At 38.5% G+C, this 60,948-nt stretch overlaps 1 protein-coding gene across 2 annotated transcripts; it reads left to right on the forward strand.

Moving 5' to 3' along the window:
* Positions 1–6,712: 6,712 nt before the first annotated feature.
* On the forward strand, positions 6,713–58,982 carry gna11b (guanine nucleotide binding protein (G protein), alpha 11b (Gq class)). Of its 2 annotated transcripts, XM_036555806.1 has the most exons (8): positions 6,713–7,173; positions 38,841–39,025; positions 43,665–43,819; positions 47,008–47,136; positions 49,221–49,349; positions 53,031–53,160; positions 54,102–54,255; positions 57,100–58,982. In XM_036555806.1, the coding sequence occupies exons 1-8, from the start codon at positions 7,038–7,040 to the stop codon at positions 57,288–57,290; spliced, it is 1,209 nt and encodes a 402-aa protein (XP_036411699.1). In that variant the 5' UTR covers positions 6,713–7,037; the 3' UTR covers positions 57,291–58,982. The 2 variants fall into 2 exon arrangements, with proteins under 2 accessions (XP_036411699.1, XP_036411698.1); XM_036555805.1 differs by lacking the exon at positions 47,008–47,136 and having other exon boundaries at positions 6,716–7,173.
* Positions 58,983–60,948: the final 1,966 nt, after the last annotated feature.

The following is a 60,948-nucleotide window of genomic DNA, read 5'->3' on the forward strand; positions in this document are numbered from 1 at the left end:
CATTAGTGGTAAGTTGACATAGAAATATTCCAAATCGCATATAACATGATGCATGAACTTAACTGAAACCATGAATGGCTGAAACTGTGAACTATGACTCAGCTTTGAGCAAACAAAGGTGTCTTTGGTTAAGGTGTGTGTGTGTGTGTGTTTAGCTGATGGTGAGGTTAACCAAAGCTGATGTTTTTTTTCTTTTTGACTGTGTAAGTGGGAAGAAAACTACACCCTGTATTCTGTTAGGGTACTGAGTGGCTTGGCACACTGTTTGATCATATCTGGTGCTTCAATGCTGGTGCTCTGCTAAATAACTGAAAGCTTGACCGAGGTAATAGTGGATATCAGCAGTTGCTAAGAAGTAACTGAAGGGCTGAAAAATGAGGCCATTCATGCAGTGATAAGAAGCATAGGTGATTGTGCATTCATAACATTAGAAGAGGCCCCCAAAAAATGTAGCAATTGTCTTTAGAATGATAGTTTATTTTGTTCTTGTTTGTATTAACTATTAATCGAGTTCAGAATTGAATTATTTGACAGTTTATTAGATGTGTAACTGAAATTTGACAGTGTTGCAATTTTTAAATACTGTCATAATTTTCAAATAGCCTACCTTGGAGTACCATGACCATTATACCAACAAACTCTATTACATGCCATTACTTTGTGTTTACAAACACACCAAAGGCTGGCTATTCAATATTCTAAGCTAGCAAAGAATTTGACTGTTTAGGATTAGGCTTTCTGCATGTTCTGCTAAAAGGAGATGTGCATAACTCTATAAATGATCTTTGAGGAGAGGTTTGAGGAGATATTTGCAAGCTTTCTCTTAACAGAGCAGAATCTAATTTACACATTTTTGCTTCTATATGTTTGCACTGAAGCTACAAGGCTAATGTAGCTAACAAGTAAGCTTACACCTTCTATTATGTATCAGCATCATGCAAACCTGATGCATAAATCATCACACAAACCACATCAAAAATGATTTTCTCTTCTAAGTGACATGGTCGTCCAAGTGTTGGCCCTATCATCAGGAGATCGCAAGTTCGACCCCTGGTGATGCTACAGCCATCCGTGGCGTGGAGTCCAAGAGAGCACAGTTTGATCTCTTTGGGTCGGTAGGATTGCCCTTCCTCCCCCCCCATCACTCAGCCGGTGCTAGCCAACACAAGCATCTGTTAGCTGCAGAACAGAACTGGTGGTTAGCATTCTCCTCTAAGCATGTTCAATGACATTGCGTTAGCAGCAGTTCAAAATAATAACAATGCTCCACGACCAGGTCCTGAGAAAGCTAGCCGAGGTGCTAGAGGGGTGTCGAAAGGGCAGCAAAGGGCTACCACCAGCAAGGAACCAGAACCACATGAGCTTCATTACGGAAGGTGGGGGAGGAGAAACATCAGGCCAAGAGAAACACCTAGGCCGTTTTCCCCCAATCAGGAGTGGAACATAAGAGTCGACCTCGACAGGCAGCTCCGTTTCCCGGTCGAGATCACTGCTACATCTCTCCGACCTGACATAGTGGTATGGTCCACCAAGGCAAAGTCCGTGCTCCTCATTGAGCTCACAATACCAGTGGAGGAGGGGATGGAGGCTGCCTATGAACGCACGAAGGCCAAGTACTCAGAACTGGCTGCTGAGTGCCGGGAGGCTGGCTGGAAGACTACCATCTATCCAGTGGAGGTTGGATGCCGAGGCTATGTGGGGCTGTCAACCATACGCCTTTTGAGGGATGCAGGAGTGACTAGAGGGAACCTAAAGAAGGCAACCAAAGAGCTAGCGGGGGTGGCTGAGGGGGGGAGCTTTTGGCTCTGGCTGAGGAGGAGAGACAAGTGCTGGGGAAAGAACAACTAACCCCGACAACAGCCACGGAGGGTAACACCTATCAGCTGTAGGGGGTGACAGGGAGACGTCCCTGTCACTGTTCCGCCACCAGGAGACGTTCCAGGGTTAAAGGAGTGAAACGTTAATGAAGGGTGGTTCCTGGCTGATGACCCTGCAGCTGACCCGTGGGCACCGGAGGAGGTGCGACTGGCAGCAATGCCTAGCAGGTGTTCCATCTTCCTGTACATTTACTGAATGTGGTGGCTGGCTACATATGACTTGGAAGAAACTTGTGTTTGCCTTTGCCCTCCTAGTGCTGGTGGTATTGTGTGATTAGGGAAGTCATAACTAGTGGGTGGACTTAGATAACTAAATTGGGAAAAAAAATTTTGAAAAAACCCACCAAAACATTGTTCTCATTTTATCTGGTACATCTATCAGTTGTTGACTAAAATACTCAGTAGTGAGCTTTAGGCATACATTTTGCTCAGCGTCAGATTTTAACATTTACAGTTTTACATATATTAATCTGATCCTGCAAGAATGTTGTGTCAGTGTTTGACAGTGTTAAGTTTTCTTGTTACACCAAAAATCAAGCCATAATTTCATCATTCATCATTATTGTACAAGAATCAATGGTGCTCAAAAAAGAATTAATCTTTGATGATAAGGAAGAGGAGATTTTGATTTAAAAAAAATATATAATAACAGACTTGCACTTGCAGCTTCATGTCTTGAAGCTTTGAAACAGATATATATTGGGAAATTCCCAATATATATCTGCGTTGTTCACATAAATACCTAATATGTTATGTTATGTTATGTATCCATACCTAGCTACCTAGCAACTATACGATACACGAAATTTCATCACAGCTTTGTTAGGGTACCTGCTGGCTAAAGCACCAAAAATGGTTCTGCTATTGTTACAGTGTCAAGCTTTTAACAATAGAAGAACCCTTTTCAAAAAGGTGCTGTATAGAACCGTATACAACACATTCTCCAACAATCTGAAGAACGATTTTACCATGCAAAGAACCTTTTAAGCGTGCAGATGGTTCCTAAGTGCTCATGGGTCTATATAGAACCATCAAGCCTCATTCACCAACTGTTCTTCAGAAGAAATTTATTCTTAAAACCCACTTGCACAGTTTCCATGAAGATTCTGATATTCACCAGTGTTTTCTTATTTGGGATTTGTTCACGTTTCAAACGTGAAAGAAATCATAATTTGACATTTATCGCGATATGTATCGATATCGAACGATGTGAATTTTGTTTATCGTGATAACGTTTTTGGCCATATCGCCCAGCTCTACTTAGGACCTTTCTCAAGAACAAATTTAAGCAAAAACTTAGGAAGATATTGGTGAATGAGGTCAGTTGTCTTTACAAAAGAACCCTTGGAGACCTATCTTTTTTAAGTGGTGTATGGTGGTGTAATGGTTTACCCCCCTCCCCAGTTAACTTACAACCACTTCGATAAATCATTCGATTTCTGCGGTGTACACACACTTTATTTATATTCTAAGTGAAGCTTGTGTCCAGACAATTCAGCCTATCTAGAGTATGTTGCTTTGGAATTAACTTTGTTGGAATTAACTCCTTTACTGAAGGAATTTGACCAGATCAATTTTTGCCTGAGAAGTATTATAATTGAATTTGAGTTGAATTGAGTTTCTGAATTGAATGTCTGACTTAAATCGCTGACTCAAATCACTGTGTAATTAAATCGAAATGAATCATTCTTAATTTACAAAAATTGCTTTTCAATTTCATTTAAATTGTGAATTGTGAACAAGGTTATGGTCAGTTCAAACGTCTATTGGTACAGTAGAGCAAGCATTTACAGTATCTGTGACTTTTTTTTTCTTGGGTAGATAATGTAAAATACTGAAAGTTTTAGTTTAGTATAATTTCATTTGTTCCTATACAATAAAGATATACAATTCTGTTTTGTAATGTTTTTCTACTGTATTCATTCTTTGTAAAAATGGTCTGTAAGTTCAACTTTTCAAAAAACATTCACACTGTAACAAGCATTGTAACCAGTTTTATTCACCTAATAAATGCTTTCTGTGAAACAGTGCAAAGCAAAATTTTAGTTTAGATGAACAAAATCAATATTTTACAACAGTTCAAACCTTCTATTGTAGTGTAATTCTATTTACATACAATAATGAATCTAAATTCATGCTAACAGTTGTTAGTGTTTCTGAAGTGACTAAGTATTCCTGTGTAAGTTTTGGGGGCATACATTTATTTTGAGATGTTCCTCAGTGTTTTGGTTGCTGTAGAACATTCAGAATCTAAAATGAACTGTTGTGCTGTGCTGCAAGTTTTGAAAAACTTGGCACTGAAAAATGCTTCCTAGCGAATGTCAAAAACTATAGTAGGAGACTTGCGCTCTCTAGTGGCCAACAGTTACTTTTTTCTACCATACAAACTGTGGGCAGTAGGTGTCAGCAGAGATCTGTCATTTATAGAATCTGGGTCCCTGTTGTCTCCCAGTATACTCACTGGACAGAGTTATGCTTTTAGTAATACCTTGACCTGAATTGTGTCTTGTGCAAATCATGAGCCAAATTCACAGAAGCAAGTTCTCGTGTTTCAAAACGTTCAAAAAAGTGTTCAAGAGATAAATTGCTATTCTTTTCTAAACTGATATCCCCAGTTTCTGAAATTTTCTAACGGAGCTGTTGATGTAGATCGCTCATTCACTTCCAGAGTTTTGGTCTGCAGTTATTGGACACAGTCATTTGTGTATGCCCTCAGCATTTGCATTTAATGGCACTCTTGAGTAAAGTTTTTTCATCAGACACTAATTGGGCATATTTTTTCTTAAATGCTTTTTAAACAACTGCCTCTTTACATTGTTAAAGTTTCATAATGAACCGATCAATACAAATAGCACAAAACAATCTTTTTACATTAACTTCAATTATAAGTTAAGAAAGTTTTTTCCTCCTTCTGTAAAGTTACAATTTTTTGTTGTGACAGCAACAATGATCTTGTTATGCCATCAGAATACTGAGCTCCTTTATCGACCAGATTAGTGAAGAAAAGAAAGACTTGATTAAATACTGCTGTACAACTTCATGTCACACAGTGCAACTAGCATTAAATTAATGGTTAATAATAGTTTCAGGTTTAAGTTGTTTATCTCTGGTAAGTATAAATGTTTTTGAAAACTGTCAGTACCCTGTGATAAATACAAATGTTTCAAAGTCAATATATTTTATCCTGTGTACATTTTTTGAATGTTTCTAGCAGGGATTCCCGACTGTCTGAATCATATCGGTTTTGGCAGATTTGATTATGTATTTATTGTACTCCAGAAAAGCAGAATTTTTAAGAATAGTTGGGCTACTGTATCTTACTGCCTTTGTAATTCTAGACAAATAGATGTTTTTTAAGGCTAATCCAGGTGAATCCAGCTCCAGTTTCTACATTTTTAAAATGTTTATGTATTGGCATTGGCAGGTATGTACATGGAAAATATCATATGTCAGCTTTAGCCCAAAATCCCCTTATCCGTGCATCGCTAGTTTCTAGGTCTTCTGAATTACGAGGTTTTTAAGGAGTTGAAATATGAACATTGCTACATACAAGCTGACACTCCTGCGCATTGACTGTCAACCTCACCAAAAGACCCTATGCAAACCAGCAAGGTTTGTCAAGCACAATAATCTGTCAAGTGACTTTGGTAGAAGTAGCCTGCAATTTTAGTCACCGGTGTTATGTAATTGTCTTGAAGTATAGTATTATACATATGCGCAGCTTGCTTGTACCATGTATGTAACATCATTGGTATTTTGACTCTTAAATGACCTTGTAATTCAGAGGACCTAGTTATATAAGGAAGGGGTGAGTATAGGCTTTGGAAGATCTTTGTTTACCACAATTTTTTAAAAATGTTTTGCACAGACGGAAACAGCTTAGACCCGCAATGCCTTATTGGGGCAAAATGACACTCAGACTTGGAGGCCTACAGAAGAGTGATCCTACTATTCCTTACTGTTGTGAACTGCCTCATCCTCAAACCTGAAATCCACCTGTAGACAACACCTCTGTCCAGCTAAACTGTGCCTTTACTGGGAGCACTCTGAGAAACATATGCCAAAGTGGCAGTTTTTTTAATCTGCCTTCAGACTATCTCTCTGCATGACCTACACTAGTGCACTTTAAGCGTATAATCCAAGACTTTAAGAAAAGGCGTGCATTTGACTTTGTCCTGACTCTATGATCTGTACGTCATATGTTGTCAGTATTACCGGGAAATAATGATTTGAAGATCAGCTGATCTGAAATCTGCGTTAATCACTGATTGAGTCATAGTGGATGTTTAGGACCTTTAAGTACATTTGGGCTGCAGCTATAGGGAGAGAAGCTGTCATGTGCTGAATGTAGCATAATTGTAATAGGCTGTCCTTTATCTATTTCTTCCAAAGCCTCTGTGTGCATTCGGACCTGACTCGTTTCTAATTGTGCTAATTCATGTGGTGGACTAAGGATCGAGTCTTTGTTCGCTGATCAGGCGCTGCAGTCACTGTTTTTTTCCTTTTGCAGGTCATCGTTTCACCATTAGCAGGGTGGAGAGAAAGAGAGAGAGAGGGGGCTGGCGAAATCGAAGCGCTCACGGATGTCGCGCCTGTCTGTCCAGCCTGCTGCCCCGCTTTCCCGGGCGCTACTAGTGAAGCACTGAAGACGGCGAGCGAGTCGAGCCGCTGGGGGAGTGTCACACGTACAGCAGGATAATTTTTCTGCCCTGGATTTTTCTATCATTCGCAAGAAACCAAGGCTCCCAGACGGCGCAGCCAGTGAAGGCTCAGGGCCTCCTCCTCCTCCTCCTCCACCACCACCACCACCTCCTCCTCCTCCTCCTCCTCCTTCTTCTTCTTCACCGCCGCCGCCGCCTCCGCTTCCACGCCGCTTCCCCTCCTCCTTCAGCCGCTCCGTTTCCTCCGCGACAGTGATCCGAGATCCTAGCGGCCGAGGACGGAGACCTTTCCCGGTGAGAGGGGACTACTTGATCGCCTGGCTCCCCACCACCAGCCCCCCTCCTCCTCCCCCATCTCCCTTCCAGTTTCCTCCAATTCGCCTCTTTTTGCCCCTACTATTTTCAACAGGGATTGAGGATTTTCTGTTGGTTTTCCCACGACCATATTCCGAAGATCCGCGGCCAGTCCCGACGAGGCCGGGCTCCAAAAGTAGGGGGGATGACTTTAGACTCTATGATGGCTTGCTGCCTGAGCGAAGAGGCGAAGGAGTCGAAACGGATCAACGCCGAGATCGACAAGCAACTTCGCCGAGACAAGCGAGACGCGAGGAGGGAATTAAAGCTGCTCCTTCTCGGTGGGTCCGTCGTTAACATGTTAACGTTTTAGCCACCCAACAGGTTTGACCCAGGTTTAACCGCTAGCTGCTGCTGTAACGCGCTTAAGGCTTTGCGCCCAAATCAATGAAACCCTAGCAAAGCTGACATTTTCCACAGCCAGACTTGCTCTTGTGACCTGGTTATGCAGACAGCTAATGGTTATGCTCTAATGTCATGTTTTATACGGCTAGTTTGCTAACTCGACGTCTGTGTCCAGATTAATTTAGCGAGTAGCCATCGTGCTAACCCCTAGCAAGGTAGCTAGCTAGCATTTGTGGGCCGAAACAGAGAGGGCCGTGAGTTGAGACAACACAGAAATCTGAATGAACTTATTAGATAGAGATTTATATCGTAGTGTATTCGCTGTTTATGTCTTGGCTGGTGTCGGAGAAATGGTAGCCAGTATTACAAAGAACTGACAGTCTTGCTGGAATGCTAACGTAGCCTAGGTCTTGAAAGCATATTGTTTTTTTTTCAGCAGCTGGGCAAAGGCTATCAAGCTAGCTGAGCACATTAATGCGGACGACGATTCCCAGCCAACATGCCGTCTGTAGATCTTCTAAATTATCTCCAAGTTATTGTCAAAAATAATCTTAATCGTCTAGCGTTTTTTCTCTCCGTTTCTGTATCGGAAAACTGTAGGCCTTATGTGTTGTACAGCTGTGATTTTAATGCATTTTATTGCCTGCAGTAGGCAGGGATTGTACAAAGGCGAAGGATCAGTGGAGAGATCTTTGGCTGTGCGTGCACTTCAGGGTGGATTTGCGCTGGAGTCACCCAAGCTAGTGTTTTGGTAACTTGCAGAGTTAAAACTGCTTTCTTTTGTGTCGTGATTAACATTAGCGCTTTCACATATTACCCTCCTATTAGTTGCCAAGTTATTTATTCAGGTTTCGTTTAATGATCATGCTTTTTCTCTGTGTGATGCAGTACAAGTAATTTAGTTCCTCAGAATTATTTAATCAAACCTCAAATATTTGATAACATTCACATCCTATGGGTGTTCACACCATTCTGTCAGTGATGAGTGACAGGTATCGTTTATGTTTGTCAGATTTAGGCTATGGCTGCAGTCCACACCAGCACACTAGACAATTTGAGGTCGTCATCATCACTCACTTCCATACTGCGTCTTAATAGACTGCATTATTTTAAAATGATGGCCAAGCCTGGTGATACAGCAGTAGGCGTAAGAGCGGACTGTACACCCTGCTCTGGATATCCTTAAGGAAAGAAAAATGGGTGCTTTATCAAGCCTAGGAGGTTTGTCTCAAGAGCCGGATGTATTTGTTCTATGACTTGGTGAGTTTGTTAGTGATATCTGACACGGACACACTCTGCATTCATTTCCTATTAGCAGGACCTCCTTTCCGCTCCCAACCACAAAGCTTGGTACATTAAAATAGGAATCGATGTTTGGTAATAAGTGCCTAGATGGAGAATGAGAAAGAAGAGGGCAAAAGACAGAAATGGGAGATGTGGCCAACTGCTTAATACTAGATATACAGGGAAATGGCCCTTTTGTGGACTGTCAAGTGCATCTGGTTATGTAAGCAGTGTAAATGTTAAGTTATTAAGAAAAACTCTTTATGGTCATATAATGTTTGTGGATCTATTCATGTAGTAGGTTATGTTTCCATTACTTAATCTTGTTTTTTAAGTTCTATTAAGTATTAACTAATAAGTACATTTCTTATTTTTAGTAATTGTTTTCTTTTTTTTCTCTCCTTCATTAACCGTAGCATTTCTTTTTCCATTCCCTTCCTCAGCTCAACCAAGCAGTAATGAGAAAGAAAGCTGGTTGGTGCTCAGCCATCCTACTAATAGCCAATCCTAAATGAGTTAAAACTGTCAGCATAACCCTGGATAAGTCTCTGCTAGTCTGGATTATCCACATCCTTAATAGGCTTTGTGAAACAAGTCTTTGCTTCCAAGGTAGACTCCACAGCTGTGCTGCACTAGTCCAGTACTGTCCCTCACCAAGCAGAATAGCGAACTGGTATGAGAATTATCACTACATCATCAGCCAGAATTAGCTGACCTGTACCTGTTTGAGGGTTACGTAAGAGACATTGGCCTACATCTTCCACTTAATAAGCGAACATCTTTTCAGTCAAAACCTTTTTAAGTCTTGACTAAATTGTGATGAGTAAATAGCTATTCATCCAACTGTGCACTACACGACGATGGCCCAGTAGATGCTGATTAGTCAAAATTAGGTTTGTATATCCAGAATAGGCAGCAGTGTAATTGGTGCAGATAGTTGAGTTGTTTTGCTAGTCAGTTGTTTTTTGCCAAATATTTCCGTCTCTAGAAATGTTATCCCAGATGTGGGACAATCTGCATGCGTCGGTCTGTCCTTTGACTGGCATCAATCCCCGGTGACAGTTTGGTAACATTGCATAATAGCATGCGTTGTCAGTCAGAAGGGAACACAAAGTATTGATCATGCGTTTTCATTCTTAGTGTGCAGTGTGATATACTGGTTCATTTTGGCATCCACACAGTCCCACACAGAAGATTTTGAGGTACTTGGAAATGTCACCTAAAATCTGGTGTGTTTAAATTCTGCGAATGCTGTTGCGCAACTTCATGTGATGGTTCAAAAGTTTATTTTTTCTTTAAATTGTAAAAGTTGTGTAGTTTTATTTCTTTATAAGGTCAATTTTAAAAGAAGCAACAAAGTTAGCATTAACACACAAAAATGGTTTGCATGGGCCCACTATGAATGTAGAATGTTAGGACTTTATGAGATGGGGACTTTAATTGCATCACTCTGTCCTCTAAAAAGATGGACAGATGTTTGGGCAAAAATTCAGGCTTCAAAATGTCACCTGCTATTGTGTTTAGCTGTCCAATGTACCTTTTGTCTATTTTTTGTAGACAAGTGTATGCCATATGGTGATATTAGCTTTCATTACTTGTTAGATACATTAGACTCATAGCTCCAGCAATATAAAGAAGCAATAATCAAACCTATGTTGGCTGATTGACAACATTTGGGCTAAAAGCAAAATTGTATAAATTGCATCATTTTAAGCTGTGCCTCGCTGTCTTTTACTTTGCCCCAATATAAGTGGGGATTACTGTGACCAGTTCTCCCATGCTTTAGCAGAGTGGGGGCTTGACTTGCTGCCAACAGCGTTCATTTCTGCCCGCCTCACTGCCCTCCATGCCCATCACTCCGCGCCTTTCCCTAGAGCAAAGAATCTTGCCACTGCCCTCGGCCCGCTCCCAAGGCCTTATCAGGCTGTGGAGGAGCCTGGCTTGACGAACCTTACCATTGACTGTACTTGGTCAAAACATAGCCCAGTCTGCATGTTTTCTTTGAAATGAAATATTCCCTGTTTGGGTGAGATCTGATGAAGGCTTGATTCTGCTATCACGTGGCAGAGATCTCATCAGTCAAAAGGAAACAAAGGCCTTTATCCTTTGCAAGCTTCATCAAAAATGTTGGTAAAAAATTAATATGGCATGGTTAAAAATGGTCCTGCATTATTTTTACTAAAATTATTTACATCTGTTGAATGACATGAATGCCTTGATCCGTCCGAACACCTATAAGCGCTCATCTGGAACTGTGATCCTCGCCAGAATTCTTACAGCGCACAATATATCACAAATGTAAAGGCCAGTATTGTGGTAGCAGTTAATAAATATGTTGTGTGATCCTCACATTTAGATTGGTATCTATTTTATGAGTGACACACTTGCATTCCAAAGGGTCAAGATGGGTTTAGGGTTTTAGTGCTGATGCTGTTGCCAACTTCCAGCTTTATTTATTAGGATGTAGACGAAGCAAGTAGGCACCTCAGTTCTAGGAACAGTTTTTGCATATCTACCAATAGTTTACACACAAATTATGATGGTCCACATAACTGAAATTTAGTCAGTGTTTGACACACTTCATGAACAACAACCACTTATCATTTAGCTGTGTTTATGTTTAAAAAAAACAGCTTGGCTCTTTGTTTTTTTGAATGAATTTTGCAGGCAGCTTGGTGGAGTTGGCATGCAGTTCCTGGCAGTTGCCAACCTACTGAAGATTAAGTGTGTTCGGAGTGTAGTTTGGTGGTTCAGTAATACTTTCAGGAGGGACCCTGCCATCCAAAGACACTTTCACTTTCAGTTCTGAAATATGTGTCCATGTTATGTTCATTCAAGTGGGTTTGGACAGTCCTTTTTTCTTTTGCCCTAACCTAGGATCAGCAATTAGGCAGCCAAACCTTAACTTGCACCAATGATGGAAAAAAAGTTCAGCTGTTTGCAGATCAGCAGAAAAAGGGCGAGTTCCGCCAGCACCTCCCACTTCAAAGCCTTAAGACGGTCACCGTTGACAGTGCAAACAAGGTTTCTGGACTTTGGACTTTTCATTGAGGAGGTGACGAAACACTCAGGCGCTGTTTGCGTCAGGTGTGTGCCCTGTAATGGGCCTGTGGAGATTGTTTTCGATTGTAGCTTGCTGACTGTGGAGCCTAATGGGAATCAGAGCTCAGGGCTCATGCAGTTCACCTCCTACATCCGTTATGATCAAATAAGGCAATGTGGTCATGACTGCACTGCTGTGATGGCCTGCTTTTGACAGCTATGCCACTGGCCTGATCTAGTGCCAAAGGAGTGTCCCCCATCACTGCTCTCTCTGCTGGTTTCCTGTGAATGAGTTACAAACTCACCTGCTGTTTGAAACAGATTCTTTTCGAATAGCCTCTGACAGAAGAAGCAAGGATGCACAATGATTTCAGAATCATATCCATATCAGCAGACATTTGCCTCACATAGTCAGATTTAGTGTGGATAACCTTGGTTATATGGTTGTTAGTACTATTTTTAATCGAGTAGGATCTGCTATTATTTTTACACTTGTCACTCTTTTGGACGCATGCCGATTGTATAATCATTAAAGGTTTAATGAAAGTATATCCTTTTTATTGCTGCTTTTATTGATGCATTAGATCCCCTTCTGATAGTTTAAGCTAGCCTTGTCTCTTGCTGCCATGTAACAAATATATACTTCTTTCTGTGTTATATAGTTTGAATGATACATTGCAAATGAAGGGAGAAAATCATTTGTTTAGTTATTGCAACTAATAATAAGGATGCACAATGATTTTAGAATCATATCCATATCAGCAGACATTTGCCACAGCTTTAGACATATGTTTACATTTGACTGATAATTCAGATATTTGATGATATTTGATGATGTATTTATTGTACTCCAGAAAAAGCAGAATGTTTGTGATATTGGACCACTGTGCTGAATTCTCTGCATTATCTTATTCATTTTACTGTGTTTGTAACCTTTCAGAAATAAATGTCACATTTCTCTGTAATACTAATCCAAATGGATCTAGTCCCAATTTCATTTTATAAATGTTTGTGTGTCTGCATTGGCAGATACACTGAAGTGCCAAAAGTCATGGGATAGCAGTATGTAAATTGATTATGGAGTGGCATTACCTCAGGAGATGGCTTGGGAGCGCCCACACCTGTATAAGTTGTGAAGTGTTATCTTGTGAGTGAGGTTGAACACTGGTCAGCATGCTCATGGCAAGGTAACGTGAATTATCGGAGTTTGACGAGGCATGATAGTGGGTGCCAGACAGATGGGCCATTCCATTTTCGAAGTTGTGCGGGCGTTTAACATTCCTCGATCCACAGTGTCACGTGTGTAACGGGAATACATCATAGAAGGCATTACCACCTACAGTGGACAGCACAGTGGCCGCCCACAGGTGCTTAACGATCACGACCAGCAGTTTTTGTGTTTGATGTATGTTAAATTCTTGTTAAAAATGATTTTTCTCTTTATTTAATTAAACATCTTTGATTAAAGACAAGTAATCCAAAAGTAACGGAAAGTAATCAGATTGCATTAATTTAATATAGTAACCCTTTGGATTAGGTTACGGTTACAATTTTTTTAACAGGTATTCAGTGATCTGTAGTAGAATACATTTTAAAGTAGCCTTCCCAACCCTGGTTCTCTGTAATTTCTCACCATTACTGAGAACTAATTTATCCAGGTAATCTGCACTATCCGAGCTACCTAGGGTTTCAGTGAAATCTCTGCCAGCCATTTCCTCACTGTCCCAGACCTAACAAGCTCATAAGTGTTGCTCAAACGGCTGAACAAGTCATATTTACTGGTAAACTAGTAAACTTGGGATTCTAGATGATACATGAGTATCACAACCTTGAACTTTTTACGAGTGAAAAACGCAAAACTTGCAGTGAATGTAAAAAAATATATATAACTAACGTGCTTCTACATCATCAGCCCAAAAACTCCAAATCGGTCCATCCTTGGTACATATCACCTGTAGACAGTATTACCACCTGGGGTTGCCATGCTCTTACACATGCACGCATACTTGCTCTAGTGTCCTAGAGCAAGTATGTGTGCAGAGAAAGAAAGTGTTTAGTGTGGTCTTGTGCACTCTGCTTTTGCGTATTTGACAAATGGGACACATTTGGATATTTGCAGGAATGCACATGAACGTGCATACAAGTACACCACACTGCAAGTGTGAACTTTGGGACAGAAGGTTTGTGCCTAAAGCTAAATGGAGTTATGTGGAGACAGATGGAGGAATATGAACAAAGAGGAGGAGATGGAAGTTGTGAGGTCGTGGGCCAAATTCCTGCTGCTCGCTCCCTACAGATGCACCAGATCAAATGTGAGATACTGGAGCAGTATGTTTTTGTCTCTGTCTCACTGCAGCACTGAATACCGTGTTGCCCACTTTTAGGTTTTTTTGTTTGTTTTTCACCATAAAGTTTCAGAACTATTTCAGAATTAAGTCAGTTTGCTCAAATTAACCATTTTTTTTTAATCCTTTACAGCGGGGATGCACAGCTCCAGTCCTGGAGGGCCATTGTCCAGCACAGTTTGGTAATTCTCCTGCTCAAACATACCCATTAAACCTGGCAATTAACAGATGAGTCAAATCAGGTCTGCTTGAGCACAAAAGCCACCAAACTGTACTGGACACTGGCCCTCCAGGATCAGAGTTGCGCATCCCTACTTTACAAGCTCATAACACACCTGATTCAGGTCATCAAGCCTTCAGGAGCATCTGAATGTGAGGAATCAGATAAATCTGATTAGAGCTGCAATAAAACTCGCTGCAAGAGAATCACCAGGAGTGAAACAAACAAAAGCATCAGTTAATTGGATCCTCTGCAGACATGTAATTTAAAACCTTAGTTACATGTTCATAAACATACATGTCTGTATATGTCTAAAAGTTTGTAGACGCTTCCTCATCCATTGGTTCTTCTGAAATGAAGAGTATTAATAGGGTTTTTTTCCCCTCTACTCTTTTGAGAAGGCTGTACACATGATGTTGGTACATTGCTGTGAGAATTTACTTTCACACCCCAGGGCTTTATACCCCTTTAGCAGACATTTGGCATTGAGCATGGTGGCCTTAGGCTCAAGTGCGACTGCACTCATTTTATTGGCAATGCACTGCGATAATACATGCAGTGTATGCACAATTGAATGCCTGTGTCAGCAATGGGTGCAGTAGCTGAATTCACTAATTGGAAGATGTGTCTGGATACTGTATTCTGTAGTGTATGATGCTCCATCATCTCTTGACAAAAATGTCATGTTTACAGTTTGTGTTGCTTATAAACATTTGGTCTGTAGTGAAGTTGTACGCATTTTTATGGGATGTAGAGCGGAAGAGTTCTCTCTCTTTCACTCTGTTTCTCTCTGTTTGTGCGTCTCTTCATCTCTCTGTGTCTGTGACACACATTCTCTGTTCTCCTTGATGGAATGCTTCAAGGTGGCTGAATGACCCGGCTTGGGCTGCCTGCTCCCCCTGTGGCTGTATAAATAGAACAGGTGCCACTCTACAGCCTTACAAAAAATAAGACCTGCAGGGATAGATGAACCTCTCTTTCTCACTCTCTCTCTATCTCTTTTATTTCTTTTGTCTCATTGTCTGTCTTTGTTCTTTTCCCTACTTTTTGTTCCCTTTTTTATCTCAACATTTCACTTTCATCTGTCTTCTTCCTCCTGTCTCTTCCTCTCCCTGTCCTCCCTACTTCTTTGTTTTTCTCCTGTCTGTGACTGTGCTGTCTGGTTAAGTGCAACCCCTTTGCCCTAGTGTAGGTCCAGCACCTAATGCCCAGATCATTCTAAGACTTTGAATGACTGTCACTGGAGAAGTTGTGTTGAAAGCGTAGATTCAGAAATTTGAATCCATATCATTTTTGTAAGTAGAAGAGGGGATATTTTATGAATTTGATGAAAACTTACTGTTGTGTCTACAGGAAGAAAACATTCTATACGTGTTTATCATGTTTTGTCATTTTTAATTAACAAAACAAACTGGAAAAAAGTCAGGTGTCCATATTCCAATACAGGATGTAGACACAGGATGTAGATGCAATTTGTTATGTAACTGTGCTTATATAATTACATTTAAATAGAATTGTAAAGGCAAAAGTAATTTTAGCGGACAGAGGGTTAAGGAGCCCACTCTGCAAATCACAGGTGTTCTCTGACAGGTTGGTACAGCTGCTCAGGTGCTACCCCCCACCCACCCCCAGAGGAGCTACCATGTCTAGTGACCTCAGTTGTGTAATTTGAGTTCACCGGCAAGAGAGCAAAAAGGAAGAGTTAAAAACAATGATTTGATGAAGCTCAGCATGGTAACCGTGTTGCTAATTTTACATCCAGGGCCTCAGATGGCTCCACTCGGCAGCCATGTTGCACACTTGCACTCTTCCCTTTTCTGCCTCTCCATATCCTTGACACATTTAACAAATCCATTTTTTAATACAAACTAGGCCATAAAAGAGCTGAACGTTGGGGAAGATTTTAGTGTGGAGGTTTTTGGGCAGGAGCTGCGGCTTCTTTTCCCCCTCTGCATATCAGAGATGACACAGAATGCTGGTTCTTACCGTGTCACTGGTAGCAAGTGTTGGACTTCCAGCACAGCAAAACACCTAGTCGTAGTACTGTTGCAGATTTTGAGTTTCTCTCTTTCAAATACCCACAAACATATTAACATTTATAACTAAGCTTGGATATCTAAATTCAGATTTAGACAGACACGATTATTGTCAGCAGAATTATCACAAGTGAGCGATGCAGAGCCTTAGCCTGTATTATTTTCTCTGATCTTAATATAATTACCAACTGGGCTAGCTTTTAATATCACTTAATTTATAATGATAACTGTTGTCTACACAGATGGTGTGTAACACTTTCATTTGATTGGAAACAAAAATATTGCCAAACTGGAATGTTGGCACCCTTCTACTAGACAAGCTTGTCCATTTTACTCTCTATCAGAGAATAGATTTCATGTACTGGAGTTTTGCTTTAATGTAGTTTTTGCATATACCTCAACCATCTTTGCATTCTACATTATAGTCTTTCCAGTCAGCATTCAGAGTAGGGGTGCGCAATATGACGACAGTTTATTGTGATCACTTTTGTTATTGTTGGGCACAATATTAACTAGATTGAGTGCAGTATGTGAAATGTGGAGTTATAATCATTGCAGTAGCAGTTTTTAAATGTGAGAATACTAACACTTTGTCTTTCAACATATTGTGATACATGTGGTGTATTGTGAAAATGTCTAAGTATTGTGATGTCCTGTTATTTCCATATCACCCACTCCTAGTTTAAAGTATGTATGTATGTATGTACGTAGCTAGCTACTTAGCTGATGTTCTGTTTGTGTAGCCTATAATTAAGTGGAATATGTTAGATCATATACATTTTTAAACTAACCATAGATTACAATGAATATACAAAGAAAAAGCATGTGATGTGAAACCGAACGAAAAGAACAGTTATTCGCGTAATACCGATACTTATTTAAATTAGTTATATTTTACAATATAAAAATTATTGGTCCAAGGCCCGGTACCAACTCTTACAGCACTATTTTACCCAGCATTTGTGAGATTTTGTTTGGACAGCACATTAAACTGTTGCCTTTTTCAGTATTGCTGTCATAAAATTCTGTGATATTCAAATTTAATAACCCACCACTGTTTTTTCATTGCAATGCTGCAAGCATCCTCCTGAACAATGCTGGACAGATGTTTGGTTGACCAGTTTTGGTCAAAAATCCCAATCTTTAACCTTGTTTCATCATGGTGTTTTTATTATATTGCAATTATATTTTCCAAATTGTGCAGCCCTAGATCTAGCCTAGTAACTCCCTCTGTTACTATGTTACTATATGCTTTTCACTTGCTCAGTTTAGCATGTAGGCTGTATTCTGTATTATGAAACATCTTTTTTTTTCATCACTGTAATTGTTTTTGGCCGTTTGTATTTAGTATTTCCTGTGTCAGCGCTCTGTTGTATGTGTCTCCCAGGGCAGTGTGTCCTTCAGTCACTCACAGCGAACGCTTTATCAGTTTGATGCTTGTTGATACAGACAAATGGGAGCCATGCGCTTACACTCGACAAATCATCACTCCTTAACACTGCATTCCTCTGAGACGCCTCTGGCATTAGCTACTACAAGCTACAAGGCGCCCAGAGTGATGAATCTGATTCTTACGGGATGGGGGGGGGAGGGTGGTGATGGACATTTCTGAAGTAAAAAGTTATATGCAACTATAAAATGTTCTCTGGGTCTATTATATAACCTTTTTAAACAGACATGCAGGCATTTATGTGGTTGTGGAGTCTTCTCAAAAGTTAAATGCAGCTGTATATTAAAGAAGGATTATGGGGTCAGGTTTGAAGCACTTGCCTTTGGAGAATGCCATATTTTACTGAGAGAAGTTTATTTGATTGTCAAACAGTATTGTAATCAATGATAGAGTGCTAGTTGAAAGGTACCAGCCACATCTAGACCTAGTTTAAGTCCTTAACTGGAGCTTAGTGCAGACAAGATGAGCTGACCATAGTGAGGGAGACCAGAAGGAATATTGGAATCATGATTTTCATAGTTATTAAGCCCATTAGTAGCAAAATAGTTTTATTTACTGTATCATTAATTGCTTTATCTTTCTGATATATCATTACATGTTTAAGTTTTGTTGTTTTTATGAGTCAAAGTGAGACTGGTCTGTAATAACATTGATTGAGTATATCTTTTAAATGCTAAAAAAGTAGAATTGGATATAATATGAAATCTAGTAAGACAGGTTAAAATTCTAAAGGTGGTTCATAGATTAATGTATATCCATGACCCAGAAACACAATTCCAAAAAAGTTGGGACAGTATGTGAAATCTGATAAACACAGAAAGCAGTGATTTAGTGAATTCTGTTAGACCTGTATCAAAATAAAATACTTCCAAAAAACAGGTATTGGCCTGATACTATGCTCATTTACTCATAATCAACCTCATAAAAAATGCCCAGATACTAATATCAGATACTGTGTGATGTAAGCAGAGTTTACACTGCTGTGCTTATTGTCAAACTCGGTGACTCAAGCTGGCAGCGAACGAGGTTCTGTTCACACAGAGAAGTGTTTCTAACCCTGTGGTGGTTGGACACTAATTCACTGGCCATTTTAAAAATGCCACCTTAGCATATACCTGCCAGGCATACACCGGACACACAGACACAATCATAGCCGCTTCCACAATGCAGGTGGAGACGTGGCCTAGCAAAACAAGGCGAAAAAGAAGACTCTGTTTGCCTGAATAGAATTACGAGGTGTAAATGTTAACACGTTTTTTTTGTTTTTGTTTTGTGTTTTTTTTTGTTGTTGTTTTTTTTTAACTTATATAGGCTGTAGAGAGACCATATTGTCCTACTGTGTATATTTCAGTGTGCAGCTCCTGTAGCACAGTAGCACATGAAGAGTGGAGAGCAAAACTACTACTTACTACTAATACTTACAACTGTACAGAGGTGCTTTTCTGACATGGAACAAAACCCACTACTTTTTACTGCAACACTACTCTATCCAAGGTGGCTAATGTGTGTCATGGAAAATCGGCTAGATTTTAATCATTTCATCATTAAGGTACATTGCACTCATTCACACTAACAACTCCTTAATTAAGTACGTAATTAATTATGGTATTGGAGATGGTATTACGTACTCGTACTCGGTCTGAAACAAATGATATTGATGCATCCCTAACTAAAACACATCATTTTATGCTTTACTTTATGAATTTCATTGTTTTTATTAATATAAGAAACAAGCATGGGTGTCTTTGAAAAGGATGTTGTCTAGACGGCAGAGTATGGTGCTCCAAAATGTGTTCAGTGTCAGTGGTGACTTCACAGATTTACAAGTTACCCACTAATAATCCCCCTGCCCCCCCATACCATGACAAACCCTGGCTTTTGAACTTTATGCTAGTAACAATATGGATGGTCCTTTATTCCTGTGGCCCAGACAGTATGGTGTGCACTATTTCCAAAAACACCTGAAAGGTTGACTCGTCAGAGCACAGTACATGCCACTGCATCAGTCCATGTCAAATGTTAAGGCAAGTCTGTAAGTCTTTCATATAATTATGTTCACTTTTGTGTTTTTGCTGTTTATGGTAGACGTGTTAGCCACCTTGCAGATTGCTACGTTAGACCCCTGGCTAAACACAGCTGCTCACAAGTCATCTCACTGCCACCAACCATGCCAGTTATTCACACTTTTTTGCTATACATCTGCATTATACTCAAGTGAGCGTATTTTATTTATAGATTTTGTTCACTTTTGTGTTGTTACTGTTTATGGTTAGTGAGTAGGCTAGCTTGGTAACTGCACCAACAGAGAGTCAGATATAAGCACCCATTACTCAAGTATTTGGGAAAGCAAACGTGAAAGTCTGAGATACTAAACATGCAAGCAGTCATGAAATTAATAGAAAAACAAATGTTTAGTTGTCACAGAGAAGAGGATGTTTTTGTCAAAGATGCACAACACATTTGACCATCATTTAGCCTTTCAGGCAATTATTTAGCACCTATGGCTGAATGAAATGGGGAAAATATCTAATTGTAGTTTCTCTGACAAGAATTTAAATTGTGATTATTTTCTATAAATTAAGGTTCAGGCCTGTGTTTTTAGCCAAGAAGACCACAAAATCCACCTTTCAACCTTGAGGTTTGGCCGCTGAATGAAGTGTACCCGGCTGCCAGTTAGTTGTGGTTGTGATCTCACACAAAATTGGTGTTTGGTTACCTCTGATTGATCTAACTCATCTGGGTGGGTCACAAGCTTTAGGTTATCAGGTCAAATTTCCGAGGTTGTCAAGACAATGCTGTTGATAATGTAGGCCATAATGAAATTTCACCTCTTGCGATTTGAAAATTGGACTCCTTAAAATTGCTATTTCAGTATAAAAATAATCATTCAGCCTTAGCACCATCTGTATTGGCCTGAAGCCAATGAACTTTTTTGTGGTTAGAGTTTGTTTGCATCACCTTTTTTTATCAACTGGCAAAATATTTAAATCAAGCCTATCTGTAGTTCTGAAAAAAATGAATGTTAAGGATGCGTAATAATATCCGAATCATATTGGCAACAGACAGATTTTTAGATTTGACCGTTTTTAAAAACTCATATTTGATGAAGTGTTTATTGCACTCTGGACGAGCAAAACGTTCAGGTGATGCTGGGCTTCTACGCTGGAGTGTCTGCATTTTATTTCTTGTTACTCCATTTGTAACTGTACAGAAATAAGTTATATTTGTTTGTAACGGTAGTCCAGATAGATGTATTCTGTATTTAACTTTCTGCATTTTATAAATGTTTACGTATCAGCATTAGCAGATATATACATGAAAAATGTAGGATTTTGGCATTGGCCCACTATAATTATATTTGTGCTTCCCTAATAAATATTGCTCAACCCTAGCAAAATAAGAATGTAGACCTACATATTTGTGGATGATGTAAGTAGGCTATGTCAGTACAGGCGTGAGACTTTCACATAACAAGTGTGCTTGTGCAAGTGTGTTACCTTGTAGAAGAAGCAGGTCCTCTCCAGGCTGGTGCCATCTACTCCTGTGTTCTTGTGTAAGTGTGAAGCCTCTAAAGCTTCAGTGCCTAGGGCACTCTGAGCTGCTTTAAAAAAGGGATATTCTCGGTAAGGGAGCTAAACAGAGGAGTAAAAAGTAAATGTTTCAGAAATGGAGATACATCACTAGGCCACAGTTTGACCTGACGTTTTACTGTCTGTACGTTTAAAACCAGAGAACTGAGAACACACCATTGTTTTTGAAGCGCAGTGCTGAGAACCTTTTGAAATCTTCTCAAAGTGTGAGAAATAATGAGACGGCAAATTGCTGTTGTTTTTAGAAGAATTTACAATATTCCAAGGTGCCAGGTTATTGAATTTTGTACGCCTTGTAAAAGTGTCATGGCATTCAGTTATACCATCCTGCACAAAAACTTCTAACTGATTTCCGGTAAAACAGCTTATGGTCTGCTAGGAGCAAGAGTGTGATTCTGTAGTGTGCAATGACAGAAATATCCACTTTCCTCCATCAGTGGGGAGAACCACTACCATGGGTTTGTGGGACCAGATATTTTGTGTGTGTGTGTGTGTGTGTGTGTGTGAGTGTGTGTGTGTGTGTGTGTATATACACCGATCAGGCATAACGTTATGACCACCTCCTTGTTTCTATGCTCATTATCCATTTTATCAGCTCCACTTACTATATAGGTGCACTTTGTAGTTCTACAATTACAGACTGTAGTCCATCTGTTTCTCTGCATACTTTGTTAGCCCCCATTTACCCTGTTCTTCAGTGGTCAGGACCCCCATGGACCCTCACAGAGCAGGTACTATTTGGGTGGTGGATCATTCTCAGCACTGCAGTAACACTGACGTGGTGGTGGTGTGTTACTGTGTGTTGTGCTGGTATGAGTGGATCAGACACAGCAGTGCTGCTGGAGTTTTTAAACACCTCATCCTAATCGTAAGAGAGATGGGTCACAGGTTCAAATCCCAGGACTGACTGAGTACTTCCTGGTTGTGACCTTGGGCAAAGTATGCAAACTTCCACCTTCCCAGGTGGCCATTGCTCTGTTGGCGACACTATGCTGCTCCCTGACTGTGCGTAGTGAGACAGCAGAATGACAGATTTCTGTTGTAAAATGCAGTGTTTTGAAATGATGACATGCAGATATTGAAATGTAACTGACAAGCTAACATTTGCTTGCCAGTAAAGAGGCACTAGCATCTAGCTAAAGTACGCTTTTATCACAGAATTCCAAATTCATATATTGGTTTTATTGAAATATGGTATTAATAAAAGAAAAACTCAAGCATTGTGTATCATCTTTGCCATTTTATGATGCGAAAACCAGCAATGGATTGGATGTTTGCAGATACAAGCAATCACTTTCCTTTAGCATTCTTCAAGCCCTAATAGTCAAATGCTAATCTATTTGGGCTTTGTTATAGACTTAACAGTCCAAGCAGTGTTTAATGTCAGTTTAAGAAACTGTTATCACTGTTCTTATACATTGCTGGAGAAATAGATGCAAGTAATTTTTTGGCCTAGTATGACCTGTAAAGTTTGATCGCACATGATTTGTTCTGACAACACTGCTGGCTTGAAGAGACTATCTGGCCTAAAACAATCTAGGGGAACCACTGAAATCAGTCAAAGAGTAATTTAGCTTAACTTAAACCTAATTATTTCTCATTTGGTGACACTGTGCACAATATATATGACTTGAAATCAAGAACATTTGGTGACATTGAATTATTTCATTGTCATCTTCTTTTACAAGTGTGGCTCATGCAAATCCATGGTGTAGTTTATCTGATATGGCAACCTCAAGCAGTTTAGTGAGGTTAGACCTCAATGCAAATTTGAGTCTGGCTGATTTTCATGTGTTTAAGAGGCAGCTCAGTGTAAACGTCAAGCGTGCTTAGAGCTCACATGGTTCAGAGTTATGTGTAGTGTTAGAAAGCGTAACTGACCACTACTCTGTGTGAATGAGGTAATCAGACTATGTTTTAAGTGGCTGCGTGTTCAGTGTTTGTCAGGTGGCAGTGTGTGGGCTGCGTAGCCTTTTTCAAAAAGCAGGAAAGCAGATGCTCTGTGGAAAACAAGGCTTGAGTGTGGATTTTGGCCCATGCATTTCCCTGTAATTGTATTACTGCATCGTTTAAGATCACCTCTCTCTCTCTCTCACACTCTCTCACACTCTCTCTCTCTCTCTCTCTCTCTCTCTCTCTCTCTCTCTCTCTCTCTGCCCCCAGTAAGGTGCCTCAGCTGTACAGAAGCTGACACACTAAGGAAGGGGGGTTGTAGGCCCGTCACTACGGCAACAACACAGATTTTAAGCATCGTCCGCCCACGTGGTGCTCAGTGTATGTCTGAGCTTGCGTGTGTGTGTATGTGGGAGCCTGTACACACACGCACACAAACATTGTGGCCTCTTTACCCCCCCTCACGCACAGCAGTGTCGTTCCAGCCTGCTCTCTGCTCGAGACTCCAGCAGGACTTGAGGGACAGTAGTAGCCTAGATTGGAGTGATTTTTCTGGCCCACGCTTTCCACTGCTGCTACTCTCTGTCACTATGGAGGCCACTCGTGCAGGGCTCGTGCCCGAGGCGCTGCCGTATCCTACATTTCATGAGGGCAACGCAAACTACTTTCTCTGTGCGAATTCACTTGCTTTTTTCTGACCTTTTTGTAATATTGAGGTTGTTCTTTTTTTTCCCCCTCTGTCTTCTTTGAACTCTTACTGTCACAAAATGGTCCATGGGGGTCGATATCCTAAATGATCATTGGGATTAATGATAATTGGCAACTGATTGCAGTGAGTTTAGAGATTGTTTCACCTAGATTCTTGTTCTTTTGCAGTCCAATTTTGTCCTTTTTTGTTGTGTTTAGGGGTCCAAGATGGTCTTGAAACTCTGCCTTTTTTAATAATATGTAATATCTTGCCACATATTACACATTACACCACAATCAGTCTGAAGTGTCCTGTGTTTGCCCTTTTTGCCATATTTAGGGGCCCAGTCATAGAGACAGGAAAATGGTATAGCTGATATGGCAAAAATACAACATCACAATACTTTAAGAAATTTGTGACATCTGATACGTTGCAAAGGCAAAAAAGACCTAGTGATGACACGTTGCACTACTCTAAATCCGATTAAACTAGGCTACTTATGCTCTCTTTGTGATGTAACATGCAGTTGGTCAGTGTGCTACTTTATGCAGTATGCTCAGAAAAGCATATTGTGGAATAATTTGTCACCATAGCAGTAAATATTGTGAGGTTGGCCAGCCCTACCATCATCCCTGTTGTGGCTTTTGTAATATAATGCCACGTATTGGAACTCTGTTGGAAAGGAGAGAGGGAGCACATTCTGAGAAGTAGCCTGGGGTGATTTCCTAAATTTCTGATGGGGCACATATGTGCAACTTTTTGCTCCTAGATCTAGATCTGCAGTTCCTCCACAAAGCCTCCATTTCCCCTCTCCTCAGTGCTTCCGTCTAAACCCACTCCTGTTGACAGACCTCTTTATCAAAGACAGAAGAGGCTGAATGTATCATCCTTTTGGTCTTTTTTTTTTGGAAAATTGGTTTTTCCCTTCTCCTGCTTTCGTTGTGCAGAAGAAGGGAAAAATTAAGCGTGAGTGATAGGACATGCGCTGCACCCGGCACATACTATAATAGCTGCCCTCCTATTTCTAGGTCGTGTCAAAAAATAGAATGGAGAAATATGCGAGTTATGAATACCCTGAATTTTTGGTATAGGAAAGCTTTATTAAGAGTTGCATTTAAACAGTTCAGTATTTCAGAGGGAATTGGAGAGAGAGAGAGAGAGAGAGGGAGAGAGAGAGAGAGAGACGCTGTCAATCCTGTTTCGTAAAGTTAAAGAAAGAGCACTGAAGGAAAAGCAGGAGGCAGCTGGAAGGGGGGGCGGGGGTTAATCTTGTGACAGGGTCACGCGAAATAAATCAGACATTTGAATAATTCTATTCCTTTTACTCAACTCATCTGGTGAGGGGTTTGGCTGCTGCATGAGGAAAGACAGACAGAAGGAGAAGTCTGAGGAGAGAGGCAGGTCTGTGGAGTTGTCCTGAAACAAGAAATGTATTAATGTATTAATCTACATAGTTGTTGTATATCTATATATCTATACACACACACACACACACACACGGAAAGTCAAAGGCCACCCTTCATTTATTTAATTTCTAGTAATTTCTTTTATTTATAAGATGTTTTCTATGAACTGAGCTAAGGGCCTTTTTTTGTGGCTAAGAAGACCAGCATACACTTTTTCTGGCTTGAGGCTCGAACACTTAATACAGTGTGCCAGCCTGCCAGTGGTTGTGCAGTCACAGTTTAGTTCCTTATGATTAGTCAAATGCATCTAAAAGCAGTTCACAAGCTCAGTGTAATTAAGTTACTTAAAACTTGAAATGTATCCACATTGACTGTAATAGAAATTGCAACTCTTGTACTTTGAAAATTGAACTTCCTGTAGAAGAGCTAAATATCTGAAAGAAATTCTGTTGTATTTTTTATGTTATATTTCTTTATGTTTATCTAAAATGTATATAAAAAGGGCAAAGCAGAGATATTGTGCAAAATATATTATAGCATAATAGGATAAATATAGCAAAATGGCATAAAATGCTTGAACGGAACAATAACATGTAGACAAAGAAAAGACTGTTTTTGCAGCAATAAAACTGCCCTGCAAGTTTTTGGGCTTACATACTGAAATTACTGTGGAAAACTAACACCATAGAACAACATTCTCTGTTCTATCAGGAGAGAGGTTTGTGAAAAAAAAAGTTTAGTCTTTACTGTCTACAGTATTTCAAGGACTTAAAACGAGTGCTATGTTTTTCTATACTTTTTTTTCTTCAGGCTGCGAAAGTTTGAAGTACAAGCCATTTTTTAGCTCGTTATTTCTAAAGAAGCTTGTCTTTTATGTGTTACCAAGGCCATTAGGGATTTTTCTCCTTTCCCACAGACAGTAATCTGTCTTGTTGTTCATTCATAAAATATCTAGTCCATGCACCTAGAGAGAGAGCGAACGAGAGAGAAAGACAGACAGGGAGAGGGAGAGAAGGAAATCAAATTCATATTTAACATCCTCCATAAAACAAACAGAAGAAGGGGGAATGTTGCTATGACAACTGAAGAAAGGATTGCCACTTTGCACAACTGAATGTCTGTATGCTTTCTGTTTCTTTTCTTTTCTTTTTTTTTTGAATGCTTAGCAAATATTTGTGATCAGTGGTTTCTCTCTTTCTTTCTTTCATTTCCAGTGCATGAGCATTCAGCTGTGGTCTGAATGGTTTATGGGATTTTTAAGACCTGTTGTTCCAGTCAGATGAAACTTCTCCAGCAGAGCGAAAGAGTTTGAACACGGAAATCCCCTTTTAATAGACTTTGAGTGTGTGTGTGTGTGTGTGTGTGTGTGTGTGTGTGTGTGTGTGTGTGTGTGTGTGTTTTGTTCTGTTTTGTTTGTTTTTTTTTCCTTTGTCGGGTGACAAAACAAAGTATATTTGAAGAGTTCATTTGCAAAAAACGATAAATGCCATCCTTTAAAAAACAAGCTGACTGTTGTGAGTTATTCTTAACACAAAGTGCATTCTGAACCATAAATATGTTTTGTCACAAAAGCCTGTATTGTCCAGTGTTAAGACATTGCAAGTTCACGTTTTACAGCAGAAACGATCGAATGCCAGCACTGTTCTCAAGCAGAACCTGATAAATCCCTTTAGCGAATCTTCACACAGTATTTGGGTTAGGAACACTGCTGCAAACTCTTTTAGGCGGACACTCAAATGGCTCTTTTTTCACTTCAATGTACTGTATGTACGTCTTAAAATAATGGCTTCTGCATCTAAACAGTGCACAGTCTGTCTAACAAAAACACTTTGAATTTGGCCATGTGTGTACAGTTCCATACTGGGCGTAAAGTGCAGTATTTGGATGTAAAAGCTAAAATTTTGTAACTCACATAGTGCACTATATAGGGAGCAGTGAGCAATTTCCGATTAAGCTTTAGGATTTCCGAGGTACGATCTGATATTGCCCTTTAATGGGCTGTTTTTGTTGCAATTTTCAGCACTTTACCTACTTGTTTTATGTTAAAGAATGTTAAATATTGCACTTTAAAGAAACTTGTATCATTTGCATGGCTTTGTTTACCTCTTGAAACATGAAACATTGAAAAATGACCCTTGGAGTTATCTACTTTTGCCAGAAAACAAAATTTAATTTAAAAAAAAAAGTCAAGAAAGTTTAATTTTGTAAGTTCCTTGTATTTTTTTTCCTAAATTACTTTTACCTAATCAAAACAACCCAACTGCAGTTTATCACCTGGACTGCACAATAGAAAAGACATGGTTTATATAAAAAAAACATTAAAATGATTAAATAAATAAACTCTTCATTTATTGTAGCATGCTGTAGACTGACTGAAAGTAACAACTACAGTTGCTTATGTTACACACAGGTTTTTGGACCAAGTCACACATCCTTACATATTAACATCACATTCGCAGGCTCAAAAAGAAGATCTGAAATGCAAAACCAACGTTATATTGGTACAATGAAGGTATGATGTGAAGATAATTCATTTGTATCCTCAAAAGACACGTCCTTCACCAAGATTTGACTGAGTTCTCTTTCAACATGCTTGCAGCCATCAGTTTCACCAGGGAAGGGATTCTGCAGCACTACCAATATTACCAAATGTTCTTCTGCATGATGCATGCAATTACATTTTTCTCCAGAGAGGTCTCCAAATCCCCAAAACTTACGTAGTATAGCTTTGTTAGTTTGAAGCAACAATAATGGACATCAGATCATCGATAAACATAATTCAAAAAAAAAAAATCAGCTATCCAAAATTCCATTCAAGCACATTCCAAAAGTTTTTATTCTGGATAAACTTAACATAATTTGTTGTTCTCATGCTCGCCTCGTGGACTTCAGTTGGACTATGCTGCAACATGCGTAACTCCAGAGTGGCAGATTAAAAACTGTTTTAAGGTCATTAAAGCTGGGAGGAAGGTCACCATGCCCAGTTCTAGAATAGACTGGAGTTTCCCATAGCATGGACCTCTATTCAATACTTTTGGGATGAGTTAGAGTGGCGTTTATGATCCAGAACTAATCATCCAACATCAGTACCTGACCTTAGTAATGCTCTTGTGCCTGCAATCAGATTCTCACAGCTATGTTCCAACATCTGGCATAAAGCCTTCCCAGAAGTGTAGAGGCTGTTACTGCAGCAAAAAGGGACAAACTTTCTATTAATACTTTGATTTCAGAAGAAACACTGAATAAGCCAGTGTCTACAAACTTGTGGACATAGAGTATATAAAAACAACAAAGATTTAGGTTGAGGCAAATCTTTCAAGTTCTGCTGTACTTATTACCTCAGTGAAGGCGCAGAAATTTCAAATCAAGCGAAGAATCACTTGCTGTACTTGCTAAGGCGTAATGTGGTAGGGCCCATTTGGTGAGAGCCTTTACCCTGTCTGGTCTAGTCAGTTTACAGTGTAAATACATCAGATGTTTCTAGTTCAAATCTATAGCACACAGCAGTTGTATATCTCATTGTTTCGATTTAAAGGGCCCATATCTTGAAAAAACTAAATTCTGTTGGAATTTGGAACCTTTTTCTGTGGAAACTATACTGCAAGAACAGCCTATTTAATTTTTTTGCGATGTCATGAAAACCAACTCATTTACATAAATCCACCTATTCAGCTTACAGTGGTTTAACTCTGTCCATTCATACTGAAGTTCTAAAGAGTGTTTCACCTCTATGTGCTTTTTACATGAAGGCAAAACACAGGGCAGCCAATCAGAACAGAGCTCATGTATCTTACAATGATCTTAAAGACACAGTAACAAAAACAGCCTGTTTAATTCTAAGGGCTAAAGAGGGGTTGGAAAATGGCCATGTGAATGAATTATGGCTGTTATTGGTACTTAAAACAGACCTGGGCCCTTTGATAAATCCCTTGATGTTGTGGTGCTGGTTCTCTGGCCAAGTAACGGCTCTGACTTCAGTGTTGCCCCATTGGAGGAGTTTTCTAGGAATTAGGCTAAACTTTGTCACAGGGGCTTTTTCATTCACATTGCGCTAGAGGGGAAAAAGGGAATCATTCAGGAATTCCCCAGCCACAGTAATCAATTGATTTTTCCATGAAGCAACTTATGATACTCATTAGCATCATAAATCGGAATATTTGTGCAAGATGCTAACACTGGACAGGAACGCACGTAGTCTTTGTGTGTTGGTGGTCACATGTCTCAAATCTTGAAAAATCTAAGTGATCATGTTAACGAAATGAAGTGCATGGCATTATGCCAAGTTTTCTTTTTGAAGAGAAAAGCATTAATATTTTCAGTTTCCATCGGGTGAGGTGTCTTCACACTCTAAAAAAGGATGGAGTGCTTTAACTGATGGTGTTTCATGCAGCAATGCTGGGATTATGTGTATGGACCTTGCCATGGGCAAACACACAGTGTAATTACTTCTTTCATTGTCCCGTTATTACTTGACAACAAAAAATCCAAAACAAATACAAAACTTGCTGATTTAGACCCAGTGGAAAAAGACTTTCTGTTTTGGCTGGGAGGCATGGTGTTATTTTGGTTAGACAGATACTGACATCGCTCAAAAATAATGTATTACTGCATTTGATAGCATTACTTGCTTAGTAGCTGGACAGATTCTATCAAGGCTCAGTAATGATCTCTGTTATTCTGAGGGCATCAAGGAGAGGTCAAGGCTAAAACTAGGCTAATACAGTCATGGAATCAGGTCAGTGTGATGTTATGCAAGATCAAAGCCCAGGAAAAGAGAATACGCATGCTCAGTTTATATATATATATAATGGGCCCATATGATAGAAAACCACTTTTGTTTGTTTTGTTTTTTTTTGTCTTTTTATTTTGTTTTGTTTTTTTAAATAAAGTTTGTTGCTATATGTAAACATTCCTAAAATTTTAAACCATACAAATCATTCCCCAGTCCAAACACTACATGAGTGGATACTATGCTACAACAGTGGCCGTTTTGGATTGATGTCACAAAAACCAAGGCATTTACATACAGTCGTGTGCAAATGTTTGTGCCTCTCTGATTAAATTATAGGTTTTGCTGAAGTGCAAAGAAGGACGCATCCTCTAAAGAGAACACTCAAATAAAAAGACACCGTTTCTTTACTAAATTTAACATATTGGGTTAAAAAAAAAAAAATGGCCTCTGCAAATGTTATGGCATATTTAATATAATTTTTTTTTTATAAGATTTTTTATTTTTATTGCAAAAAAGTGGTATATTTAAGTTTGTTCCCTGTTAGAGAATATTTTCACTTAGAAAATCAGCAAAACATGATATTAGACTGGGGATGTTCAAACTTTTGCATCCTGAGCTGCTGTTTGAATCAGGCACAATACAGGGCAGCCGATCAGAACAGAGCTCATTGATATATCAGTTTTAAAGGCACTGTTACAAAAATCCACTAAAATATTAAGTGGCCCTTAGGGGAACAATTAAATCCCTGGCAAAACGTAGGATGTGGACCTTTTTCGTTGCTTTTAACATTAGTATCATGAATTATACTTTGTGCACAGCACCTCACACCGGTAACTGATCATAACAACTGATAATAGCGCTAACACTGGGCTTGCGAATAAACAAGATGCAAAAATGAGTTTCAGTTACTGTTTTAACCAGTGACTGGAGATAAGCTTTCAGTTGTACACAACATCAATGATATCATGATGATCTAGAGTAGTAGCGAGGAACCTCGTCTGGAACTTGCCCAATAAGATCATCTTTATTTGCTTGTAAACCTGATTTTCAGTTGCTTCCAGATACCATCGGTAAAGGCAGTAGTTCATGTATCAGTTTCACACAGAGCCTTATTCTGTACCTCAGTCAGTGCTCTTAGTGTCTGAGAAATCTACCAGTTATGTTGATTGTTCATTCAGCAACTCCAAAATTTTAAAAAGGGCCAAACAGTAAAAGCTGATTTAACTGAACAAAGACAAACCATGCATAGGATGTAAAAGATTACGCAATACTTAACTAGAAAAAAAGTCAGGAAGCCTCCATTAAAAAAAGGTAGGAATCCTTTACGTAAAAGCCAGTCCTGAGGTGTAATGTACATATTTGCAGCATTTTTATCATCTTCCTTTTTTTTCCAGCTATCATTGCCGTTCTATGTCTGTCTTTGTGTCTGTTTATGTGTATACCACCCAACAAACCATCTCCTGTATTATTTTTTCTCTATTGATAGGGTGAAATAAATGGTTTGAAAGTGTGTAGTTTGATGTGATCACATAATGCCTTTCTGCCATTTTGATTGGCTGTTTCATGAAACTTGTTTCACATAGTTGACACTTGTAACTGTTGTGGCCGAGTTTAAATTACTGTTTACCATATGGACGCCTTTAAGGACGCTTTGCGATATGCAACCCAAGTGCAATTTAGTGTCATGTAGGTTTCAAGCAACTAAGGTTACATGGAAGTTTAACTGTGTAAAGCCAGCGTTAGAGTAGTGAAGTTTTTGTTCTCAGGTCAGCAGCAGGACAGGCTCTGGTTGGATTGACATTTTTGGAAAATCATGGAGAACTGCATTATGATCAGAGAGAGATTTTTTTGGTCATGGATGGGAGAAAAGCAAAATGAAGAGTGTGTGTGTGTGTGTGAGAGAGAGAGAGATCAGGAGAGAGCGTTTGAAGAGAGTAGAGCATATTGTGACATTTTGAGAAGTAATATGTAACGATAATGATAAATATTGTCAAATTGCCCATCCCTAACATATCATTCTTTGCTAGTCTGAAACACAAGTGCCTGAATGAGAGCACATTGCCAGTCATGCGCTGTTAAGGTGTGACTGAGATGAGAAAGAGCACTAAAGTTATACTAAAGTTAAAACATGTTTTTCTGTGTACTGCTATGCTGTCACCTAAAAAAGTAAGCTTACAGCCCTGCGTTAATTGCCCTTCTTTTGGGCCATTGTTTTTCCCTCTCTATGGTTAACCCATTATGTATTAATTGACTTTTCCAGGTGCTTGAATATCTAAAATAGGATAGCACATTCCTAATATGGAGATGCCATTTCAGTTGATTTTAAGTTTTAGTGCTTATAGATGCACTAATGGGGTGGACTGGATAGGTACTTGCACTGATACTGACCTTACTAAATTAATCGGGTATCGGCCAGATGTAACCGATCCACCATTGCTACTGGCAATTTACTTAAGGAGATGAAAAGAGTAATTCTTTGCAAGTGTGAAATGCACCATGTTTCTCAACAAAATGCTGCAGCATGTCAAAGTAAAAGCCCCTCTTAACACAGGGTCACACACGTCCGAATTAAAGGAGGACTTTTCTAATTTTATTGTGCTTCACACTAGCTTCATCACCAAATATCTGCATCAGACCTTTACATTTTTATCAGTATGTAGGGCCCATGTTATGCAAAACAAACTATTCCTTTATTTTTTCTGATGTTTTCACACATATCTGCCAATTCAGCCTATAGCAGTTTAGCTAAGTTAGGTTGTCAGATTTTTGAGTGGTTTTAAGATAACAAGGTGACAGATAAGTTGTCTCCAGTGATCACTTAGACTTAAGTGACTTAAGACTTTTGCCCTAAAATGAAATAAAGGAATATGGTTGAATATGAAATCCTCACCTAGTGTGAATCAATTTTAAAAATCTTTAATTACCAAAATTTCTTAAAAATAGATGTTGCTTTGGCATTAACTCAGCATTTTATGCTGGTATACAGATTTTAAATTGAGGAAGAATGTACAGCACTGTTATCAGATTGGTACTGGGGAGAGAACTGGTCCATCTCTGCTACTGATATTGTTAGATAACACAAACCTAATTGCAGTGTCCGTGGTGCTTCAGACGCTTTTAAAAGTATTACTAAACAATCAGCGAGTTTCATTTCTGCACATCTCTTTGGTTTGTACAACAGTTTGTACAGTTCACTTTAGTATGATTTTAAGAAAACAGGAACATGATATTAAATCTTATCTATAACACTCAGCACTAAGAAAGTGAGAAACTGAGAGATGACGTTGCGCTTTTTGATTTCCTGATAGATTAGTGTGTTTCATGTGGTTGTGGTGTACTTCCTGTGGTTGTGGTGAAGCTAAAGGAGGAGCTGATTCATTACCTCTGTTCTCTCTCTCTCTCTCTCTCTCTCTCTCTCTCTCTGTCTCTCTCTCTCTCTCTCTCTCTCTCTCTCTCTGTCTCTCTCTCTCTCTCTCTCTCTCTCTCTGTGAGCACGAGCTTGTGTATCTGTGGAGGCGTCTGAAAACCTGTGTAAAGTGTGAGAGAGCTGAAGACACTAGTCAGCGTTCTAGCGGAGATTTTGTATCAGCATCTACAGTATATATTTATATAGTTGTCAATATATAGTGTATATGTTTATGTAGTTCTCAAATGTGGCTCTACTATAGAGAACCATACACTGAAAGCAACTCAAAGCATTTCTGCTGAAAATCCACTGCACTATTGACAGCTTATTGGCAATCCAAAACAATGCCCTATGCAGTGTAAAGTTACTGAGGGTTTTTCAGTCTGTAAAGAGGTACTTAAGTTTATCATAAGAGGCTCAAAGCACTGCCATCAGCTCTTCAGCTCCTGTGTTTACTCTCTCTCACTCTCTTGCTCCCCCAGTCTCTGACTGGTGTATGGCTGTGACAGTCAAGTGTTTTCCTGTGTGAAGGTTGGTGTGAATGTTGAAAAGTTGACACATACATTTAATTTTTAAAAGTTAACATTTAAAATTAATTCCTTTAGTTTTAACAAAAAGTATTTGTCAGAACAAAACCTATCTTCATCTGTCCATTTTTTTTTCTTTTTTTGACATAATTTCCAATAGAAATTGTCCAAAATGACCCAGAATAAAATCTTTGCACATTTATTTACATTAAAAGTTAAGAGGGTTTTTTCCGTCTTCTCTGAAGTTACTTTTGGAGAAAACTTTGACAGAGACGATATACTTTTCTTCTCATTCTCTATGAGATATGACTTAATGCAGTGAACATCATATATTAAATAATGCATTGAATGCAATGATATACTGGCGCCCTGGGTACTTCACTATGGATTCAGGTCTTTCAATTCATATAAATGAAATTTGTGACCAATTTTTGACAGTAAACATTAGCGTATTCTCTTTTTTTTTTTAATACCTTCAAAATGTATTATTGCAGTTTGCAGTATATATGATATTACCATGGCTGTGTGGTGTCGTGAGTGTCATGTATGATGCTTTTCTTGTCGTCTCATCCTGCGATATTTCAAAATAATAGTAGTTTGCATATAGTAGTACATGATTTTCAAAGAGTCATTCAGTAAATGTCAAACCATCTGTTTAACAGATAATAAATGTTGAACTGTGCTGCTAACTAGGAGGGAAGAGCTGGTTAGCATTTGCTTATCTGCCGTAAAAGCTCTGCTTAATGCAGACCGTGTTCTGTTCTAGGTAACTAAAGCAACGCCACAAACTTAGACAATAACAATTCAAACCTTAAGAAGTGAAGTTGAGCAACTGGTGTTGAAGAGACACAAAGGTGAAATTAAACCTGTTCCCTGGTGTTTGAATCTGTAGCTTGATCTTCTTGTTTGCATGGCGAGCAGGCTACAGCCCAAACAGTGCTACAAACCAGACTATAGGTAACTTGTGCTTTTCTGAAATGGTAAATGATGGTGTGTATCTCAAAGTGTAGATGATGGAAAAAAAAAACCTGTCTGACAGGCCAAAAGTTGAGTGACTGGTGTCAGAAAAGCTAAAACAAAACCTGTTCTGCTGTGTTTGGGACTGTAGCGTTTTGGCCAAGCTGAGGATAGCATAGTTAGCCGGCCAAACATGCCACACCACAGCACAGGCTTAGTTCCAGCTAACTGATGCTAAAATGACATTTGTTTAGAGGATATATGAGAGTGTAAAGCTGAGTGACTGGTGTTAGAGTGAAATCTAATCTAATTTTTTTATTTGCCTGTTTAGATGAAGGATACAAATTTGACACATTGTAATTTTGATATACCACCATCATTTTTAAATTATACTTTTCTTCGTTATTTCACCCAACAATTTTTTTTTTGTTTACAAATTTCACACTTTGACTGTCAGTCGTATTAATGGTTCACAGTTGACACTTGACAATCATATTAGTCAGAAAAAACTGTAATTTTGATTTTAGCTATTTGAAATAAGTAATAGTATCAGTCACAAAATTTTCTCTTTTTTTTTTTGGTAGTTGATAGAGATGTTGACTGATTGATTGACAGTCAGCATATTTAACATGGATGTTCTTACTCCCTATACTGGCAGTAAAAAGGTACTGTGCGGGTACATTTTTCATTCATCAAGGTACACACTACGTAAATGAACCTATACAGTTACAACAGTGGTTTTAAGTTTTTTTCCATGGGCAAGGTACATATTTGTACCTTTTCATAACCTTATATTTTAAAACAGAACAATAAAAAGTCTGGACACAAGACAGGGTATATGGAGTCAGTACAATTTAAGAAATATAATTCTAATGACATATGGTACAATTAGGTTCCCTGACTAAAGCAGAAGATACACCCTTGAGTGTTCCAACACAGTGAGAGATCAGTCTATTTATTCCTGAGAGTGTACAAAGTATGCTAACAGTTTTTGGTCGTCATAAGCTGTATGTATATAGCAGTCTGTAGATAATTTGTCTAATTTGATGAAATCTGTGTCACAACTGGAGCCATTTTTTAAAGCACTTGTAAATATGGTTGTGGCTTCTCATCCGTAACTGCAGAGAAATTGTGCACTGCATGTGCTTCACTTTTTACCATTTTTTCTGGAATTTCTGAAGAACAAAGAATATTTAAAGGATATGATTCCTTTATAATTCAGAAATTGTTACATCAGTTAGTCAAATCCCACAATACAGAAGAGAGCTATCAAAGTGCTACTGCATCATACCATGTCCAGAGAACGTTTACAACATTGTATTCAGTCAGCATCGATGTGTGTATTAGTCATCAGTTAGGCCAGCACACTCTGGAACACAAAGCTTCTATGCAGAGCCGCATTTAAAACTGTGTTGCCAAAAGGTTATGGACAGTAACTGTCGATATTTTGTATTCTAGCACACAAAGAAATGACCATGATTTATTTTCAGAAATTCTTTCTTGCAGAAAGTGTCTGTCCGTGTGTGTGCTTATTTCTGACTAAAGCGCAGCGTAGTAAAATTAGATTTTATTTATTTAAGTGTTGCACTTCACTCAGATATGAGGCAAAAACAGAGTATGTAAGGAGAGGGAGATTAAAAGAAACAGGAAATGTATTAGTAGGCCTGCTTCAGTGGTAGCCGGGACGTTTTCTACCTTCAGAGCTTCAGTCCTTCTAGGAGTGACCTCATGCTTGTTTTGTAGAATTTCTAACCGTTCTTCAAGAGGATTAGACCCACGGTCAAGTTGAACTTTTAGGTGCAGGAGATGCAGGTCGAAGGCTTCCTTTGGCTTTCTCAAAATAAAAGCCTGTTTAGATGTTGCTGAAAACATAACTGATGAATCCTCAGGACATGTTGCTTCCTGAAAGTCTGAGCTTTTTATTTATTGCACAAAAATGGGTGACTTCTTTAACGTGTCTGGTTACCAAATGTGGTTTCCAAATTGCAGCCTTCATTAACAGCAGTGTGCATTATTTTGGTTGTGAGTCATGGACGTTGTATTCCTGGCCCTCATTTTCCACACAGATTTTCAGCTTTTATATTATTATGCAAAAATCACTACCTTTCATGTATTTAATTTCCAGTCAAAATGGCCAGTTATTCATTTTTTAGTGTCAGGAAAATAGGATAAAACATATATTAAGCAGGAAAATACTCAAAAACCTCAACAACTAAATATTATATAAAATAATTCCACCCTTACCTTTTATTACAGCTTTTGTTTTTGCTTTTTATTTTCAGGAGACTTGCCTTCTTTAAAGTTTTTTAAATAAATCTGCAGGAATATTTTTCCATATCTCCAAAGTTCAGTTTTGAAGTAGGTTGCATTTTCTGCTTCTCACAGTCAAAGTAATCCCAATTACAAATATACACTCATCAGTCCATAAAGAGAAAAATACATTTACACATCTCAGATGTCCAGTTTTGGTGTTCTGGTGCAAAGTTCTTTTTCTCACTAATGACTTCTTGACAGCTACACATCCTTTTAGACCCATAGTGTTGAGTTGTCTTCTCACAGTGGAAGAATGGACAGAATCACCTGTGGATTTTTTCAGATCTGAAGTAAGAGTGGAGCTTGATGTCTCTCAAAGATGAAGTTTTTAAGTACTGTTTATCTGATGGTGGTCTACAAGGTGTTACGCAGTTGTGTCCTTTCTCTTGTGCAAATGGATTATTATCTCCTGAAAAATAAATAATCTGAGATCTGAGATTTGGCCTTATCTCAGATGCTGTATTCCTGCATTACTGCTGGGTCACCTATTGCAGAACCCTGAGTGGTCCGTGCCTGCGTTGGGCGACCTTTGTAATGAAGATGGTTTGGGAAGAGGGATTGTTAATTCACATAACACATACATGTTAGATGTGAATGTTTCCCCCTACCCAAACACACTGTGCTTTTCCCTTCTTCATACTCATTTAGGGAAGTGTGTTAATGGCTGCTGGTTGACCTGATGCAATCATGGGCAGGTCAACCAGAGAACACTCTAGTATAGTAAAAGAACCACAAGATGATGTGTCAGTGTTTATTTGTTGTTTTTGTTTTTAAAACTCTCTAAATGTCTGATCTTTATAGCTGTCCTGGATACCTAATATGCCTTCTCTTCCTATAGTGTGGGAGGGAGAACTGCAGCCCTTTGCAGGTGCTCCAGTGCTGAGTCAGGATGTGGAGCAGCACCTTTACTCCTGACTAAAGGCCTAGCGCTCCAAGTTATTCAGTACTTTTTCTAGTGCCTAAACCTCCCCTTAGTTAACCACCTGTGGTTATAAATAACTACTAAATGGCAGGACAAAGAAATGTCACCTTCTCGATTATTAAATACTGAAAACCTGGACATGTGTGGCAACAATGTTGTTTTGTTATTGAATGTTGTTGATGTTTGTATCACTGCATCCTCCACTGTCTTATACTGAATGATGTAATTACTGAGATGGCCTTTGTGTTTTTTTTTTGTTTTGTTTTTTTTTTAGGGCAAGTACAAATAGGTGGAGAATTATATTGGCGGGTGGTTGATATACAAATATGTAAATATTAAAGTACAAGCCTAAAGTGGCCAGATAGGCTGATTAACTGTTGCACTTTTTAGCTGTTGATTTTTATAGTTTAGTAGTTCCCAGCTGATGAGGACAAAAACAGCTCATGCTCAAGTAAACAAACACTGCTCATTGCTGCCCTCTAAGGGTGTCACAAGAAAGACTTTCACTGTTTTTTGTAAGGCTCAAATAATTGATGATGAGGTGATCATGTAATACATATTTTATTTCTTTACTGATAAAATCACTATGATGTACTGTGGTCCACTATTGTTTTATATTGTAGTAAGGATGCTCTTTATGTGATATTTTTTTGCATTTCAGATATCACACAAGACAGTCACATGATCCAGCAACCATACTTTTGTTTGTTAAAAACTAATAACAAAATGGCAAAAGAACTGTCACTAGGAATGACTTTCTGACTGTGATGTTCGTCCTCTTTTCCTCTCTAGGCACGGGAGAGAGTGGCAAGAGCACGTTTATAAAACAAATGCGTATCATCCATGGCACTGGCTACACAGATGAAGACAAGCGGGGCTTCACCAAGCTGGTCTACCAGAACATCTTCACCTCTATGCAGGCTATGATCCGTGCCACTGAGACACTGAAAATTGGCTACAAGTACGAGCAGAACAAGGTGAGGGTTTGAAACAAATACTGTTCAAAACTGCTGAACTGATGCACTTCTGAGCTTACAGAACATCGTTAGCAATACATTTACATAACAGTAGCCATCAGCTATGATTGATCTAGGGCTGCACAATGTATGGTTTGAAGTATTTGGTGTTCACAGCACTGCAGAATACTGATATTGTGGAAAGTTGAAATGTGCAACTGAGCTGTCTAATCCATCACTAAATGTTTCATTATGTGATGTGAGCATGCTGACCAACCGCAGATGCTCTACGTGAGTTTCTATGGGTGTTTGGATGAATTAAAGCATTCATACGGCCCAACAAACTAAATCATTTTAATTACAAAAAATGATGTAGGCCAGTCTTTAACTACATCACATTAAAGATTCGCTAATGAGTTTTTTAGTATTTTGTAAGTTATATTATAATCACAGTATGTAGCGATGTAGTTTCAACGTGGTATTTTATCCATATCATGCAGCCTTACACTGAAAAAAGTGTAAATGTGTTCCACACAAATAAAATGTTACATCAACTTTAATGTAGTAAATTAACTACATACACGTTTAGTCAATGTGGTCACATTTGAATCATGTACATTTAAAGGCACATTTAAGTAACTTTTTTTTCAGTGTAGGTTAATTCGTTAGTCATTTCACAGTTGTCTGTGACAGTTGTTTGACCTACAGAGTGGGGGTCTCAAACTATCTGCCTGTGGGCCACATCTGAACCGTGAGACATATTTACAATGGCCTATAAATCTTTTCTCTTTATTTTTATTTGTATGTATGTATGTATGTATATTATTTATTTATTTATTTATGTGGCTAAACATTTACATCTGACAGGTGGATTTTATTCACCCACCAGTCACTGTGGCTGATAACTCAACGCAAGTTATATAAAGCTGAGGCTGATGCTTACAATATGGAAGACAAAAATAAAGCATTGCACACAAGTGGAACAATTCAAATGAAAACGTTGCGCATTGAGAAGGCTCGATTATAATTTAGTTATGACTAACTTAGCTGTTAATCTAATTTTAGATAGTTTTAGTCAAATCTGCTTTTGTGAATTCTTTCATGACGTAGGGTAGATACAGTATGCCATAATTAATAAATGAATGGAATTATCAAAGAAATCCACTAAGAGTGCAGATTTAGCGTCTCTTTTTCAACACATAACTCGCAGTAACTTCACTCACGGGCAGCAGGAATGCCAGTGACATCATAGAAAGAGTCTCAAATGATTTTGCTGTTAAATGTGGGTTTACTGGATTTCATTGTACACTAAAATATTTACAAAACATTCTGTGTATTACTACTGCTAACAACGACAACAACAACAACAATAATAATAGTAATAATAATAACAATTGTTGTAATTAGTACTAGTCGTGTGGTTTGTGGTGGCAGAAGAATTGCTTAAGCGCTTAAATGAGTGTATATGTTATATAGTTAAAATTCATTCTTAAACATTGTGGGGCATGTTTTCCCAGCATTTTTTTCAACCTGCCCCCCCTTGGAGAAGACTACCTAGCTAATGTCAACCAGGTAATTTAAGTTTGAGACCCCTGCCTCAGAGGGCATGCCAGACTGCTTTTATACCATATTTTTGTTATTATCATTATTATTTTAACATTCATGTTTAATCTACACCCAAGCAGAGAATGTTGACCTGAGTATTAACTCATGATCATACCAGCACCAGATTTTTATTACCAGCAATTGGTGTGTTGCCCATTCTTATCTGTTATTAAAAATAAAATAACCTATGAAGCATTATTAAGGCCACTGCAGTGCAAAAATAAAGCAAAGTTCAGTTACTTAAAGGTAGAGTTCAAGATTTTGTCACATTTTTTTTGTTTACACAGAAGTAGATAAACCACTCAGTAACATTTTGCTAAGCGCTCTGAAAATGTTTAAATTGATAAACATTAATGTAAATGCTTATATTAATATGTTAATATTTTCATTTTCAGTTAAACTTTAAACATTATAAAAGTATTTACATATTATAAAAGTATTTGAAACTTTTGGAATTTTTCCTGATCCATTCCCACTGGTTTCTTAGAAGCACAGAAACGCTATATAAAAGCTGTGCTTTATAATATGACAAAAGAAAATGTGGTGAGAGAAAACCATAAACAGGAAATGTCATCTCAGCTCGGCGAGAACAGCACTGAATCATTTAACTGTTTATTTTTTTCTATTTCCACCTACTGATAGAGAAGAGTGATGTAAGTACAGATGAGTGGATGCCATTTCAGCCACATGAGCTAGTGTTCTAGTCAAGAGCTAATGCCACAGTCACACTAGATATTTGCAGTTTGCATTGTTTTTAGATAAAAGCCGGACTAGCCAGGGCTAGTCCGGAGTTTGCGTTACTTTTAGGTCAGGGCGTGATCAGGGCTGGTCTGGAAGATTTGCTTTGAAAACAAGTCCTCCATGTTGGTGCAGTTAGCAAGGTAGCCAACTCACTAACCATAATGATACAACAGTAAACAAAATTAATTACGAGAGTATAATATTGCACACTGATCTGTATTTAAAAAAAATGTAGATAATTGACATGTTTGTTGGCAGTGGGGTGACTTGTGTGCAGCTTGTGAGCAAACATAAGCATTAGCAAGCTGGCTAACTCAACTACCATATACAGTAAAAACACAAAAGTGAACAAAATTGTAGTAGGTGATTATGTACTTACCACTGGTCTGTAGTCAAAAAAGAAAAAAAAAGATAACTGGCCTTGGTTGGTGGCAGTGGAGTGGCTTGTGTGCAGCTGTGGTTAGCCAAATAGCTAACATAGCCTTTGGCAAGCTGCCTAATTCGTCTACCACTAACAGTAAAATCACAGAAGTAAAAATAATAATACAGTCTCCTGAATGACTACATCATGCAGTTTATCCAGTTCTGCTCCTTCAGAGGTCTCCACACTCCAAAGCAGTAGTATTGTAGGTCAAGAACACAAAGTTAACCATAGCTACTTTTGATGCAAAATGTTGCGCATGGAACTCTATGACACGAATTCGCTCATTGCAGTGAATTCCATTAAAATGAATGTAATTTCACTGTCAGAAATTTGCTGGCAAATGCAGGTGAGAGTACATCAGTCCCAAGCAAACGTGCTTGTTATGAGCTAATATGTTAGTCCTGGGCTAATGCACTAGTGATGTTGTGTTGTTGCTCTCCTGATAGATAGCTTACCATACTGTGGAATTAATAGCAGGTTCTCAAAAGCAGCTGAACCTAGCAGTAAAGCTTTTATTAGCTGTATTTAATACTACTTTTCTTTTATTTTTTTATTAATTTTTTTTGCCAGTCTAGGACTAGTGTTTATGTAAAACATACATGACTAGCACATGTTTTATAGTATTCATTTCTGGTACTGTGACCAAAAGTCTGAAGAAAAAAAAAGAAAAATGATCATCTGTTCGTGGCTTCCATGTCAGGGACAGGAGTAAGGTGACTGTAAACAGGCACACTGATTTTAATTTGCCTTGCTTCTAAAAAATGTTTCTTCACAATTGTCACCGTGCACCAGTGGGCAGGGGAAAAATGATAGTAACTGATATTATTACGGTTTACCTTCCCCTTCTAGCAGTATAAAAGTACAAAAGTATTTGGATGAACAAGCATATTCAAAAAAAGGTTTTGAGGTGCTTGCCTGCATATCTTCTGCACAAAATAACATCCTAAAGTCTCTAGCAGTTAGGAATCTTTTCTTTTTTCTTGCTAGTGGCTTAAAATTTCAGTCTACAGGTGTGCGTCGATTCTAGAAGTTGCAGAGTTTTCCAGATGTTTCTTCTTATGGATTTTTCAGCTAGACAATAGAGTCCCCTTGACTTTGCCTACTTGTATTTACACTTCTCTGGTTCTTTTTGTTAGATATCAGCCACAGAGGCTAGAAGCAAACCCTATGATTAAAACTAGCCCGGTTGTGCATGCACTGTAAATTCACAATTTTACCCCATATCCTAAATGTAGATCAGCCACGACATGTTTGGTGTCCAAAGTTTGCATCTTTTGGTTTTGCACTGGTGCTATGAGGGTAATATAGCTAACAAGTTATGGATGCTTATACACCACCAATTAGCATCATTGAAAATGCATGTGTAAATCACACTTGCCTTAAACTGTTTAAAGTTATGTAACCTCAAATAAGCTGTATGTAGTTTCTGACACAGTGTGACATACTGTTATCTATAAAAATGGACAATGAAGTGTTCCATTTCTAAAACGATAAGCCAACTTAAAAGCATAATTTTTGTCTGTACTTTCGTCCAATTTAATGAAAAACAGCACTGAGGTGTTAGATACTGCTTTCTATGAAAATGATAAAAGTGGGACACAATGGGACAAAAGTGCAGACAAAAATTATTGACTAAATGGTGGGTAGGAGATACTTCTAGAGCTCACTGTAGACCCATAACGTACAGAGTTGTAGAGTAGTAAAAAGCTTGCATTATGTAGCCCATGCATTCTTTTATTAGAAAAGACACTATTTCTGCAAGCTCTGCAGTCTTTGCCACTTGCTTATAATGTCTCTTTTTCGTTTCCCCGTTATGTTGGTCACTTTTCTTCTTGTTCTATTCTCAATTTGTTAATCTCTGTAATATATGTGATTATAATCTTACTGCAGGCCAATGCCATGCTGGTGAAGGAGGTGGATATTGAGAAGGTGGCGTCATTTGACCAGCCCTACGTTAGTGCCATTAAGATGCTGTGGTCAGACCCAGGCATTCAGGAAGCCTATGACCGCCGCAGGGAGTACCAGCTTTCTGACTCCACCAAATAGTGAGTAGACATACTGCTAATGTGTAAGTTCATGCTGAATTTGAAGAGGGTCCTTTGTTATTTGTTTTCAATTTTGGTCAAAAAAATGCAGGCTAGCCTTTAACCTTGTTACATCAAAGTGTTTTTAATACATAACAAGGCATATTGCAGTTGAGCGTTTGCAAAATGTGACTGAGATGCTTCTCTGCCAATAAACTGTAAATGCTACTTCCTCCGTCTAGCAAAGGAAAAACCTACACAGAACTCATCAGAACAAACCTGCAGTGAGAACAGCGATGGCATTAAATTAGTAAGAGTTATTAGTCAAAGAAATGTTGGAAAGGTGTTACTGAGGAAAATATTATGCGGGGTGGTGCTGATTTTCTTTCATTCCTGAAGCTGAACAAGTTTTGGATTATACTAGGGCTGCAATCAATATTTGATGATGTTCAATAAATTTGTTAATAAAAATAATTTTAAAATGGAAAAGCCATTCAGATTACTGCCATGTTTACTACTTTCATGAACCCAGGTACATCTGTAAGGAAACAAATGTTTATCAAGCCAAATACTATCTTCTCACTAGTATCACGCAGCTACCAGCTCTTCACATCGGACTCAATGCAGACTCCTTGTGACTTGGCACAGCTTGCGAGACTTACCATTCTAGGCAACAGTTTCAATTTCAACTCCTGGTGCAGTACAAATAAGTTTCCCACACTTCCGGATTGCTAGCTAGCTAGCAGGCTTTTGATTTTGTTTATTACTGAGAATAAACAAGAGCTTACCAGCTAGCTAGCTGTTCAGTGTTGTAGGACAATTATTCAGACTGCAGTAGCTGTTAAAGCTGACGTGGCTTCAAAATTTGATAGTCCCCCGTTCACTGACAAAAGTTCGCCAAAAAGTTGGTTTCATTTTTTTAAGGCAGTGGTTAAAAAGACGTTGTTCCTTTTCTAAGGCACCGCCCACTGCTGTTCAGAGCCAGATCAGGGTTGCCAGATTGGGTAGTATCAGCAATTTACTATGAAATAAATTTTTTGATGGTAAGGTTTTAAATTACCATGTAAAGTTTGTTACGTTTATCAGAAATATACATATATATTAAAATAACTTCATGCAATACTTATAATAATAATAATAATTTTAATATTACCAACAATAAGAAAATTCTATTCAGTTATTCAAACGAAACAACTTTAAACTTTATCTAAGCTACTGTATTTGCCAGAAATCATTTTAATAAGATGTCTAATGATAATGTTAAAAAGTTGGCTTTTCTTAACTTAAATAGTAGCACTTAGCTTTAAAAATCAGTCAGGTTGAACAGAACAGCACAGCACTCAAATTTGTGATATAAATGTTCTCTGTAAAAATAAGCAATAATGCACTCATCCACAGGCTTTGGTTTTGTTTTTTTGTTTTTTTTTTGGCATAGTTTCATTTCATTTCATTGAACTAAAAGACCTCATGTACAAGATGAATTCAAGATTAGCTGCATTACCTTTAGCATTAGTCTTTCTGAAGGTGTAGCTTCCTTTGCTGAAACCTCCTCCTCATTAGACATGTAAATATGCCACTTTAACAGTGACTGGCTAAACGACAAATGTACTCCTCCGTGTGCTTCTAAAGATACTTTTGTACTATGGAAGAACCAGTAAGCCTGAGCTAAAATGGCAACAATAACTAAGGGAGGCAGATCTTGTCAGAATTTTGCAAACGGTCCATTTCAATTTGTAGCATATTTCTAGTATGTTTTCAGTAATGTCCATTTTGTCCATATCATGCAGCCCCAGTGTTTGTGAGAGATGTGAATGGTTAGACTTTTTCTTGTCAGTGAGTGAGTGAGTGAGTGAGTGGGTGGGTGGGAGAGTGGGTGGGGTCGGGTTCATTCAGTTCAAATGTAAAGTTAAACTACTGTTTTTGTATCTGTTTCATTATATTTATAAATCAATCTATCAACCTCTATTTAAACTCAGAGTACATTTAGGGTGACCCTCATTTACAGTGTAGCCAAGCCAATCAGAAATCAGAGATTGAAAGGAAAAAAACTGGATTGTGAAAATGCTAAAAATAGTAATCATAATACTATATTTAATTGTAAAAAAAAATCAATAAACCATTAAAATTGCAAAGATAAAGTAACTTAATAAACAACAGATCAAATAGGGATAAAAAAACAGTTAATAAAATAAAGGAATAGAAGATGTAAAACAATAAATTGGCACTAGCTAAGAAGTCAAAGTTGATAATAAAATGAATTAAAAGAATAAGAAAAGTGACACAATAACTAAAACCAAAATCATATTTGAAAGTAAACTAACAATGAATAAAACAGTGAATGAAAGTGAGAGAGATTCAAACTATATGGACCCATTCAAGGTTAATGTAATTGAACTGTTATGGTTGTTCTGAATGGTTTCTAACCTGTGGGTCTCTGAACCCACATGACCTTATGTAAAGACTCTATCAGTGGAGAGTTTTGTCCTAGAATGCTCCTTTTTTAATTGGCACACTCAAAGCAAGAAGAATCTCAGATAAAGCCCTTGAGCCTTGCATCTGAAAGTAGCATTGATTCGGCTGAAGCGGGACGCTAATGAGTGTTTGCAATGAAACATAGATGAATTCATGGGTAGTCCTGATTTCCTCTGAATGAGTTTGCCGGGTCACAGACCTGCAACTTATAATCAGCAAATGCATGAGGCATTGTTGGAGAGAGCTGAGAATTACACAGAACAGTGCCCCCTGCTTGTATGAACAGGTATTACATGCAAGTGATTGATTTAACTTGGCGCTGTAGAGGCCTAAGAGGCAATTGTTTTGGCCAATTATCGTTAGGGCTGGGCATTTATATATATATATATATGATATACACAAACAATTAAAAATGAAACAAAAGAGTAGTGTTATCTTTGTTACTATCTAGTATGTTACTATCTATTTTAGCTTTAATTTAATTTTATCCAACTAACAATCCAACTCTATATGTTGGTGTGTTTTAGAACAGTCAGCTAGTTATCAAATAGTGCAGACATTCATTTAAGGGGTAGTGAAACTAGCTGCTGAACTAACTGCTGCAGTTTCTAAAAAGAAACATGATTATCATTCAGTAGCTGACATGTTTTTCAGGTGTGTGTGTGGGAGGGGTGGGTGTTTGGGAGAGGGAGGGGCTGGGTAAGATTTTGTTTGTTATATTGCCCTTCATCCTGCAGTTACCTAACTGATCTTGAGCGCGTCACAGCCTCAGGGTACGTCCCCACTCAGCAGGACGTCCTGCGGGTGCGTGTGCCCACCACGGGCATCATAGAGTACCCCTTTGACCTGGAGAATGTCATCTTCAGGTACCAGTGCTGGAGCCCACAAAGTGCTGAAGTACTGCTGCAGTGTACAGTCTCTGTCTCTTAAACACACACTGCACACACTGTCTAAAGACTGCTAACGTTTATTAGTGTGTCCATACTGCGGCCTCTCTGGGACTGGCCATGATATAAGAATGACTGTGACCTAGAATTTAAGACCCAAACTGAATGAATGGTTAACAGCACAGGTGTGTTTAGCGCTCTTGTAAGAGTTTTGTTTTCTTCTCTTCTCTTTACTTTTCTTTTGTTATAAACCCCTTAATCTTCAGGAACCTGTTAGTTTTTTTAAAATAAAGTCTGTTACACTACGTCAACCCTGTTTAACTTTCATAAAGTGCAATTCACTCCACATTCCATATATGTGGTGTGTGTGTGTGTGTGTGTGTGTGTGTGTACACGTTCGGCTCAAACGCTGTAAAGATGTGAGGTAACAGTTTGCACTCCTTTTTTTGGGTAGATTTCATCCTATATTTTAACTAAAGAGTACCTAAACTTAACAGTTGTGACACACTATAATAAATAAGGTAAAATCTACCTAATATTTCTCAAGAAATTACACAACTATTTATTAAAAAAAACAATCATGATGGTTAGTAGGCAATTCTTCATCTACTTAATAATTCTTATTATTAATTTATCAGTATGACTAATAGGGAAGGTTAGTTCATTTTCACACACAGGCGATGATATTGATCATGTCAATTTTTTTGACTGCTGTTCAGAAAGTATTGCTCAAAAAATAAAGAAAGGAGGTCTAACCACCCTTTCATGTTGCAGTTATAACAGCCTCTTTTTCAATACTTTTTTAAACATTCCCATACCAGCTTTAACTCAAAACTCAGAAATGTGTGACACCAGCATTACACAAGTGGCCACTCACAGCAGAAGGGCAGAAAGAACTCACTCCGCCTCCACTAGGTTAGCCTCAGTGTGCTAATCAGTGCATATTGTTTTTGAGAAGTTTGAACATTAAGTACATACATTTTTTGAGTAATTACTTTGTCCAGCTATAAGCTTTGGTGTAGGACCGTGGTGTATCACCATTTTTACTGTTGGTAGCTAGCTTGCTGTCAGAGTAAAGTGATAACTATCAGTGGTCACATATAACAGATGGAGTAGTCGGCAACCTTAAATCCAGCAAATTGAAGGCTGTTTTTGAAGTATTAAGTATTTCGCTTCTGTGGCTTGTAAAAAGCTTTGTCCACCACTCTTTTTGTGTTTGAAAAGGCTGCAGTGATGTCTGGGCAAGTTCTGCTGCTGAAGTTGACACTTGGGTTCACTTGATACCTTGCTCCTCTGAAGGCTCATATAATAAACTTCATAAAAGTAATGGATTGGGCCCTGGTGAGGCAAAGTGGACGAAGGCTTGTTAAAACCAGTGTTAAAACAACCAGAAGGAGCGTTTCTCCTCGAACAATTTTTTAATACAATACAGACAACCAATTAGAACCCATATTAGTCTTAAAGGGTCAGTAACAAAAACAGCCTTTTGAATTCTAAGGGATAAAGAAGGGTTGTAAAATTGTCACGTAAAAAAGTTTTTGTCTACATAAAAAACACAAAAATGTCATATAACAGGTAAGAAAAGAATATGGACCCTTTCATTGTTTTCTGTTCAGTAACTACATAGAAATCAGCTGTATGTGCAGATGTGAAGAAGCTTAAGGGGTTTTAAATGATGCAGCGATGCTTTGTGAGTAAAAATCTCTCGTTCAGTGTGAGACATGAAATACTCAAAAGATGCTTTTGTAAGAGCACACTGGCCGGACCCAGAGAGCTTCCAGTGGGGTGCAGCTCCAAATCTGAGAAACCCTGTGGTGGTGTGATGGATACTAACAACACCCCTGCACCTCTCAGTAGGAATGACCCAACACAGAGGCCTTTAACACTTGACTGAACCACTGGCTTGTGAAATGGAAGGGAGTAACTTCTGTTAATGTTATCACTATCAGTCTTTATTATATTGTTGTCTCTCTCTCTTTCTCTCTGTATCTCTTTCTCTCTGTCTGTCTGTCTGTCTGTCTGTCTGTCTTTCTCTCTCTGTCTGTTTGTCTATCTCTCTCTAGCTATCTATCCGATCTGGATCGTATTGCTGAACCATCCTATCTACCCACCCAGCAGGATGTGCTTAGGGTTCGAATCCCAACCACAGGGATCATTGAGTACCCTTTCGACTTGCAAAGCATCATTTTCAGGTAGAAGACACTCTATCTCTTGCCTCGCTCTTGCCTCGGTGTTGGTACTGACAAGGGATTTGAAATGACTTTTGTCCATCAATACAAGTACCTTGGGGTTTCAGTCTTTGAATCGCACCCTTGTGATATCAGTTTTGTCCAAAAGTTTTGTGACCTAAAAAGATCAAATTGTACCCCAGCGTCAATAAAAGCTGTCTTGGCTGTCAATCTATTGATTTTCCTTTATCTTGAGTTATGAAAACCAGCCCACAAACCTTTTTCAGCTATTGTCTAGCAAGAGAAGCAAGGCTCCCTGGGTTTCACTTTTTAGATGGCTTTTTTGGAGAGAGGCAGATGGATGAGATATATCTGTCTGAAGGTCCATATAAGACGTGCAGCTGATATGCTAATTAAACCAAACGTGCGAGAGAGGCTTTATTGTTTGGAGATATTGATTCATCAAATGATGGCCATCAGCTCTCTTTTTCTCACACTCTCAATAGTATCGTAGGTCTTTTCTCAAGATCAAGAGTGTTCATAACAAAACAAGTTCATAAACCTCATTCTCCTTCTTTTTTCTTTGTCTCTTTCTCTTTCACTCTCTCCTCCTTTCTTTCTCTTGCTCCCTTGTTCCTTCTCTTCTTTATTTTCTCTCTGTTCTTTTTTTTCTCCATTATTTTTCTCGTTTTCTGCTGGTCATTCTCCGCCATCTTTCTTCAGACCTGAACGAGATTTGTGACATTGTTTCACTCACAGTGGAACATAAACTTGGCTTTGCACTTATAAAACAATTGAATTTACTATGAAAACACACAGCTAAACAAAGATTTAAAAAAGTTCACAAGTTCACAAAAGTACTTGCCTCCAGATCATCGCTGCTGTCAACAGAAATCCTATCATGTCTTGAATATCTTAGTCTTTCTGGAGCACTGATCATAGAAAGAGGTGTGTAAATGTGTAATATTATACACATGAACTATCTAACCAACTAAAATGTAGTTTGTGATAAAAGTCCTACATTACATTGTTACATTAATGTGCCTTCAGAGCCGTTACAAGGAAATTTTATACTGTGGAGGGCACTGTGGAGTCTAGAAGAAGAAAAATTCCCACTGCGCATGCTTTAGTGCGTGTGCAAAGCAAAAATAGGACGCTAAGTTATCAGTTGTAATTTCAGACATAAATTCAACATGAGGCTGATGATAATTGCGTTTTTTTCAGATATTGGTGAATAATATATGGTCCACTGATATATCATGCATCCGTAATTTTCTGCCTGGCTTTCTCCTCCTTCCTTCTTTTCTCTGTTTCTTCTTTTCTTTTTTTATCTTTCTCTCCCCTGCCTTTCATTCTCCTCTGTTTTTCCCTCTTCATCTTTTTTCTGCCATTGTCTTTCTCTCCCCCACTCTCCTTCTCATAGCACCTTCTCCTTCTTCTCTCCGTCTTTTTCTTCTTTTCTGTCATTCTCCTTTCTCCTTTTCTCTCTTTCTTTCTCCCCATCATTGTTCTCTCTCTCTCTCTCTCTCTCTCTCTCTCTCTTTCTTTCTCTCTCTCTCTCTCTCTCCACTCCCTGCCTCCCTACGTTCCGTGTACGTTCTGAAGTTTTGCCGGAGCGACCGTGGCGGCTCGTCCTACATTAAAGAGCCCGTGCATGTTTGGAAGTAGGTCAGCGAGCCCCCGGCTGAAGGAAATGAGGACGGCAATGTGAAGGAGCTTTATTTTAGGCAGGCTCTCCTAGAGGGCCTCATTTATCAAAGGCCCCTCTGTGGGCTGCTGGCTCAGGACTGAAGCAGCACGGGGGCGCTGTCCGCCCCAAAATTCACCCTGCACTCAGCCACCACACCAGCCTCTAACGCCATCTATCTCTTTGTCCGTTCCTCGCGCTTGTTTAACCCTTAGAAGAACAAAATATGTTCTTATTAATTATTGTTAATAATAATTAAGTTAATTTTTGCCACGTTTTTGCCATTCTTCGACATTAAAATCAGAAATGTAGATGTGAAACTCTCAATACAGAAAGTACATTGAACCTAAATGTAATTCTGTAATGCTCTATGTAATTACTTATATAATTACATGAAAATAGTATAACAAACTGATACTAATAAACCTAGACTTAGAAAGGTTAACCTTACTGTGAACCAGTTCCAAGAAGCATAGCTAAATAAGTTGTGATTAAAAGATCAGTTCTGTTGGAGTTCTCAATAACTGTGGAGGCTGGGATTGATTTGAGATATTGCCTAGATTTGTTTAGTTTAAGATTTTGATAAACTTCAATCTGGAATCCGCATTAAAAAAGTAGTCCGCTTTCTTGCTTACACTTACACAAAGATACTAGCAGACATATTCTGCAGCATATTTGAATGAATTCTTTAACTGGCTAAAGGCCTCTCATGTGGCAGACACTGGAAGAAGTAGTTCATTGTAAGGTCAATTCAAGAGGCTCTTTTTTTTCCTGCTTTTTTTCCAAAGTAGTGTCCTCATTTTGTTACTACCATAATAAAGAAGTATAAATTAAGCCTCATCTTCCCAAAATCCTTTCTGCTTCTTCATGTTCTCAATCAAAATTTGTCCCATTAGTTTGTTATACCCTATTTATTGTGAATGGACAGCTTCTTAAGGACCAAGAAGTTGTTTTTTCTTTTTTGTTTTTCTCCTATCCTCACAAATATCCTTCTTTCTTATTGCCTTTCTCTTTCTTGCTCTCTTTCCTCTCCCTCATTAGAGCTGCACCATATCACGTCACTGCTTGGCTTGTGCTGTGAATTGAACACTCACTGGGGATCATGAGAGCATGTTGCCATGTTTTGGGGGGTAGGGGGGTGCATGTTTCGTAGTGGTGTGTATATATATTGGTAGCAACACAAGTGACCTCAGAAAACTCTTAACTCCCTCATAGTTACCCAAAAGAAGGTCCTCTGAGGGAGTTACGCCACAGATTTGGTTTGACTTCACTTATGGAGAAGTTGCCTCTGAACTGATTGACATTGACACTTAATTTGTGAATTTACACAATTGTCACTTTATTCCAAATGTAGTTGGTCAGACAAGACCTGTTTGGAGTCTGAAGTTTGCTTCTGTAAGTTTTCCACTAAAACTGCATGGCTATTTGGGCTAATGTAACGTAAGCTTAGCGTTCCATTGAATACTGTATGATATGCTGTCATTGTATGATATATTCTTATCTATAAAAATGGGCAACAGTATGTTGCATGGCTAAAAACAATAGTAGCAGCCGTCTTGAAGCCTGTTTTTTATCCATAGGCAACAGCATGTCATAGTGTCAGAAATCTCATAAATCTATGTGAGACTACTTCGTAACTTTGTCTGGGCATGCATGGTAGTTTATGGTATGGTAGCTTTCATGTATTACCTACATTAGCTTTTAATCGCAGTGCAAAACTAAAGAAGTTAACTCTGGACAAACACCAAACATGTCTTGGCTGCTACATTTTTGATTAAGGACCTCAACATTATGTTCTAGTGATCAGAGGCTGCTTCTGTCCATTTGTGAAAGAAATACATTGGCTCACAAGACAAAATCTTACTGTTCAGTTCCAGTTTACAGATGTAAGATTTGGACCTTCTGTGTGATTTAACCGTTATTAGAATTATTCTATTATTCCATATCATTTAAATCTATTAATGAAAATTGTTTATATTCATTGTTTCTCTTCTCCTGATCCATCCTCTCACTCTCAGAATGGTGGATGTGGGGGGACAGAGGTCCGAGCGCAGGAAGTGGATCCACTGTTTCGAGAATGTGACGTCCATCATGTTTCTGGTGGCACTGAGCGAATATGACCAGGTTTTAGTCGAGTCTGACAATGAGGTGAGGAATTCAGGAATACAAATACAAGACTGATGATGGTGGTTCTGTATAACGGCAGCTTTTCTCATCAACTGGTAGCTGTTCTTATTTCATAACTACCCTTGAAACATAAGGTTTCAGAACAAAACTCTTGACCAATCACTTGTGCTGGTCACAACCAAGAAATGTACCAGGACATTCATTTTTCTGTCTCCAGCACATGACAGGTGCCCATTACATGATCAGTGACCAGTAATAAGAAATGGTCCAAAACTATTTTGCTGTTCCAGCAGCGTTAATATATTGGGCTGCATGTGTATGTACTGTGGGAGGTAGTATCTGCCCTGTTTGAAGTATGTTTGTAGAAAAGCAAGTTCAATTCAGTAGTATTTGCAAGGTAAACACTATTGGAATTGGCAGATTTTTGCAGAGCAAGTTTATTTGACTTTATTTTAATTATGCTGTATTTGAATGTTGCTGCACCACCTGTACCAAAATAATTATGCGTAACACTTTTGTGCTAAATAGCCAGTTGCCTCTTACAGTCAATGTAGCACTTTACTTTATTCATGTTATAAATAGGCAACTTATTTTGCATTGGCCATGTAAAGACCAAAAAATGTTACTTATATTGTGACTTTGGCCAATAGAAGGTGCTAGAAATTTACTAGTGTGTTTCATGTGTTCATTAAGCCCCCTGAGTATGAGCTTTGTATTTAGAATAAAAAAAGCCAAATAAAAACCGGCCAATTTGGCTGTAAAGAAATCAGAAACGGTCATAAAAATTCATTATTAGTGCATTCCTATTATTAGCCTCGCGCTGCTGGTCGCTGTGGGGTGGTTTGCAATTTTTGATAGTTATGTTGGAACCCAGTGGTAGTTAATTTCGTTCCTTCTTGAAATGTTGCCAACACAATCAGTACTAATGAGGACCAATTCTTTTTTTCCATTTTTCCCTCTAGAATCGTATGGAGGAGAGTAAGGCCCTTTTCAGGACGATAATCACATATCCCTGGTTCCAGAACTCCTCGGTCATCCTTTTCCTCAATAAGAAAGACCTCTTGGAGGAGAAGATCGCCTACTCTCACTTGGTCGACTACTTTCCGGAGTTTGATGGTACATTTTTTTTTTTCCCCCAAATGAAACAGTTTAAAGGTTTATGATAAGTCAGTGATTCTGAACTCTGGTCCTGGAGTACCCCTGTCCTGCACATTTTAATGCATAGTAACAAATTTTAACTCAAGATTCTTTCGTTAAGCATAAGTAGGTGTGATACTCAAGCTTTGCTCCTATGCTTTAAAGTGTTTTCTCACCTGGGTAACATTCACAAAGAGGTTTTAAATTTCAGCTTCAGTTTGTTTTAGCCCTTTTGAAATTAGACACCGAAGCAAGGAAACCAGCTGATCTCTGGTATATTTCCTGTAAGCTACAGTGTAGTTAGTGAGAAAGCAGTCTGCACTGTTCTAAGGAACCAAACCCATTGATTGTTGTGGTTTTTAGAAACCAACAAAAATCCATTTAAACACAAGCTGAAAGGCATCACGTGTAACATCATGTGAACTGTATCAAACTAGGGTGGGTGATATGGTGAAAATGTAATATTACATATGTCAAACCTTGTGAAACATTGTTGGAACTAACAAAAAACCCAGTGGCGCCACATTTAAAAGTTGCTATCCAAAATTGAGTTTCACATACTATAGTACACTAAATCTAAATAAATAGAACTAATTTTGTCCTTTTTGTAATAAAACATGCAGGTGATCAGTGTTCTTTACAGTCCTAGGGAACACAGAGTAAAATATCAAAAATGTTTGTACGATACTAAACTTGAGCGTTATATTAAACATCCAGCAAAGATTAAATTACAAATATATAACATAAATGTGATAAAACATGACTTAAAAACCGCTGATCAGCCCTGTCTGAGAACTGTGTGGGTGTGGCTAATGAGCAGCTTGTTAGACAGCTCTCTGTCCAGCAGTTCATGCCTGCATCGCCACTCATACAGAACTAAAATCATAATCCAGCTTTTCTGTGATGGTAACTAGATGAAAAAAGTCACTGATGAACAGATGTTCAGAAGGATGGACAAATGAACAAACGGACAGATGAAGGAATGAACGAACAGATGTGCAGACGAATGGTGAACAAACGATGAACAGTGTTCGTGTAGGATAATTGAATGAATGGGTGACAGGCAGCTACAGAGAGGTGGTCTAGCTTGCTAGCTTTTGGTTATGCTGGGTTAGCTTCAGCTCACTAAGTTTCTCTAATTAGGATTGCCCAGTTTACATTGAGAGGAGAGAAATATGGTGAAATACACTGATCAGGCATAACATTATGACCACCTCCTTGTTTCTACGCTCATTGTCCATTTTATCATCTCCACTTACTATATACACTGACGTGGTGGTGGTGTGTTAGTGTGTGTTGTGCTGGTATGAGTGGATCAGACACAGCAGTGCTCATTGTCCGTTCTATTAGACACTCCTACCTTGTCAGTCCCCCTTGTAGATGTAAAGTCAGAGACGACAGCTCATCTGCTGCTGCACAGTTTGTGTTGGTCATCCTCTAGTCCTTCATCAGTGGTCACAGGACGCTGCCCACAGGACGCTCTTGCCTGGATATTTTTGGTTGTTGGACTGTTCTCAGTCCAGCAGTGACACTGAGGTGTTTAAAACTCCAGCAGCACTGCTGTGTCTGATCCACTCAGACCAGCACAACACACACTAACACACCACCACCACATCAGAGTTACTGCAGTGCTGAGAATGATCCACCACCCAAATAGTACCTGCTCTGCGAGGGTCCATGGGGGTCCTGACCACTGACGAACAAGGTAAAAGGGGGCTAACAAAGTATGCAGAGAAATAGATGGACTACAGTCTGTAATTGTAGAACTACAAAGTGCACCTATATAGTAAGTGGAGCTGATAAAATGGACAGTGAGCGTAGAAACAAGGAGGTCATAATGTTATGCCTGATCGGTGTATATCAGCAATTTATTAATCATTGGAACATTATTTAAAGGGCACACTTAGTACATGTTTATTGTTTGCCTGCAAGAAAAAGATTGACCTAATTAGAAAGAAAATTTAGGTTGCCTAGGTCTTTTAAATACTGCCAATATCCACAGTATGCTGAGAAGAACATATTGTGACATTTTAATCATCATCTTGATAGATTATCGTCAAATTGCTCAGCCCTATATCAGATTATTCTGGCTAAACTCTGACTGAAATAGGTATTTGGCAAGTGCAAAGTTGTATGCATCAGTATCACTTGATGCATGATTGTACCTTGTTGTAGGAGGGAAAAAAAAACTAAACTAATAATAATATTATGGGATGCATTTCACCTGAAGAATAATTTTTCACCAAATTAACCATATGAAATCGATCGGTATTCTTGTTTGAAGTTACAGTAGTTTTATTGGCCGATAAAATAACATGAAAATCAAAAATGTTTTGGTTTTTTTTTTTCAATAAAATGACTACGCCCCTCTTTCTCAATATGGTCGTAGCAGCAAAGTCTGGTTGATATGTTGGTACTAGGTGGTAATGTGGGCCTTTTACACATTAAGGGAGGGAAAGAAGTCAAGCCATTAGGGCTGCAACTAAAGATTATTTCTATTATTAATGGATCTAGCAACTCTTATTCAGTTAATGGACTAAGTGAATCATGCATTCTGCAACCATCATTCGAATTTCTGACAGGCAGTTTCTTATTTTATGGTTCATTGAAACAAAAGAAGCCATATCACCCCCAGTGCTTCCTGTAGTGTACTGCAATCCTGTAATAAGACCACATGTATCTCATGAACATTATTGAGCATTACATAATAAGTTAACTCAATTTCTTCCCATAATTGACGATGTTGATGACTGATCAAGTTTATTTACTATGTTGTGATGATTTTATTGATCTTGATTATTATTTGTGACTTTTCTCCTGCAGGTCCTCAGCGAGACGCACAGGCTGCAAGGGAGTTCATCCTCAAGATGTTTGTGGACCTGAACCCAGACAGCGACAAAATCATCTACTCGCACTTCACCTGTGCCACGGACACGGAGAACATCCGCTTCGTCTTTGCCGCTGTGAAGGACACCATCCTGCAGCTCAACCTGAAAGAGTACAACTTGGTGTGAGCCGCCGCCAGGCGCTAAACACACCCTTCAGCACAGAACAGGCACCTACAGAGTGTGCGCACACTTACACATTTTCCACATGGCTCAGATACATACACACTAATATATACATGTTCAACTACCCACGGCCCATCCTGTTTTCCAACCTTATGGGTTTTCTTCCCCTCTTTTCGTCCATCTCTGCGAGGGTATTACACGTTTCCTGCTTACACACTGGCCATCTCCTGGTTTTGCCAAAGTCTGTCCACTTCTCTTGTTGGCAGCTCAAGTCAAAGGCCTCCATCCCTTTCCTCGAGTTTGACCGTGAGGATTTTTGACCTTTACAGATTTGATGAGGGGGGTGGGGTTATAGGCTGTGACTTGTTTTGATCATTATACATTTTGAAAAAGTAAAAAAAATAAATGAATAAACATGAAGGGTTTTGAAGTGGCGGAATTGGTCAGGCAGGGATGGCTGTAGCAACAGCATGGATGCAGGTTGGCAGGTGCGTTTTATGGACTAAACGCACAAAGATACACCGACATGGAAACTGGAAGTGATGTCCCTCACCCTTTCCTTTTCAGTCACATCCACCAAGCGCATCTCATGTGTTTTGCCTGGATTGATTGATGCATTTTTGATTTTGACCATCCTGCAAAAAAAGAAAAAATAAATAAAATCACATCATATTTACACACTTGTACATGGACACAAGGACAAGTGCTGTGGTGCCAGAAGTAACGAAGGATCCATTAGATCCCTCTAGAATCAGGAGGATTCCGGTGGATTCTCAAATCCGGGGGGTGGGGGGAGATTCCAGCTGGGTTGCACTGGTGGTGTGAAGAATTATTCCTCACAAAGATGAGGTGATCTCACCGAGGCTAGTCTTCAACTTGCATCGATGAATGTAAACTGAAGTGTGAGCATCACAATTGCAAAAAAAAGAAGAAGAAAATGAACGAAAGCAGAATGCACGTTCAAGTGAAATGATACAACGCACGAAAGAGTTGAAACAAATCAAATTAATGTGTACAGTGCTGAGATGATCGAAAGAAAAAAGAAACTTTTAATGATAAGTATGTATACTTCTGTCGCTACCAGATGAATTATAACAGCAACTGAATCAATGATGGGTATAAAATCAGAAATTTTAAAGATTTATCAGTGTGTAAAACAGATATTGACAGGATTATATTCACACAGTAGGTATTGTTTTGCAGATTTCCACACGAGTTTTTAAGATGGTTGCATCGCTTCTTTCCCCATTTATGTTCTTAAGTGTTTTCCATAGTGACTGCTTCCTCCCTCCTTGCCTTGTCCAACTTTTTTGCATTATTTAGCATCAGTTGTCGGCTTAGTTCTGATGTAATGGTTACGTGGGCTCCTGCTGGTACCATACTCCGTATTTCCGCGAGTATGCTCTTCACTTACAGATACTTCATCAATTCAATTGGTTGAATTCTGGATTATCTGATATCACCAACTAGTGGCCCTGACGCACACAATCTTTCGTTTGTTTACGTCTTTTTTTTAAATTGCAGAGACATCATCTTATTGATTAATAAGAGTTTGTGGAGACATAGGTTAATTTAGCTTTGGGTTGGGAGGTAGTGTTAAAGTGAAGGGGGGGCAGGAAGTCGTAAATGCGCTGAAGTTAATTGATTGTGTATATTTATATTTGTAAATACGTATACACATTATTGCTTATGTAAGTCTGTGGTACACTATCTTTGGCAAAAAGGAAAAAAATCCACTCTTTGTAATTGTGTACGGTTTTGGTTGGTTTCTTATGAATTACAATATTATTGATACTGTGATTACTTTTTTTTTTCCTCTTAACTATGATTATTCACGGCACGTAGCTGTATAACGGTAACGTGTGGATGACAAAAAGTGGTTATGAGCAATAGTCTGAGAAATTCTAAAGCAGCACGTCACCGTAGGGAAACTTCCAAAATGTTTCTCGCTCTGGTGTCTCACTCAAGAGACAAGTACAGCTCCTCTCAATGGTGTGAATGTTATTACTCACAATATATTAAACAAGTAATTTTTAAGAGGAAAAAGATGAGTAACTGAAGTAAATAAAGGATGGTTTATTTATCTAATTTATGGACCAGATTTGAAGTTGTTAGGGTCTTTTCTGCTGTATAAAACTCTGGATGGATGAAACTATCAGCTTTTATCGTATTTTATTTTTTTGATTTTCCCCCACATTTTCCCTTAAAACAAGAACATTTGTTGACATGTTTTCACAATATATTATTATATAGTATCCAGGTTTCTTTTTTTTTTTTTAACTTGTGTCTTTTGGATTTTCAAATTTCCTTGAGATATTTAAGTGACATGCTTAAAACATAGGAAAATGTATCATATGAAAGAGGACCGCCTTTTATCAGTGATAGAAGATATGCCTGGTCTAAGCTTACAACCAGACAAGTAGTGACTTGATATATTTTGTTTCTTTTTTTAAAACATGGTTTGTGTTCACCATTGTGTAAGTTATGCGCTGGTAGAGAATTGGGGGGAAGAAGTGTTTTGAAGTTTTAAATTTTATACAGGTTACCTTTTCATTCTTTCATCAAGGGCTAAGATAATACATAGAATCCTCACAGACCAGGCAAAGAGAAGAACTAGGGGTTGAAGTTGAAGGATAAGAATACAGTTAAGAGACTGAGGATCAGTTTAATCAGCCACTAATTGGTCATTTGAGACCACACGCTGTCAGATTCAGCTTCATTGCTCTGGCTCTGAAATGGTTGATGATTGGCCTTCTACACACTTTATTATAGAGTATTTCCAAAGGGTTAAGGTACACACTTTCTTCCCACCTTTTTACTTTATGGATACAATAGCTACAGGAATGTAACAAGTCAGTATTTTGGTTAGATCTCAAAATGTCCTCCAGGTTATGGAACCCACTAGTGGAACAGCGTAGACAGGATAATACTCTAAGTAGCCAAAGGATAAGTGTCACTTCGGTTTACTAAATACTGAAATGTACGAATCAAGCTGGTTTTTGCGTAAATTATGTCCCTTGTTGTGTATCTGTTCAGTTTCGATTTGTGGATTAAGAAGACCATTTTGCTTTTTAATTAGTGATGACAATGTGGATGGAGGTCTCACGATGATAACACTATGACTATGTATTAGGATTGATGATTGTTGAAGTTTGGAAGCTGTTGATTATAGAGGATGTACATGCTTGTCCTTTGAGGGGGACACTTTCTTATGATGTGTAATGGTCTGATTTTATTTTATATGCACTTTCTTATTTATATATATATATATATATATATATATATATATATATATATATATATATGTGTGTATATGTATATATGTGTGTGTATATGTATATATATGTGTGTATATATATATATACACACACACACACACACATATATATATATATATATATATATATATATAAATATAAATATAAATATATATATATATATTAGTCCTTCTCATGCCACAGTCAGGAACAGCTTCTGATTCCCATAGCTACTGCTAGTGTCTTTGACCTGTTGCATGCACGTGCACATATCAGTTTGCCATCATCATAGCTGTAGAAAAGTTTGTTTGTTTTGGTTTTTTTTTATTTGTATTTGTTCCAAAGGTGTTTGTCTGCCCATCGTCCCTAGGAGAATGTCTACCTCTATGTGAATAGTGTGACAT

Source organism: Colossoma macropomum, unplaced genomic scaffold, assembly GCF_904425465.1.
Source record: "Colossoma macropomum unplaced genomic scaffold, Colossoma_macropomum, whole genome shotgun sequence".
NCBI classification, from domain to species: Eukaryota; Metazoa; Chordata; class Actinopteri; order Characiformes; family Serrasalmidae; genus Colossoma; species Colossoma macropomum.

What these genes read in the sequence shown, in the direction of transcription:
- gna11b (XM_036555806.1), top strand. Translation starts at nt 7,038, where the DNA reads ATGACTTTAGACTCTATGATGGCTTGCTGCCTGAGCGAAGAGGCGAAG. An exon ending in ACAAGTACGAGCAGAACAAG is followed by an intron (nt 39,026 to 43,664) that starts GTGAGGGTTTGA and finishes ATCTTACTGCAG; the next exon opens with GCCAATGCCATGCTGGTGAA. An exon ending in TTGCAAAGCATCATTTTCAG is followed by an intron (nt 49,350 to 53,030) that starts GTAGAAGACACT and finishes TCTCACTCTCAG; the next exon opens with AATGGTGGATGTGGGGGGAC.